The 72,089-nt window shown below is 39.7% G+C and overlaps 1 pseudogene across 1 annotated transcript; it reads right to left on the bottom strand.

The window, feature by feature from the left end:
• Nucleotides 1-20,982: 20,982 nt before the first annotated feature.
• Nucleotides 20,983-27,071, bottom strand: LOC147603912 (CASP-like protein 3; annotated as a pseudogene). Its single transcript, XR_015265562.1, has 3 exons — nucleotides 26,346-27,071; nucleotides 21,523-21,661; nucleotides 20,983-21,419 (listed from the first exon to the last, which is right to left on the bottom strand). The product of XR_015265562.1 is annotated as a CASP-like protein 3 (transcript).
• Nucleotides 27,072-72,089: the final 45,018 nt, after the last annotated feature.

The raw sequence follows: 72,089 nt of genomic DNA, 5'->3' as shown, positions 1-72,089 counted from the left end.
CTTCCTACACTGTATCCTTCGTGTCCTCCAAACAAGAAAGAGCCACTACAAGGAATATCTAGGGTAGCAAGCCCTGCAAAGGCAGAAGTAGATTCCAAGGATGGAATCATCAGGTAGGGGGATGTTAACCCTATTTTGGGTTAACTTAGTATCTCTCCATTACATAAGAGAGATAGCACAATAAGTGTCAAGAAACGGCACTCTAAACATTGTAATTATGAGAATAGCTAGCAAACTATGTAACTTGTATACTTCTAGGACATCTTTCATTAAGCTTTGTATGCCCAAGTGTGAATAAGGGCCATTGTATAAATAACATTATTCTCATAATGCAAGACACAATCCCCCTTTGTGCCAATTGATTCTATTCTTATCTTCTTGCTCTCTTGTGTCTATGTTGTGAGAGACAATGAAATCTAGCAAATAGTGAAATAGACTATAACCATGGGGGATTCTTACCTTGCTTCCAGCCCAGGATCTCTTTAACCTCCAAGCACCACCAGTGGTTACTAGTTCCAATATCCTGAATCTCCTCCTTTTTTTCACCTCTAAGAAGTAAGCTTTACTTTTTGCACAATGACTCACCCTCTCACTCTTGCTCACTCTCACATAATAAGTAAGCGTGGCACATGCACACCAAGAATCATACACTCTAATCTCAACTACCTCTCTCTCACACACACGACTAGAGCACAAGAGAGCAAGTAGATAAGCTAGCCTCAATTGGAACAAAGGAGGATTGTATGTTTGCATTCTAAGAAATTCACTTCTATACCTTATTCACACTTGGGTGCCCAAACTTAAACCCTAACTTATAAAGGCTAGTCATTTTCTAGCTTTTCTCATAATATGTACAATATTTTATAGTGCGGTTACCTAATACTTATTATGCTACGCCCATTTTGTAGTGGGGAGTGTCTTTGTTAAGCCCAAATTGGGGCTAACGTCCCCCTTACCTAATGTATGTTGGAACATCTTCAAGGCCTAAATGCCTTGTCACCAAGCTTGAATTGGTAGTGATTTATTTGTGATTGTAGCTTGTACAATATTTTTCTGAAGTATGGATGGGGCATCCAAAATGATGTATCAATCATGTCTTTGAAGTTAATATGTATATATCCTCGTAATACGCACCTGAGACGATAATAATAATAATAATACAAAATTTATTAGACTCATGTTCATGTCTTCAAAGTTGATATGCATATATCCACGTAAGCACCTGAGATGATGATAATAATACAAAATTTATTGGATTCATGTTCATGTTAGAAAAAGTATCTCTGTCAAAATTTTCCACTACCTCCTTTTTCTAGTCACTTTGTCAAAATTGTAGGAAGCTACTATGGACAGATCTGGTACCATTCTCCAAGATCTAATCCACAAAAGAAGTCCTTTTCTCTGACTCCCTCTCGATGTTGTTAAATTGAGCTAGATTAAATAATGGAAAGTTGTAGTAGTAGGCATGAGAGTCTTTCTTTTGTTCAGTTTGCAAACTCGACTGGGTCAAACTTCTTTTGATTGGTATGAAGAGAGGGTCCACTTACTACATTGGCAAAGCCCACATGTAATTGTGCCTATACTTCTACATTGTCAAAAACTCCTTGTGCCATTTAGGCTATATGCCAAAATCTTCAATCTTCGGGTTGGCCTCATTTGTCTCTATCTTTAAATATCCTTCTCATGCTTCCCCACCACGAGGTGCTCTTTCTTCTAATGCATGTAATTGTAAGAAGCAATCATATATGTGACTAGTCTAATCATATATGTAACTGTAAGTAATCATATATGTGACTAGTCTAATCATATATGTAACTGTAAGTAATCATATATGTGACTAGTCTAATCACATATGTAACTGTAAGTAATCATATATGTAACTGTAAGTAATCATATATGTGACTAGTCTAATCTCAAGCAAAATTATGGATTCAATATCACAATACAATTCAAGAAATATAGAACTTGCACAATAGAGAGAATAGAACGTGGTGCTCATGCTAGATCATTATGTGGAGGAGAGAGACTCACAAAATATAAGAAAATATCTTGCTTATTTAGTTGCTCAAAATACAACTAGGCTTCTTGCTCTCAATGCTAAAATGCCTTCTAGCTCCACCTTTAAATAGGTGAGCTAGTGGACCATAAGTCCATTCACACACACACCCTTCTCCTCCCCTTTTACTAAACCTTAGTCTCTTAATACCCCCCCCTCAATACCAACTATGAAAGAAAATTGGAATAGGTGGTATTGGACATAGGTTGCCTTTATAACATTAGGCGTACAAGGTTAGGAATATAGGTCTGGTTACATTGAGATTTAAAACAATTTCTCAGTGGAGTTAGAGGCTGATACAAAGTTAGCCTCTGACTCTTTGTTAGGACATTTAGAAGTGATATGTCCTGTTTGTTTACACTTGTCACATTTCATTTTATTGGGATATTTGATCCAACAATTATTTGCAAAATGACCCACCTTTTTGCAATGGACACATCTTACTTTGATCACTTGATGTGACAAAGCTTGTTTGATATTTGATGAAGTTATTGCATTTGAAGATTCAGCTTCTCCCTTTGGCCTCTTTTCTTCATCTCAAGACAAGATTGAATGACTCCTTCAAGGGTGGGATTAGGTATGTTTTCAGGGTGGTGACTAAGGTGGGGTACACCTTCTTGATTTTAGCAAAACAGCCACCACTGCATCATCTTCATCCCTTCTCACATTCACTGATGCAAGTTGAGCCATAAGGCCCTTCAAGTGAGAGATGAAGGCTCCAATGCCATCTCCCTCTTTGAGTTCCAAGCTAAAAAATTCAATTTTAAGTGAGATCTTGGAATTCTTGCCACGAGCTCCATAGAGCTTATCAAGCTCATCCCATTTCTCCTTTGCAGTCCGGAAGCTGGTCCACATGGTGAATGAGAGCCTCATCAAGATGAAGCATGATAATGGCTTGTGTCCTCACATCATCTTCAATATCTTCAGCCTTAGTTCGATCAATAACCTTAGTGCCGGAGATGAATGGCCAAAAACCTTTGGACATCATCTTGTACTTGACAAGGACTTGCCAAGTGTGGAAGCTCTCCTGAGAACTTCTTAATTTGGGTGTTGTCCTTTGACATTGGGTATTGAAGGAGATTACTAGAGAGTAATGGGTTGATTTATGAAGAAGAAAAAACCAGAAATTTTTGATATTTTGGCTTAAGTAGAAAGAGAAAGGCTTATGAGAGTGCAACAACCCTTATCAAGCCAAGTATGTTGCATAAAAAGGAGATTAAGATGGTAAATTTTATGGTTTAGCACTTAGGATTTGTGCATAACCACTAATTTTGATGGATATTAGCTTCATTAGTGTCAAAGAATACTTTGTTTGGTGATTAAGATCACCATTAGTGTTAAAAAACACGATTAGTGCTTAAGAGCACATTTTTAGCATCTAATGACACTTGCATCGGTGATTAGATTCACCATTAGTGTTTAAGAACACTCTTAGTGTTTAAAAACACTTTGGAATGACTCTCCTTTATTGGATTAGAAGCCTCATTAGTGTTAATCAACACTATTAGTGCTTATAAGCACACTTTGAAAAGCTTTGTGCACTTGAAGATGTTGTTGATGGAGCTTGATGAGAATGAGGCTCATGAATACCTCATGGTGTATGCCCACCACTTCAAACTCAAATTAGGATCAGCACACCAAACCCTCACAAGAGAACTTAAGTGATTAGAGCTAAGAGGAGAGGATTAGAGCAAAAAGAAGCTTGATTTTGAAAGCTTTAATGGAAGCTTTCAAGGAGAGCAGCCTGGTTTTTTCACTGTAGCGAACGATTCGGGCCGCCATTCGAGCTGAAATCTTGACTATAGATAGTTGAGGCTATGGGCTTCAAAAGCCCTAAGCCCACGCAGCCTGCATCGCCTACACACACGGCATATTGCTGTACGACGACAGTGGGACTGCGCAGCAGAAATAGCACCGACTTGCTCAGAGGGCAATGCCGCGGTAGCGAAGGGAGAAAATGTCTGATGAGCTGTACGAAACTGAGCACCCGGAGGTCCTCTGCACTTTCCCAGTTGAAAGCTCCCCAAGTTTTTGCCTCCATGAGTTGCTGGAACGCTCCACTGGTAGGAGGTTCAGCTTCACAAAGAGAAAGATGATAAAGTTGACCTATTCTACACCACAAAAGTGACCTAGTCTTGCCAAGCTCTAGATACCATGTTAGAATTTCGTGGTGCTCATGAATAGATCAATATGTGGAGGAGAGAGACTCACAAAATACAAGAAAATATCTTGCTTATATTAAGTTGCTCAAAATACAACTAGGCTTCTTGCTCAATGCTAAAATGCCTTCTAGCTCCACCTTTAAATAGGTTAGCTAGTGGACCATAAGTCCATTCACACACACACCCTTCTCCTCCCCTTTTAGTAAACCTTAGTATCTTAATAGTGTAGAGCTCAAACCACCCGCCTCCCCCGAGCTCTCATTCGCACTCTCACTCATGAAAAACTCACACTCACTCACACACGCACTCTCAATCTTCTTCTTCTTCGATTTTCTTTGTATTCCTCTTATTTTTTGTCGTGGATAGCCAAAAGTAGCCCTTTCTTGAGCTTTCTCGAATAGCGTGCCATATTTTTGGCAATGTAGCCCTATTTTGGAAAAAACGTGTTCGGGAAGCCTTCTTCACACGTGATCATCATTCCCATGAGAACATTTTTTTTTAACACTGGGAAAACAACCCTTTCTCATCATGGCATGCCACTCACGCCTCGGTGACCCGATGAGGATGCTCAATAGCTCATCTCGAATATTCCGTCCTCCTCTTCGACTTTGTATTTGTTCGTTTTCGAGGCTAAATCTTTGTCCTTGGCCTCCGTTTAGGACCTTCAATGTCTCAACACGAAAACCTGGGCACATTTTTAGCACAAAACCACTCAAAGACCACTTTGGAGTCACCAAACAGATGTGAAATAATACGAATCACAAAATTTTCACTTGAGCAAAGTTATTCTATGTTTAAAAAAATGGAAAAACTGTCTCATACAAAACTTCTCCTAATTCTACCTCTAACATAATCAAAACTCGCCCATAAAAATGGTTACCTGAAAATGACCAAAACCAAAACAATTCCTATAACACAAAATTTTGTCAAAACATGTTAGATGTCCTAACAAAGCATTCTACACATTTCCTACAACATGAATTTCCATATATATATATATATATATATATATATATATATATATATATATATATATATATATATATATATATATATATATATATATATATATATATATATATATATATATACGAAATTATGAAGCGTCACAATTGCCCCTTCTTTGAGAACTATGTCTTTGGAGTATAAATGAAGGAAATTCTGCATACAAAGCATCTAAGTTTACTCACGAAGTATTTTCTAATGGATATACATCCCACTTGACCAAAATTTCAACTATAGTCCTATTTCTAAGTTGCTATCCAAAATGAATTGAGGTTTGACCCTCAAAATCCCATCTTCTTGAATCCTAAATTTGTCCTAACTCACAGGAAAACTGGATGCACTTTTATATTGCTAGGAAATTCTAGTTCATAAGCCAATGTTCCCACCCTCTTTAAGATTTTAAAAGGACTAGGAAAACGGGATGAGAGTCTCCTATCCTTCCCAAGAATTAAGTTACTCTTCTTAGGAATGACTTTCAAAAATACCATATCACCGACTTTGAACTCACGAGGTGCATGCTTCTTGTCATAATAGAGTTTGTATCTATGTTGAGCCTTCTTGTTGATACACTTCCTTCCTCATCCATCCTCTCAAGCATTTCGTTAGAAACCTCAACTCGGTTCTCTAGGTCTAAAAAGTTCACCGATGTATAACAGTTTTGTCCATAAATGGCCTTGAAAGGTGTCATTTGGATGGAGCTATGTCATGAACTATTGTAAGTAAACTCGGCTAAAGGTAAGGATTCAATCTAATTGGTTTGCTTTTCATTAACATACATTCTAATAATATCCTCTAATACTCGGTTTACTCTCTCAGTTTAGTTGAATTTGCAACAATGTGATAGGCTATGGTGGATCAAATGCAAGAATCAACATGATTAGAGAGCGATTAAATGTGATAGGCTATGGTGGATCAAATGCAAGAATCAACATGATTAGAGAGCGATTAAAGCAAGATTAGTGCATAATTAATCTAATAGTATAATGTAGGCATGGATACTCAAAAACCACCAAATTCTTGTTAGGCCAATGCCTCAATTTATAGCTTTTACATCCACAAGGTGCCAAGCATCCACTCCATTGATTTCTCCTTGATTTGTGCCACCTTCCCTACATCTAGGGGCATCTTTTCCTAGAATCTTTTCACACCCCTATATTCACTCATGCTACCCTTGATTCTCTCATTCATTAGATTCTTCTCACCTTTTCACTGCTACCCACTCAATACAGACTCCCTTTTACAATCTCTAGCTAAGGGCTTGTTCCAGCACATACCATTCACTTGCACATTTCAACACCTCCCCTCAAGTGAATAATTCTAGCACACATGGACCCTATACCAAGTTTTCCTCTTACTTGGTAGCCCGTGCGACCAGTACCTCAAGTCCCTAACTCATAGTTCTTGACACACTTTCTCTCTCTCTCTCTCTCTCTCTCTCTCTCTATATTTGTCTAAGGCTACTACAAGTGCCCGTAACTTTGACTAAAGTGCTCACACATACATCTACCACATGGCCTCTACCTTAGGAGTCTCCACCATGAAGTTTGTCGATGCCGATCCTTCTTCATTTGGTTTGCTCTAGCCATGTGTCGTGGCTTCCCACAGTTGTGGCAAGTGAACGTCCTTCCGCCTACCCTTGTCGCTTCCTTGTCCTCGTCCTCATGTGCGAGGCCTTCTCGGGTGGTGTAGAGTGCTTTCTCCTCTCCAATTGTTGGGTCCAATCCTTTCTTCTCTTTGACCTTGTTCTCTTGCTCTAGTAGAGCTCCTTCTATCTCATGCAACTTCAAATATGGTACATTCTTTATGGTTTCCACAATGTTCTCATACTCTCCCTTGTCCACACTCTTTAGAAGCACTACTAATGCCTCATCATCTTCTACTTTCTTTCCAATGGTTGCAAGTTGTTTCTTGATGCTTTTGTATTTGTTCAAGTGTGTGATTAGAGGTTCACTTTCCTTCATGTCAAGTTTGTAGAATTGCATTAGCAGATTTATCTTTGAATTCTTTGCTTGAGTGCCAAATAATTTGTTAAGTTCATCCCATGCATCTTTAGCTTGTTGTATCCCTGCAATGTGGTGAATGATTTCATCATTTAAGATAAGTGCAATGAGTCTTAATGCTTCCTCATTTTTGCTCTTCCACTCATTCTCCCCATTCTCCTCGAGACATTCATCTCTTCCCTCAACTAGCCCCCATAGATTCTTCCTCATGAGCAAATACGTGGTTTTTGTTTTCCATGTATGGAATTACTCCCCGTTGAATTTAGCTACTTCTTGTGCAATGCTCATGATGATGTGAAGGGGTCTTACCTCTTGATCCAATTCAAGATTAAAGGGTAGTGTCTACCCTTTTACAAATTTGGTGTTTAATGATGATTACAAAAAGTTTACAAGCATGAATACACCCAAAAAATTGCATAAAGCCAAGGATAGTTGGTTTTGTATACTGGATGGTTGAGACGTCAAACCAACTTCAAATTATAATCTAAAGTGATATAGATCTATATCAAATACCCAAAGGTAAGTTTGAACCATCAATTGCACCAAAAATCAATGATTAGAGCTAATTAATCACTAATTAGTGAGATTAATCTCCTATTTTGTGTGCAAAAAAATAGAGTGTACGGGGAGGCCATATCTAGTGCCTTAGAGTTCAAATGAGCTCAAATACTTTTAAGGGCATCAATAGGAGTTAGTCTAGTAGAGGATAAAGCCCAAAAACATAAGATTTGACCAAATAATGAATGCTTAATCTCTACTTTACCAAAGTCACTTGCAAATTTGATCCAGAGTTTGATGTAGCTTCTCCTTGATGAATTTCAAGATTCTGAGGCCACCAGCATGTTCAGCACACCCAAAAACCCCTTGGGCTAGCTCCAATGCTTCCAATTCCAAGGCGTGATGTGATGATGATTTTGTAGTTTTTCTCAAAAAAAAAGGTGTTAGCGAATCAGCGATCCCCGGATGCATCCGACAACGGTTTGACCTTCTGAAGTGCCACGCCTAGGTGCTAGTGTCTTGTCAAGAAGGTGTGTGAGTTTTGTAGAGGCAATGGAGCTGTGTGGAGGGAGAGATCTAAGCTCCATTGAGTGTGGGTACTGTAGAACGTGGAAAAAATGGCTTATAAAGCTATTAGCACCTAATTAGTAATTACGAAGGTGATTAGGCTTAAAATAGCAGTTGAATGCTAACCGAGCTCTGATACCAAGTTGAATTTGCAACAATGTGATAGGCTATGGTAGATCAAATGCAAGAATCAACATGATTAGTAAGAAATTAGAGCGATTAAAGCAAGATTAGTGCACAATTAATCCAATAGTATAATGTAGGCATGGATACTCAAAAACCAGCAAATTCTCATTAGGCCAATGTCTCAATTTATAGCTTTTACATCCACAAGGTGCCAAGCACCCACTCCATTGATTTCTCCTTGATTTGTGCCACCTCCCCTACACATCTAGGGGAACCTTTTCCTAGAATCTTTCCACACCCCTATATTCACTCATGCTACCCTTGATTCTCTCATTCAGTATATTCTTCTCACCTTTTCACTGCTACCCACTCAATTATGGACTCCCTTTTACAATCTCTAGCTAAGGGCTTGTTCTCGCACACACCCATTCACTTGCATATTTCAACAAGTTTCCCCATCTATTTGAGGATGAAATGACGTGCTCATCCTGAGTTCAGTACCAATGGCTCTAAATGTGGCTTGCCAAAAATTAAATGTGAACTGTGAATCCCTATCAAACAGTATACTTTGAGACATACCATGCAAACAAAAAATTTCTTTCACAAACAACTTGGCTACCTCAAGAGCACCATCTGTCTTCTTCATAGGGAAGAAATAAGCCATCTTCGTCAAACAATCGACAACTACAAAGATAGTGTCATATCCTCCTCTAGCAGTGGGCAATTTAGTGAGATAAAGTCATTGAAATTAATTCCCACTTCCTAGAAGGAATATCTAAAGGTTGCATTTGACTTGGCATTCTATGTTGTTCAATCTTCACTTGCTGACAATGGAAACACTCTCTAATATAGCGTTGGACATCACTCTTCAAACCAAGCCAAAAGAAATCTTTTCGGACCTTATTGTATATTTTGTTATATCCAATGTGTCCAAAAAAATGGTGCATCATGACAATCATGAGAAGAATTTTGGCCTTAAAATATGATTCACTAGGTCTCTCATTATAGTACAAGTTCCCCTTAACCAAATGATATTTTCCCTCAACCCTCTCAGATGGAGTCTTGGCAATCCTCTCTAGGATGCTCACATAAAAAGGATCTCTCTCAATTTCAACTCTAATGTTTTCCATTATGTCCGAACAAACGACAATCAAGGGATTAATCAAGGGTCGCCTACTCAAAGCATCAGCCACTTTGTTCTCCTTACCCTCAATGTACTTAATCTCCAAATCATACTCACATAGGAGGTCCATCCACCTCCTTTTCCTATTGTTCAACAAAGATTGAGTGAATAGATATTTTAAACTTGATGATTAGTCTGAAGTTCAAACTTAACACCAAGTAGGAAATGTCTCCAATGCTTAAGGGCATGCACAATTGTGGCCAACTCAAGCTCATGGGTAGGATACTTCTCTTCATGGATCCTAAGCTTCCTTGACTCATATTCTACTACTCATCCATCTTGATAGAGAACACACCCAATTTATGTTCCACTAGCATCACAAGTTACTACAAAAGGTTTCCCCATTTCTCGTATTTTCAAAACACAATTCTCAGAGCAACCTTAGGTTTTAACATGTCAAAGTCTACTTGGAACCTTTCATCCCGCCTGAACTTTTTTTCTTGTTTGGTGAGATCGATCAATGGAGAAGCTATCGTAGAAAAGTCTCTAATGTGTTTTCTCTGGAATTGTGCCAATCCTATGAAGCCCCTCACATCTGTCACACACCTGGGTCTAGGCCATTCCATAATCACTTTAATCTTCTCGAGGTCTATGTGGATACCTCCTTAGAAATGACACGGCCTAAATACACAATCTTGTCCTTAGCAAAGAAACACTTACTCATCTTTCTATACAACTTGTGATCTCGCAACTTTTGAAGTGTTTTCCTAAGATGAATTTCATGACCTTTTCCATTCTTTTTGAATACACAAAAATATCATCTAAGAATACAAGAATGAAATCATCCAAATATTTACAAAACACATTATTCATCAAACACATGAAAGTAGCAGGTGCATTAGTCAATCCGAAAGGAAGAATAGTGAACTCATAATGCCCATACCGAGTCCTAAATGCAGTCTTAGGAATGTCCACTTCTTTGATGCGAATTTGATGGTATCCAAATCGCAAGTCAATCTTGGTAAAGATAGAGGACCCACTCAGTTGACTCAAAAACTCATCTATGTGAGGTAAAGGATACTTATTCTTAATGGTCTGCCTATTCACCCTTCTATAGTCAATGCAAAGCGTATATGTCCCATCCTTTTTCCTTTGAAACAAAACTGGACTACCCCAAGGAGAAACACTAGGTCTAATGAAACCCTTTTGCATCAAGTCATCCAACTAAAGCTTCAGCTCTCTCAACTCATCCACATTAAACCTATAGGGTGCCCTAGAGTAAGGTTGGGTTCTTGGTTCTACCTCTATGGCATGATCTAAGTCTCTAGGAGGAGGCATCCCAAGTAGGTCATCCGGAAAAACATCACGATATTCATCGAGGAGTTTCTTTACATACTCAAGATGGTCTTCCTTCTCTGTCTCTTCCTTAAGCTCATTGAATAAGATTAAGAATGTCTCACACCCTTGCCTAATCCCTCTCAAAAGTTTCATGGTCGAAATTAGAAAGGCCTCACTATTCCTCTCGTCCCTCCTGAATAACTTGGGTTTCTCCCTCCTCACTAGCAGCAAAACTCACAATCCTGAGGGATTTTTTGGAGACTAACCAATCCATCCCAATTATTGCATCACACTTACCCATCTCGATGGCATAGAACTCTCCCTTACACTTCCTTCCCGCTAAGGTGAAAGATAAGTTTTCCAAGAACCTTGGGTGTAGTGAGTTTTCCCATTGGCAAGTTGGACGAGCCTCTTTACTTGATTTCTTAATTTTAAGTGTTGTGATTTCATAGGTATTGGAGAAATACAGCAATGAGTGCTACCCGAGTCAACTAAAAAATGAACATCCCAATTGTTAATCTTTCCTTTTACTCTTATCACTAAAGCATGTGCATGAGATGCAAAAGAAACCATACATTTCATTATAGGTTTAGGCAACTCACCTTGTTCCCTGCTTCCTCGATCGTCGGATCCATCTCAATCAACTTCGCTTGCATCTTTGGTCCAATTCCGAAAATGTGCGATGTCCCTGCTCCCCACATCTAAAACATAACCCAAGCCTCCTTGCTTGCACAATGAACTAGGGATCATTCTGCCATGTTGCTAGTTTTTGGTTCTTTTGATTCCCAGCGTTTTGGTTATTGGACTGATTCTGATTTCCAAAATTTATTCCTAGCATTTAGTTCTTGTTTTTGTTGGTTGTAGTTTGTAATTATTTCTAGGCCTCCCTGAATTTCATCTCTATCTCCATCTCCTCACTCATAGGGAAAAACATCCCTCCAAATCTAGAATACTCTCCGCATCCTTCTTAAACCTAGGAGTGTAAGAGATCTTCTCTTGGGGATGGGTAAAGGCTTTTCTTAATGCAAAATTCTCTATAGGAGGTGTTTATGCAACTCCCTTTCCTATTGGAGTCCTTTCAATGTTTCTCATTACATGACCCTCGTTGGTAGAGTGAGCCTCTAGTTCCAGTATGGCTGTGTTCCAAATAACCCTTTAGCAATGTTCGACAAGCCACCAAATACTGTGGGGGAGCTTCAAAGTCTCTCCTCCACTCGTTCAACAATCATATGAGCATATTCCATGGATTCCTTGCTATTAGTTTTTCTTCAATGTAGAGCTCTCTAGACAAACATACTTTGTTGTGTGCTAGGTGAAGGATCGGATCCTGGTAGGAAGATTCTTGGTAATTCAATGCACTATAACAACTTCGTCCTCCCAAGATTTTTCTCAATCTCAAGTGTATGAAAAGGTGTTTTAGAAAGGCTAAAATTCCCTTTCTGGACCAAATGTTTTGTTCATGAACCTCTGGTTACCCCCAAAATTTGAGTTATTCACAGTGTAAACAACTCTAATTTTTCATGTCCAACTTTTTTACTTACCCCTTAAATTCAAGGTGACACTCTTGACCAACATTGTTCCCTCAATTGATTGGACTAAGCACAATTCACAAATGAGCTAACTCAAAAGATAATCATAACGTGAATATTCAAAAGATAGTCACATGTGAATAATTAGACATAGTCAAGACCATGAAAAACTCTTATTTTTCACTCTGAATTTTTTTCACAATTTAAGTGCAAAATCGTTACCGATCAACTCCAACAAACTATCCAAATCATGTAGGCAACTTAAAGGTCCACATTGAAGAAGTAATTTTAGCATGAATTTCTCAAGAAATTACGATCGTGAAAAACTCTAGTTTTTCACGTCAAAATTTTTTGATCTTTTTATGTCGAATTCACTTCGAATGACTTAAATGATCAGTTGAAATTATGTGGAAATGTCAAAATCCTCAAATGATGAAAATATTTCATATCAAGAAATTCACGGTATCTAGGAGATAGTGTGAAAAAGTGGAGTCATGGTCGTGAGAAATTTTGGTTTTTTTCATGCCAATTTGTTTTTAAGAATAAGAGGATAAGATTTTCTATTTTAGGCAATGTAATCCCGTCAATTAAGGCTCTCGGGCATGAAAACCATAAATTGATTTTGATCTCAATTTTGAAGGTCCAAATCTTGTTTTTTACTTGCTCACATAAGATATAGTTTGAGTGTACTTACTATAACTAAGACAATGAAACTTTTAGCAAAGCTCAAACAATAACATTTCTATGTTTTTATGATTTTTAGAAAAAAGCAAAAGAACCTAACACACTAGTTTTTCATGTGAAGAAAACAAAAAACCCAACACACTGGTTTTTTACATGAAAAAGAAAAATGTTGCAAAACTCATAAAATTAAACAAAAACTAATTGGAATGCTTCCCTTCATGTCACTCAAGTACTCCGCACCAGTTTTTTCACTAAAAACAACGAAAAATCAACCATCTACCACACTTTTCTTCACTTTTCAGCAACCTTATCCATTCCCCACTTCACTCAAAACCTTAACGTAATTGAAAATAAATATTGTTAAAAGTATGCAAGGAAGGAGAAGAGCACTCACATGAGATGGAAGAAGGAAGATTAGCTCCTCTACAATGGCGTGAAAAATGTTATGGCCTATTTCTACTCTCTCAAGGACTCTCCCATTCTAGCAAATAGTGAAATAGACTTACTACAACCATTGTGGGATGCTTACGTTGCTTCTGGCCCAAGATCTCTTTGAACTCTAAGCACCGCCAGTGGTTATGCAAGCTTCAATCTCTCGAATCTTCTCCTTGTTGTCACCTCCAAAAGAAGCTAGCTTCACTTCCCTATAAGGATTCACTCCTCTCTCAATCTTGCTCACTCTCACACAACAAGTAAGAGGCACATGCACCAAGGATCATACATCTACTCTCTCTCTCTCTCTCTCTCTCTCTCTCTCTCTCTCTCTCTCTCACACACACACAAGACTAGAGCATAAAAGAGCAAGTAGATAAGCTAGAATCAATTGGCACAAAGGGGGATTGTGTGTTTGCATTATGAGAAATTCATTTATATACAACTGCCCCTTATTCACACTTGGGCGTCCAAAAGTAAACCCTAACGTACCAAGCTTGACAATTTGCCCGCTTTTCTCATAAAATGTACAATGTTTTATAGTGCCGTTACATAACACTTATTATGCTACTCCCGTTTGTAGGGAGTGCCCTTGTTAAGCCTAAAATGGGGTTAAACAATGGAGTATAATGTTGACCATGCACAAATGATTTGTGTCCTTGCCTAGTTTCGATTGTGGCTAACGCGGGCTTTTAATATGTAATGTGTTGTAATACATCATGTGTAATAGTATTTTAATTATTTATGCTTGGCACTAAGGTTATTGTTGTAAAGATGAAAACTCAATTTTGAGGAAGGATAAGGTTATTATTATCTACAAGGGTTATTATATCAATATGATTTATATACCCATATGTGAAAGGTTGGAGCCACTCACGCACCGGCGGGGGGGAGGGGGGTGGGGGGGGGGAGAGAGAGAGAGAGAGAGAGAGAGGAGAGAGAGAGAGAGAGAGAGAGAGAGAGAGAGAGAGAGAGAGAGAGAGAGAGAGAGAGATTGTATGCAATGATTTTGTCTTTGTTTATTTTATCATTTTGGGCATCATCTTCTTCCTTTGTCTTATGCTTGACTAATTTAATTTATACTAATGCCTATGATGGATGATTTTGTTACATGGTTAAATTCAATCATATGTGTATGTTCTCTATACTTCAAAAAGTCTTTAACATCATTGGCTAAATCTTGTGAATCTATTTCTACAACTCAAAGTATCTTCCATAAAGGGAAAAGAAGTTTATGGAGAGTTAGAGTTACAGCCTCTTCCTCTTCCACCCTTTTGAGGCAAGAGACAAAGCTTGGCCATTATTGGATAGAAAAACAAGTGAAAGCAACCCTAGGATGATGTATAATTTATGGTAGGTCCCCTTGTTCAATCCTCCCCTAGCAAGTTTGGGCCCTATAAGTAGAAGACCGAATAACATGGAAAATTTGTCACATTGCATATCTGTGGGATGGAGCTCCTTTATTGGGTTGGAGAGATGTGGACTAGATCATATCGATGTTTGGATGATCAAAAATTTACGAAGATGGGTTCAAGATTGCAGTGGGCATTATGCATACCATCTTAATCAACATTGGCCATAACGATGAAATGTGGATTAAGGATTGGAGATGGTAGAGGGGAGACCCCTTGGATGGTATCGAAACCGCAAGAATTTACAACTTCATGATGAAAGGGGTATTAAGAGACTAAGGTTGAGTAGAAGGGTGAGAGAAGGGTGTGAGTGTGAATGGACTTGAGGTCCACTTGTTCACCTATTTAAAGGTGAGGCCATGAGGCATTTTGCATGAGAGCAAAGCCTAGTTGTATGTATAAGCAACTTAATAAGCAAGGTATTATTCTTGTATTTTGTGAGTCTCTCCTCTCCACACACTTGATCTATCATGAGCACCACGTTTTCTTATCATGGTATCAGAGCTTAGGTGAGTTCAAACTTTGTGGTGTAGAGAATAGGTCAAAAATATCCATTTTTCCCTCATTTTCCTTGTGTGGAGCTCAACCCTCTCATGGTTGAGGCCTTCCACCCAGCAGCCGGTAGAGGGAAGTGTTGAGGAAGTCCAGGCGCATCATTTCGTACAGCTCATTGGAAGATTCCTCCTCGCGTTGCGAGCGACGGCATTGCTCCCGAATCTTCGCCTGCTGATTCTCAGAACCTGCGCTGGCCGTACAGCCATACAAGGGCTGTAGGCCATAATAGGCTGAGCTACTTTAGGGCTTTGATAGCCCATGGTATGGAGACTCTACAACTCTGACTAGAGCTCCAATGGTCCACAAACGCGCCGGCTGGAAGAAAAAAAACCAGTCGCCTCCCTTCTTCACTTCAAGCTTTCCATTAAAGCTTGCCTTTTTTGGGTTTTTTTCTCTCTAATCCATTACTCCCTTCCACTAATCACTCAAGTGTGAGAGTGAATGAGTATTGCTGGTCTTTAATCTTGATTTTGAAGTGTTTTCCATCTACATGAGGTAGCCATAAACCTCATACCCGTCAAGCTTCAACACCGACATCAAGTTTTAAGCTTTCAAAGTGATTAAAGTGTGCTTCTAAGCACTAATTGTGTTGTTTAACACTAATCACTCTATTAATCCAGCAAAGGGAGGTTATCTTAAAGTGTTTTTAAACACTAATAGTGTTATTAAACACTAATGGTGAGTTAATCACCACAATAAGTGTCATTTGACACTAAAAATGTGCTTTTTAGCACTAATTGTGTTTTATACACACTAATGGTGATCCTAATCACCAACCAAAGTGTTCATTAACACTAATGAAGCTATCCCTCATCAAAAATCAATAATTAAGCACAAACCCTAAGTGCTATATCATAAAATTACTATTTTAATCTCCTACTTATGCAACATTCTCAACTCAATTAGGGTTGTTGCACTATAATAAGCCTCTCTCTTTCCAATTAAACCTAAATTATCAAAAATTCTGGTTTTTTCTCTTCATAATCAGCCCCTTTCCCTTCTCATAATCACTCAATGTCAAAGGATACTCAAATCAAGAAGTTCTCGGGAGAGGGCTTCCATACTTGGCAAGTCCTTGTCAAGTATAAGATGATGTCCAAGGGCTTTTGGCCATTCATCTCTGGCACCAAAGTGATTGATCGAGCAAAGGCTGAAGATGTTGAAGATGATGAGAGGGCACAAGCCATCATCATGCTTCATCTTGATGAGGCACTCATCCACCATGTGGACCAGCTTCCGACTGCAAAGGAGAAGTGGGATGAGCTTGATAAGCTCTATGGAGCTCGTGGCAAGAATTCCAAGATCTCTCTCAAGATCGAATTCTTTAGCTTGGAACTCAAAGAGGGAGAGGGCATTAGAGCCTTCATCTCTCACTTGAAGGGCCTTATGGCTCAACTTGCATCAGTAAATGCAAGAATGGATGAAGATGATGCAGTGGCTGTTTTACTCAAAGCGGTCAAGAAGGTGTACCCCACTTTAGTCACCACCCTGAAGAACATACCGAATCCCACCCTCGAAGGAGTCATCCAATCATGTCTTGACGAAGAAAAGAGGCCAAAGGGACCAACTGAATCTTCACATGCAACCACTTCATCGACTATGGAACAAGCTTTATCACATCAGGTAGTCAAAGTAAGATGTGCCCATTGTAAAAAGGTGAGACACTTGGCAAATAATTGTTGGGTCAAATACCCCAACAAAATGAAATGTAACAAATGTAAACAAACGGGGAATATCACATCTAAATGTCCTAATAAAGAGTCAGAGGCCAACTTTGTATCAGCCTCTACCTCTTCTGAGAAATTGTTCTAATTCTCAATGTAATCACACCTATATTCCAAGCCTTGTATGCCTAATGTTATAAAGGCATCCTATGGTCCAATACCTCCTATTCCATCCTTCCATAGTTGGTATTGAGGGAGGGTATTAAGAGACTAAGGTTGAGTAGAAGGGTGAGAGAAGGGTGTGAGTGTGAATGGACTTGAGGTCCACTTGTTCACCTATTTAAAGGTGAGGCCATGAGGCATTTTGCATGAGAGCAAAGCCTAGTTGTATGTATAAGCAACTTAATAAGCAAGATAGTATTCTTGTATTTTGTGAGTCTCTCCTCTCCACACACTTGATCTATCATGAGCACCACGTTTTCTTATCAAGGGGGGCATAACTTTTTTTAGTTCAACAAAGTATGGAGGCTAAAAATGAACCCAAGAGGCTAGTCAAAACCAAATGTATGGGTATTGCATGCAATGACCTATGGAAAGGTGTTGGTTGGTCCCCTCCCCATGGGGTGCAAAATTCAAGAAAAATATGGCTTTTGGAAAGTTCCCAAGATGTAGGTTTGTCGCCTTAGAGGATTTTTGGCATGGATTCTGGGGATGTCATGCAATTAGGGGCTTCTATGCCAAATATCTAGATGGGTAACGATGCACCCATTCTAGGGGTGTCACACAATTCAGGGCTTCTATTCCAAATATCTAGATGGGTAAGGATTTGCCTATTCTAGGGGTGTCAGGCAATTAGGGGCTTCTATGCCAAATATCTAGATGGGTAAGGATGCACCTATCCTACTCACCTTGGCTACTGGTAAGAAGGTGGTAAGAAGGTGGGCCATGTAAAGGAAAGTAATTACCTATTGTCTTTAATAAGATTCACGTGCCTATGGAAGGTTTGGATCTCCAAGAACACACTGGCCTTTGGAGATTCTGGAGGGCTGCACTCAATGGAGATGATTTACTTTGTAGTATCCAAAGTTTTGTACATGTCAATAAGTGGACCTCCAAACCTATGTCAATTTTGACACAAAGGATCCTTCTACCCCAAGATAAAATTTTTCTAGAATCTCTTTCCATGCTTCTAGTGAGAGTTGTATATTGAGCAAATAACTTCTCTTTTTAGAAGGCCTACATAATTGCTGATAGTTTTGACATTAGAGGGCAACTTTATCTCAAAGATTGTTGTTGCTAGTGTGTAGATGTAGTTTGTTGTTGTCATAGTCATAGGGCTCACAATCATGAGGCCTATAGTAGTATCTTTTAACATTTCAATTCTTTTACTTTTGAGCATAACTTTACATGTTTCTAACTCAAGATATGAATATAGGTACTCAAGGGAAAAGAATCTAGTGTTAAATGTATGGAGATAGAAGATTCTACTATTAGCACACAAGGATTGTAATAAAGTGAAGGACATAAGGGAGCAAGCCGCTATAAACAAAACCAAAAGAGTAAACCATAGAGATCTAAAGAAGTCAGTGATGCTCTTATTCATAAAATAATGTAGTTATTCTCTTTGTTACATAGGAGCAATTGTATCTTTTTGGACCTAGGCACTAAGTTTTTTTCTCTTTGTTGTTATTTCAACCATGGCCCTAAATTTCATGTTTTTGAGTTTTCTTTTAGTTTTTTTTGGGGGGGGGGGGGGGGAGGGGGGTGTGTTGTTGTTTGATCTCCATGTTGTTGTTGTTGTGGTTTCTCCTTCTATATTTGTGACAATGTTTGTCTCTTTTTCTTGAAATGGTGTCTCTCCTCAAATCCATAACTATAACATCATCTTCGTTATCTTTTTTATTTGACTTGAGAGATTGATGGTAGGATAAAGAGTTAAGCTCACTAAGCAAAGCATCATGCTTCTTATAAGCTAAACTAAGATGTCAAGTCAACCTTCCCAAATTTTCTTGCTTCTAAGATTAAAAATAAATAAACAATGCAAAACAAGTAGGCAGATCTATAATCAAATCAAGCACCTACAAATAGCAAAAGACATCCCCAATCACAATGTAAGAAACATTATGGGATGGCTCCCCCAAAAAAATGCTTAATAGTGAAGAAACACATTATGGAATGGCTCCCCAAAAAAATACTTAATAGTGAAGAAACATATTATGGGATAGCTCCCCCAAAAAATTACTTAATGTGAGCTAATTAAGTAGGGAAGATAAACCTTGGCACTGATTCACAACAACACATTATGGGTGCAAGAAGGCATGAAAGTTGTTAAGTTATATTTCAATTTATGAATTCAAACCTTTAAATCTCAATGTTAATGCCAAATGGATTTAAAGGGGACACATTTATATGTTAATGCCAAATGGATTTAAAGGGCACATTTTGCAAGTGCATTGTGTAGAATCCCTATAAAGGCTCTTTTGCTATCAAAAAGAAGTGTTAATGTTAATGCCAAATGGATTTAAAGGGGACACATTTAAATGTTAATGCCAAATGGATTTAAAGGGGACACATTTTGCAAGTGCATTGTGTAGAATCCCTATAAAGGCTCTTTTGCTATCAAAAAGAAGTGCCCTCACCAAAGCCTCTTTAAAACTTTCAACATTTTGGGTGTTTTGAAAAGGCTGCCAATTTTGATTGGGATTATCAAATGCTTTGAATTTTAAATCCCATATAAAATACAAGAATCTAGTTTAGCCATCAAAATTTTTAAGATCATTTTCAACATTTAACATGTTCAATTGAGCCACTTGTTGATCGTCTTGAAGCCATTTTTATGGTCAAAGCCAATATTTTGGGCCAACTACAAGATTACTATAAAGTGTGCAAATGTTGTTTTCTTTATTAGTGTTCTCACAGCTATAGTAGAGAAATTATTAATTGACATGCAAATATTGAAGATTTGTGAATTCTATTATAAGAAATTGTTGAGATATGTATTTATACATTTTATATAAAAAAAAATATGTCAAGTTTATGGATAGGAGAGAAGTTTTTAGTGTTTAGGTTTTGGTCAATCCCTAAAGGAGCCTAACTAGAAGACAAGACAATCAAAAGATAAGATGATGTGAGATTGAATGGCTTTACAATATCAACAAAAATCTGAAATAAGTACTTTTAGTGAAGATATAGATTGTCTTGGTTCAAGATAAGCAAGAGGGGACGTATCGAACCTCGGATGCATGTGCCAAGAAAACTAAAGTCATGTACAAGGTATTCTAGGAAATTCAAGGTTTAGCTGATCTTTTGTGAGCCCTCACTGAGAAACTATGAGAGTACTTGCACACACAACATGATAGATTTAGGTAGCAAACATGCAAATTGACCATATGAAGATGGACGAGTCGGAAACTTTAAAATTTGAAGCCAAAACTAGGATCCTCTATCCTGTGTTGAGCTGTGAGCAACTTATAAACATTAAGTCTAGAGTGATTTGCAAGAATAAAAGAAAATGAAAATATCAAATGAAGACTAAGAAGACCTAAAAACCAAAGATTCCATCAAGCACTAACCAAAAATGAAGAAAATGCAAGTGCCCCCCCCCCCCCCCCCCCCCCCCCCTCCCTCCCCCCCCTCCCTCCCTCCCTCCAGCAAACACCCCACATTTGCAAGCACTTTTGGAGGCTATGAATAAGCCTTGGGGTGCCTTGGAACAACCCCTTAAAATCCAAAGTGGACAGGGCAAAGCTGAGGGATGAACACCCCTAGGCCCTTGTTAAGGGGCTAAAAGAGGTAATAGGCACTACACATTGAGTCCTCACACATATGCATACCTGTGTTTAAACAAGCAGCCTTTGCAAGCTGGCTTGCTAGGATATCAAAACTTGCTCTATGTACAATACAAAATCTCTTTCCTCAAAACATAAGAGTGCTATAGCATAAAATTATTCTAATTACAGTTGCTTGCTGATGGATTTTCTTAAGCATTGTGTCCAATATTGTAAAAGACCACCTTCTCTCACTCAGTACATGTTACATGCTACACTGCCAATAGGTGCAACAAGTAAAAACCCGAGAAGAGGGAGGACAGCATCACAAAAAAGGATGAGGCAAAACTAATCACTACTGCAGCATCTGCTTTTAAGCAGAAAAACCACAGCTTCCATGTTGAACAGGCTGGTGGCCAAATGTTACTGCAAACCATGTCGCGCAAGTTCCGATGCCGTCGCTGCTGCTGAGCTTGCAGAGAACATTAAGAATGCCAGCATCTGGAAAAGAAAAGATTGTTAGCTTAACAATTAAGGAAAAGTATGATGGTGAGACATTGCCACTCGTATTTGCACATGGCTGAGTCCCAAAGGAAGGACCTACCTGATCACAAAAATATTTGCAAACTCCTGACTTGATAGGAGAAGGGAAGCAGCTGCTGCCGCTGCTGCTGGACTGCACAATCACGACCACTTGTGCACTAGAATATATGAAAGATACCAAATTGAGGGCAACAAGATAGCTGCCAAACAAGCCACAGAGCCACTTTTTTAAGTCCTCTCCCTTGCTTGGAAGTAAGGCAATCATGCTCTTTTTCAGCAACTCTTTTTTTTTTAAAGTAAGCGCAACATTCGTTTTCTGTGTTGGTCGCTATTAAGTGTGGGTTCATCATTTTGCTCTGGAAATAAATCAAAATCAACAGGGAGAGTGAAAAATAATAAAATGAGGATGGAGCTGCACCAAGCAACAAGCTGATGGGTGTCATGTGCTGCGCCTGTGAGAAAGCTGCTGCTGCAAACAAAAGGCACAGTGCAACTGATGCTGAGAGCTGCTGGTGCAACTGCACTTTCTGCAAAGGAAAGGTCCGATGTTATGTACCTAGAACTAACCCTTGGGGTTAGGGACTAATCCAGCAGGGTTAGGGGTGTTAGCATTATTCATCTCCTGGTAGTGTGCCCAAGTTGTGTATCAGGGGTGCCCAGATTTATCCCGGGCAGCACCATATTTTTTCCTCATGTTCAGGCCCTTGGTTGTAGGGTTGGCCACCCATTTCTCACATATTTATTTTGTCCAGTCGTGGGTCTTTTTCTAGAGCCAGTTGGCCAGCTCTAGTAGGAACTATATAAGGCCAGGCTCTTACTCATTTGTACTCACCTTGACAGGGGCTTCCAGGCCCGGGTCCTCTCTTGGGGGAATCGCTCATCATGCCCTCACTCACGGGGACCACCCCTTGCACAGGGCTGTTTGTATCATTGCTTCTACATCATTATGCAGATTCGTTTTCTTTCTCTCTGTGCCTATGTCTCACGCTTTCCGCTGCGCACTTTTGACATGGTATCAGAGCACCGGGTTGAGGCTCTTCTACAGAAGGTGTTCTGGCGTTTTTTCTGAGAGAAGGATTTCTGCGTTTTTTCTCCAGAGGAAGTACCCTTAAGGCTGCGTTTTCTGCCCTTGTGAGCAGGTGAAGGGCAGCCACCAATGGCAGCATTTTGCAGGTCTGGGGCAGCCAGAGGAGGAACTGTGATGGTTGCGTTTTCTGCAGGTCTGGGGCGGCCAGAGGAGGTACTGACATGCTGGCTGCGTTTTTCTGGAGAAGGTGCTGTCGGCAGCCCCTAGGGGACCTTGTGAAGAGGTGGAGGGCAGCCTACTAGTGCTGCATTTTCTGCAGATATGAGGCAGCGAGTATGGAAGATACACGTGCTGCGTTTTCTGCAGATATGGGGCAGCGGGTAGGGGAGATACACATGCTGCGTTTTTCTGCAGATATGGGGCAGCAAGTATGGAAGATACACGTGCTGCATTTTCTGCAGATCTGGGGCAGCCAGAGGAGGTGCTGAAGGTGCTGTGTTTTCCTCTTCCCTCTCTTCTTCTTGCCGGCTGTTTACAGCAGCATTTTTTTGCATTATCTCATCTGCGATTTTGGAGGCAGTGGAGGCAGGTGTTCTTTTCAGGAATGGTGCCTTCCCACATGGCCTTGAGCCCTTGCTCTGCCAATCTTTGCTTTGTCAAAGTTTTCAGACTCATGGGTGCACACTTGGATTCACATCCTCGAGGTGTGTGTGGAAGGCAGTTAGTCCTTTCTCAACAGCAGAGGGGGTCTATGAGTTTGTGCCAGTTCAGCATAGTCTTGTTGGTGTACAGGTATTTCCTTTAGGTTCTCAGGGTGTTCACTTTGAGAGGGGGATGTGGTTACTTGAGCCACTCCTATTCCCCAGGCAGATGGCCTTCTGGATTACAGGGTACAGGCACAGGAGTCTTCATCCCTAGGATGAGCATTGATTTGGGAGCTTGGTGTACAAGTTGATATCGGCATTCATGCAAAGGCAGTCTAGGTCACTTGGTGACAAGAGCTGTTGTCGAGGTTCACATGTACTTGCTCAATTGCAAGATGGGAACAGGATGCATGGCAGGTGTACAGGTTCATTGGATACAGGTAGGTACCAGTGGAGCAACAGTCTAGAGCAGATGATTTACATCAGATTGTGCTTTGGGATGATGAGTTGTGGATGTTTGGTTCCACATGGACACGTGACTAGTTGGTTGGGAGCTTGCCAGCTGGGGGTGTCAGGTTTTGGCACGAGAGCTTTCTTGAGCTCAGTGCCATAGTTAACACCAAAGAGCTCAGGGGGTGTTGCCATGTGATTGGGTGACTCATAGGGGTGTGTGAGTAGTAGTCCATCACGCGACGGCGAGTTATGGATACAGGTTTTAAAGGTCAGGTGCCAGCAGGATTGTCAGCTACAGTGCTGGAGGTATGTTTCTTCCACTTGGAGTGTTAGCAGGACAGAGAGGCATTCTTGGACCGAGGGATACATGGAGATCCGGAAACCTTGTATCTAGAGATTGGTGCTCAACAAGCTCACAGTTGGAGGCTTCAGAACCAAGGCTGATGTGGACATTATGGGCCTCAAGGGTGTCTAGAGGGGGTGCCAACAGGGAGACAGTTTGGCGGTGTTCTCTAAGGAGCAGATTTTTTCTTGGAGGTAGAGAGTCAAACGACATCCTTTCTTGGGCTGAAGAGGGAGCACATTGTGTGGACTGGTGTGATACAGATTGGGTTGGAGATATGGACATCTGGTGGTTCATTTTTTGGATAAATTTCTGCTATTTGTCTTTTTCTTTTCCTTCCAAGATCTGTGTATTTAATGTGCTGCTCCCTTTCATTGTCATTTTCTGAGTGCCCCCTTCACCATCTTCAAATTTATGCTCTTTTTTCGTCTTCCTTCTCGTTCCATCCAAGCTTTGTGTTGTCACGGATCTTTTTCAAAAGCTAAGCTAAAGACCAAACTGTACCCTTATGTTTTTGGAAGTATGCACACCTTGGGCATAACTTGGAATCTTGCCTCTACTCAAAGTGAACTTTGTGCGTGTGTGTGTGTGTGTGTGTGTGTGTGTGTGTGTGTGTGTGAGCATAGTAGTAATGAAACATGTTTCAAACTGTAGCACACACGTTTCCTAGCAAACAATTCACATGTTTGAAACGTGATTTTTTCAACTTTTTTTATTAGGTCAAAAAATGTCTCCATCAGATAGCATGGCAATGCATGATTTGAAACTTGGCAAATGCATGATTCGTATGATAGAATGTATGTTTTTTACACTGAACCATAGTTGTCAACTTGGCAATATATATAAGTGACATTTCTGAAATGTAATGCATGAATCATATGATAGAATGCATGTTTTTTGCACTGAACCATAGTTGTCAAGTTTATTTATGCATATGAGTAGCATTCCTGGAACATTTAAAATGCATGAAACGCCTAGCTATTGTGTGTGTGTGTGTGTGTGTGTGTGTGTGTGTGTGTGTGTGTGTGTGCGTGCGCGCACACGTGTGGGTGTGTGTGTGTGTGTGTGTGAGAGAGAGAGAGAGAGAGAGAGAGAGAGAGAGAGAGAGGGCTATGTGGCACCATGATAGACCGCAAGGCACCCAAGTGAGAAGTGACTAACACAATGGACCAGTGCAAGACTTCGTCTGGAACACACATCTTTGGCGGCCATTGGGTCAGTCACCATACATGCATAGGGACTGAAGTGCTGAAGTGCTGCAGTGCATGTTTGTAAGCCTTGCCTATGTTATCAAGACAGGATGCATTTGGGTACCTAAGATGGCAAGGGGGTCACAGGTGATGAGGTGTGAAGGATCATGACTTATCTAAATGAACCTCAGAGGAAGTTGTTGGAAAAGGCCTCCAGTGGGAAGTTGTGGGGTCGCAGGTGATAGGTGTGAAGGACCATGACTTATCTAAATGAACCTCATAAATACGAAGTTATGGGAAAGGGCCTCCAGTGGGAAAAGGCCTCAAGTGGATAACATGGAAATGACAACACCAGAAGGTTTTTTGGAGAAGAATTGGCGAGATGGCACTTGCATCTTCGGCACTGAGGCTGCAGTTCAAGAGGCTTAAATTTCTAAAGAAGGTACAGAAGCAAAACATGGACATGGGAGACAAATGGGCTTCTTCTACTTGATCAGATCAGCCCATGCTGTAAATATGGAGACTCTAACCATTCTTTCTCTCCTTGCAATCTTGAGGAGAGATCCAATTGATGTGGTAACCACGGAGCCTTCTTGCTGATAGCATGGTCCATTCTCTCTTCCTCATGTGATAGAAAACTGGACTGAAGGAATAATATATTCCTCCCTTCCATCTTGAAAAGAGCAGAGAGTCTCAAGCCAGACCTAAATAGAAAACACACGCACACAATGCTTGATTATACTATGCAAATGCCTGCATAAAGAGGATCAGGCTGAATAAAAAAAGCCCCTTCTTGTCCTCCTCTGGTGAGCAAAGCCTTCTAACCTCCTCTAGGGAACAAAGAACTTGAGTATAGCTGCACGGAAAATGTTGGCGTGGTGGCCTAATTTTTGAGTACCATCTATAACCTCTATGTACCCTCATATGGTTGGAGAATGGTTTGGAACTAACCTAATTACACATTGGTGTTGGACCAGTCCATCACTTTTGGGCAGTCCTATGTGTCATAAATCCATTAAGGTATACACAATATCCAAATTACTAAAGCATTCAATTATTTGAATAGACACATTCTTGAGCAATTGAACTTAAGACACCCAAATTTATCTGCTAAGGGCAAGCCCAGTGTTTATTGCATGATAAGGAGAGAGAACAAGGCATGCTGTGTGTACAAGGATCCCATGTGAGAGGAAAAGAAAATAAAACTACTGGGTAGTGGTTGCTTACATGTAAGCTTGGAAATCGCTGAACTTGACCTCAAAGGTAGTGCCTGCTGCAATGCGCGTCTCACTGGTTGAAGTCATCACAGAGAATGCTACCAAGGAAAAAATGGCACCAGCAGACCGCAGAAGGGCCTCCATCATCTTCGAATGGCCAGGTTTCCAAAGCCGCCCATCACCTTTCATGTCATGGAAAGATGACCTAGAGAAGATAGAGCCATTTTTTTTAACAGCAGAAAACACAGGCTGTGGCATGATTGAGCTCTTTACAGAGAAGTCCATGGAGATCTTCACATCTGCTGCAGGCGGGCTTCCATGATGGATATTTTCATGAGGCAGAGGAGAGGCTGAGGAAGCTTGTGAACTTTTTGGGCTTTCCGGTTCTTCTTCATCGCCATAGCTGTGCTCTGGTGTGTTTGATTTGCTGCTCCCTTTCATCATTGTGTTCTGGGCGCCCACATCACAGTCTTCAGGTTTGTGGTCTTTGTCCTTCTGTCCATGCTCTGTGCTGCCATCAAACTCCATCGGATTGAAGCGTTATCTCACCCTGGTCAAAAGAGGCACTCTCAATGTAGAGCTATGCGTTTCTGCAATCAAGAGGTTTGCTTTTCTGCAATGATAGCTTTGCTTTTTGCTACATTTCTTTGCACGCGAGAATGAGGAAGACAGCAGAGCTTTTAATGCATGAAGTGGGATGATCCTAATCTCTGCTACTCATACTACAAAGTGCTTCCCGTTCCCAATACTACATAGTGCTTCCCAGTTCCCACCCTTTCTCAAAGTGGCCTAAAAAGGTCACCTTTTGTGTACTCTCGGAACAGTTCAATTGATTTTGAACTTCTTACTTTAGTTTCCACTCAAATCCAAGACTCCCTACCTAAGGGCCTTACACATCTATGGGCTCTCATAGTTCCAGGAAAAGTGCATGGAGTACCTAAAATCTAGAAAGATATCCCCCACCCATGCTCATGGACAGGAATCTCCCCGCCCACCCATTTTTCTTTGTTGGAAGCCCAAATTTCGCAAAACATATGTACACACACACATGTATGTATGTGTAAACTCCCTGATTCACGTTGAAAGTACAACATATCATTAAAGGATGACTTGACTGGGGTTTTGCATGCTCTTGTCTATTTTGAGCATCTTTTAACAATACATTTTTCAATTAAACATTAAAAAACATGATAAAATAACTAATTTATATGCATTATTATTATTATTATTAAGATTTTTGGCGAGCAAGGCAGCCCATCAAAAATCAAGCTTTCCCCTTTGCGCCACCCCATCATTACATTGAAAGGCACACCCCTCGGGCCTAATGCCACCTCACCATCGTCACATTGAAGATACAAGGCACTCTTCCACATCATAATCAATGTCGCATGCATGTGAAGCTATAAGACACCCCCTCATGAATTAGCATGACATATTAAAATAGAGGGGTATACCTTTTGTGATGCTTCACAAGTCTTACAATATCGTGATCATGAAAACCTTCATTGTATACACAAGTGTTCTTACTCTACACATTGAGCGCCCTCCACTTCATACACATCACACTTGACCAACATCTCTCTCTCTCTCTCTCTCTCTCTCTCTCTCTCTCTCTCTCACACACACACACACGCGCGCGCGCGCGTACACACACATACACATTTTCATTTTGTGGTCTTTGTGTCACATTATGGTAGAAGTGTGATATATCACAACCTTCATGCCTACCCCATCATCATTTTCTCATGGCTTCAATTCCAATTGCTTTTTATTTCCACCAAAGTTTGTGACATTCATCACAAACCTTGTGCAAGTCAAGTCTAGATACTTTCGTGGTTGGTTTGTGACATTCATCATAAACCTTCTACAAATCAAGTCTAGATACTGCCCCTTTTTAAATCTTCTCATAAAAAAGCCCACTTGCTGAACACGTACTTTCAAGCACATATTTCTTGTGTTGACGTAAAAGTCGGTGCACAAATGAAGGACAATGTTTTTTAGTTATTCAACCCAAGCATATTCCCATGCAAAAAAAGTGACAAAATAATAATCAAAGTACACTTCACATAGCATAAGAAAAAGCCTATTAGAGCTAGACTTTAACATGTCCAAAGCACCACACAATTTTCTACATGAGTTTGCATGGCTAACTTGGAAATAATTTATTTCTTCCTTGTACTCCAAAGGTATGACCTTTTGATTGTTAATGAATATTACACTCTTAATGCATTATGTCCCCATAATTTTTATATTTTCCCTTTTTAATTAGCTAGGAAATAAATAAGGGCTTATTAAACTAAATGTTAAAAACATTTTTCTTTTGTTTATATCTCCTCTTTTTCAATAAATTATAGAACACCTTCAAAAAATGTTATCTAGCATGAAGAACATTTTTATTCATTGTAGGTTTGTTGCCATGCTTAGGCCACATATTTTTTGTTTCTTATAGCTTGTCTTAAAAGCCCAAGGTTCTTAGGTTTCCTAGCTTTAAGGTGCCTTAGGTGGAGAAGGCCACCCATGTTGTGTGGTTACTTGGGGAGAAGGGGAGGGGGGAGGGTGGTCTTCTTTCATGAAGGCCTATTTCCACGTGTTCCTTTAAGTGTGAAGGCCGAAGGGTAAAGGGTAGTTCACATGTGGCATAGGTGCAAAGGCTCTCTTGTGATCATGTGAGCAAGGCCATATTAAGCAAACATTCACATAGAGATATTGGGGATTATGGTTTCACCTGCCCGACCTACCTTAAGGCGTTTTACCATCTTACCCATGTAAACAGACACTTATCCTTTGTAAGACGGTGTTAGAATATGCTTAATATCAAATAGGAAAAGTCTACAGATAATTCTAAGGTGTTTAACACATTGAACCTTTTGGTTCAATGCATACTAAAATTTATAAGCCATTGTTACACACTTTGTAGGTTAACACCCGACTTACCGTAAGGTGCTTTGCCACCATCTTACCCACGTAAATGGACACTTATCCTTTGTAAGACAACATTGAAATAGACAAAGTAGGGTTATTCTATGCTTAATATCAAATAGGGAAAGTCTATAGAGTCCATGTACATACTTGCTTAAGATCAATAATATAAGGCCGTACCATTTTTAAGTCTGGTCGACCTACTGTGAAAACTAGGCATTTGGATATAAGTCATTTTTTACAATAAGAAATGGACAATCATTCCCTTACAATAGTTTATTTGTGAGCTCTCCTCTTCCCTCTTCTTGCTTGCTTGTATGCCATTGAATCTTGCTTGCTTAATGGATGTATGCTAGATAGGTTTGATTGTAGGTTGTCTTCTTGCATTATCTTCCCCTCCGTTCCCCCACCTTTTGTGAGAGAGAACTATCGTGAAGGACCATCTCTTTGAAAAGATGCAGGTGAAAAGATGCAGGGGAGAAGAGAGCTTGAGCTCTTGCAAGCACACACACACTCACAAAACCCTAAAAGAGAACACACAAGGTGAGAGGCTGAAAATCTTCTTCTTCTTCACACAACACTCAACACACCATATACAAAGATAAGAGTACACCCTATATGAAAAGGTACTCAACCAAATACATACTAGGGTTCTCTATAGTGTGAACCCAACTAAATGAGCTGGCGCTATAACTATGCCAGTCTCTAGAATGGCTGTCACACAGCCTGTCATCCCACTGGCCGCATATCACCCATGATCTCACCAACCATGCCAGTGGTGTAAGTGTGGGGCCTATCTCCAGGCGGGTCATCAGTGTCCACCGCCTCACTAGATGAGCTCGATATCTTCGACCTCTGTACTAGATAGAGCAACCGTAGGCTGCTTCTTGCTGCTCCAAGTCACAGCACCACTCCCCAAAGAAAACATGAATCCACTAGTAGAACTTCTATCTAAGATACTACCAGCCCAATCAGCATCTGTGTACCCACATACACATATCTCTGTCCTAGTTTCATAAAATAGTCCACAATGCAAAGTAGACCTCACATACCTCAGTATGCGTCTCAATGCATCCAAATGCGGCTTCCGAGAAACCTACATAAAATGACTCACCAACCCAACAGCATAGCTCAAATCTGGCCTGGTGATCATCATGTAGATCAAGCTTCCTACTATGCGCCTATACATAGTAGGATCCTCCAAAATCTCTCCTGAATCTGCACTCAACTTGCCATTCTGATCCAATGGCACTGAGATAGGCTTACAGCCTATCATACCATACTTGGACAACATGTCCAAGCCATACTGTCTCTGCAGTAATCCAATACCATGTGGTGACCTAATCACCTCAATGCCCAAGAAATATCTGATCCTTCATCTTAAACTTTTGTCTAAGCAAGATCTTTACATCAAAGATCTCTGCATCATGGTCCCCCGTAATGATCAGGTCATCTACATAGATGACAACAAACACAACCCCTCTATCACTGTGTCTCACATACAGCGAGAAATTTGCATTGGCTACATGAAAGCCAATAGTGACAAGATATTCAGAAATCTTGTTAGACCATGCTCTTGGTGCTTGTTTTAAGCCATACAAGGCTTTCTTCAACCTGCAAACATGCTCGGGGTGACTCACATCCTCACCAGGTGGCTACAACATATACACCTCTTCCTGCAAATCCCCATGAAAGAATGCATTCTTTACATCCATCTGATGTAAAGACCATTTCTTTGACGACACAGCCACTACTATCACAACTCTCACTGTTGCCATCTTGGCAACTGGGCTGAAAGTTTCCTCATAATCAATGCCATATGTCTGCGCATATCCTTTGGCTACCAATCTAGCCTTGTACCTACTTATGCTTCCATCACTGTTATGTTTTACTTTGTACACCCACTTGCATCCAATGGCTTTCTTGCCTTCAGGCAATGCACTAAATCCCAAGTCTCATTTCCATATAGTGCATCCATCTCCTCATCTATAGCTTTCTCCCAACACACATTTCCAACAACCTCATCAATGCATGTGGGCTCTACAACCTGTACAAATTTTGCCATGTATGCATAGTGATGTGCCACATAACCATCATAGGTAAACCTCTGCACAGGATTCTTCACTCTCCCATATCTTTGCAGCTTTGCATTCATGGCTTCCATAGCCTTCTTTACACCAGGTGTTCTCATAGCTGGTATCCCAAGATTCTCATCAAGGCTCATCTCTGAGCCACTAGACTCTCCATCATAGACTCTCCATCAACATGAGAATGCCCTGCAGAAATGTCGGCATACTAAGGGGCTCAACCACTTTCTCTTTGCCTTTATGTGATGTACTAATCACATTTGCAGGACTGGTATTATGACACAGCCTGCCACTCCATGGTCTATCAACTGAACCACTAGATGAGGACTCTCCTAGTCCACTCAAAGACTGTGATTGCTGACTTGCATTCTGTGCAACCACATTTCCACTCACATCAGCCCCAACAGCTTCTTTTTCAGCAGCATACCAGTTGCTCATCTCATAAAAAACAACATCCCTGCTTACCCTCAACTCATGTGTAGCAGGGTTACAACACATGTATCCCTTTTGCTCAAGGGAATACCTAATAAACACATATTTTTCAGCTTTTGGATCTAGCTTAGTTCTTAGCTCATCTGGCACATGCACATATGCAATGCATCCAAAGACTTTCAGATGAGACAAATCAGGTTTTCTGCCCAGTAAACTTCTCCTCTGGAGTTACATCATGTATGGCTGCAGTTGGAGTCCTGTTCATGATGTAAACTGCTGTAGAAACAGCCTCATCCCAATAGCTATGCGGCATATTCTTCTCTCCCATCAATGCTCGCGCAATCTCAGCAATGTGCCTGTTTTTCCGCTCAGCAACTCCATTTTGCTGCGGAGTGTATCTGCATGTAAAGTGTCTCCGAATACCATTCTTCTTCAAAAATTCAGAGAACTCATTGGAGAAGTACTCTCCCCCTCCATCTGACCTTAGGCACTTTACGTATTTCCCTGTTTGCTTTTCAACCATAACTCTGAAATTTTGAAAATGAGTGAACACCTCACTCTTCTCCTTTATGAAGTATACCCACACTTTCCTTGTGTGTGGTCATCAATAAATATCACATAATACCTGCAGCCTCCCATAGACATGGTCTTTGTAGGACCCCATACATCTGAATGCACAACATCTAGTGCATTTCTGCTCACATTTATGTTATGTGAAAATACATGCTTTGTTTGCTTTCCAAATTGGCATGCTTCACATATTTTCTGCATACCTTCAACTTTAAACTTTGGCAGCCCTGTCACAATTCCTTTAGTCTGCATAGACTTCATTCTCTGCACATTCACATGTCCAATTCTTTTATGCCAAATGTCTGTGTCTGCAGCAATTCCTGAACCATTTGCAAACATCGCAGCACTCACTTCAGGCATGTTTACATTCAATGTAAACATTCTGCCCACTTTGTTGTCTTTTGCAACTGCACTTGTCTTTAAAGTCTTCAATATAGCAACCATCAGGGTTAAACTGAGTTTGCGAACCCTGCTCAATCATCTGGCCAACTGAAACCAGATTCTTTGTTATGTTCGGAACATGAAGTACATCTACAAGGTACTTCACTTTGCCATCCTGCATAGACAATGGCACATCTACAACATGGGCAATTGGATGAGCAGTGTCATCCCCCGTTTCCAACAAAATCTAGTCTTTCAAGGTTTTTCATCTCCTTGAACCACTCCCCATGACTTGTCATGTGGTTCGAAGCACTTGAATCAACATACCATACATCATCTTTATGTGCTGCTTCAACATTTTCAGACATGGCATTAAAACGACATGCTGCATAACAAACAACCTTTCATTATCCTCATTGTTTCTGCTCAAGGACGCATAGTTGTTTTGCTGCAATTTTCCATTTTGCATGTCAGCCTGCTTCTTATAACAATCTGCGTGCACATGTCCAGGCTTACCGCCATAAAAGCATCCACGTGTATCATTATGCTGCCTTTGCCAATTTCCACGACCTCTTTGACTCCCCCTACCTCTAAATTGGCCTCTTCCACCTACGTGTTGTTGTTGTTGTTGTTGTGAATTCTGGAACTGTTGTTGTTGCTGCTACTGGCCATAATTCTGATTACCTGTTCAGCCACCTCCATGGCCTCCTCTACCTCGTCCTCTTCTTGAACTTGTATAGAAGGCCTATTGCTCTGAACTGTTTTTGTTTTGTGAAGACTGTTGGTCTTCACCCAAGCTCTTCTCTTCTATAATCAACATAGACACCAAATCTTTGAAATTGGGAATGTTTTCCCGAGTCTGAATAGACGTCTTGAACGCCTTGTATTGTGGCTCGAGACCACGTAGATAGACTTCCACCTTATCATCATCATCTACTGAAATGCCAATAGATGCAAGGGATTCCACAATACCCTTGATCTTCAATGCATAGTCATCCACCTTATCATCATCATCTCTACCGAAACGCCAATAGATGCAAGGGATTCTAGAATACCCTTGATCTTCAATGTATAGTCATTCACAGACATACTCTTTTTCTCCACAGTATGAAGTTCATTCTTCAATTGTATCTTTCGCACCTTGGTATTCGTTTCATAGAGTTTTACCAAGGTGTCCCACGCCTCCTTGGGGGACTTGGCATCATGTATGTGCCCAATCATGGTGTCCTGTATACTGATAGAGAGCTAATACATAACTTTTCTGGCTCCTTGGTTCCAATCCTTGAGCTCTTTCACATCTGCAGCAGTCGGATTGATCTCCGGTATCTCCGGTGCCTCTTCATGCTCACCTTCTATATAGTCCCAGTAACCCTTTCCCATCAGGAAATTTGTCAACCTGAACCTCTAAGCATGGAAGTTGTTCTTATCAAGCTTCTTAGCAACAATCTGGTTTATGCCATCATTTGACATCTTGCCAGACACAAATTTACCAGAAACAGCACTCTAGTTTGTCCTACACAAACTGCTGTATTTTCTGCAGCGGTATTGTACTACACTCAAATGTCACAACCAGTGACCTCAATGTGCATACATACACCCAATGGCAACTGTTGACCTCCTTGCAGCACACACAATGTGTGCACAACCAATCTGTCTTCCTGCAGTTCTTAAAACAGAGTTCTGCAGAGAATCGATGACTTACCCGCAGTGCTCGAAATCTCCTACTTTCTGAAAAACGAATGTCGTAACGCGCCCGAAACGCGTTTTCGGCCTGAAAAATGTTGTCAATAGGATGGTGTAGTTGCCCTATAGCTTTACTCCCGCGAAGAAAGCTTCTCAATTAGAAATCTTTTGCCGGTGCCTCCCGTAGAGCTCCTGACAAGGGTGTAGTCGCGCCAACACAAATAGGAAAGAGTAGTTGAAGCTCTTACCCTTGTACCACTTCCTATGCTTCTCTTGCTTGTAGCTCGGTCCTTAGCATAAACCAGGCTCTGATACCATGAAAAGATGCAGGGGAGAAGAGAGCTTGAGATCTTGCCAAGCACACACACACTCACAAAACCCTAAAAGAGAACACACAAGGTGAGAGGCTGAAAATTTTCTTCTTCTTCACACAACACTCAACACACCATACACAAAGATAAGAGTACACCCTATATGAAAAGGTACTCAACCAAGTACATACTAGGGTTCTCTATAGTGTGAACCCAACTAAATGAGCTGGCGCTATAACTATGCCAGTCTCTAGAATGGCTGTCACACAACCTGTCATCCCACTGGCCGCATATCACCCATGATCTCACCAACCATAACAGTGGTGTAAGTGTGGGGCCTATCCCCCAGGCGAGTCATCAGTGTCCACCGCCTCACTAGATGAGCTCTCGATATCTCAACACTCTTGTTACCTCGATCTAGGCATAGAGAGCTCTCCCTTCACCCCTTTAGCAAAGGAGTATTCTAGTGTGACACGAAGTGAGGATGCGAGATAGACAAGCTAGCTCACCCATATAGGAAAGTTATAGTTTGCCACTCTAAATGACACATGCTTTGGCAAAGCTAATGTAAGCTCTTGACTTGAAGATTTTTGGTGCCACACTAAAGGACTTGCTTAGGGCTTAGCTCCATTTATCCGTCCATTCCAAGCTATTAGGATTACCCACAATATTGCCAAGTGTGGAGCTTACTCTCCAAAAAACATACAGCTTTGGAGCCATTAGATGTGTTTGTTTATTGTTGCTTGTTATTTTTCTTTAAAGTTTTTTTGCATTAGGGCATTTTGTTTTCGTCTATTGGATGAGAAAAAGCCTAGTTCATTGGTGATTTGCATGAAATTAGAGCCAGGAGGCTTAGATTTCATTGCTTGAGCCAAGGAGTAGTTGAAGAATTGTGATTAGGAGAGTGGGGGATGGTCACCGAGCGAGCTTGGTGGAGGAAGCTTTTCTTTGTTGCCCTCTCTCTCTACTTGAACAATCTCTCTAACTATTGCCACCACCATCTCCACCCACCACCGCCCAGCCCAGCCCAGCCCACACCACCCTCTCTCTCCTTCTCCCACCCTCTTCTCTCCCCCACTCTCTCTCTTCCCTCCCTTTCCCTCTCTCTCTCTCTCTAGGAGATCCTCCTCTCTCCTTCTCCCACCCTCCCTCTCTGTCTCCCTTTCACTCTCCCACCCTCCCTCTCTCTCCACTCTCTCCCACCCTCCCTCTCTCTCCTTCTCCCACCCTCTTCCCTCCCTTTCTCTCTCTCTCACCTTCCCTATCTCACTCTCTCTCTATCCTTGTCTCTCTTTGCTAACACTCTCTCTCTCTCTATCCTTGTCTCTCTTTGCTAACACACTCTCTCTCTTCTATTACCACCGTCCATTTCTCTCTCTCCCTCCATCCCTCCCTTTTACTCTCCCACCCTCCCTCTCTATCCTTCTCTTACCTCCTATCCTCCTTCCCTCTCTCGCTCTCTCTCTATCCTTGTCTCTCTTTGCTAACACACTCTCTCTCTTCTATTACCACCGTCCATTTCTCTCCCTCCCTCCATCCCTCCCTTTTACTCTCCCACCCTCCCTCTCTATCCTTCTCTTACCTCCTATCCTCCTTCCCTCTCTCGCTCTCTATATCCTCCTCTCCCTCTCTATCTTTTTCTTTCTCTTGACACAATCATAAATAATTGTTACAAATAAGATCATGACTCAGTCACTTGAATATTCACAAATAAATATGTTTACTACACTACAATGAAATCTTCATCAAGACTCCCTCCACTATATCCTCATCGGGGTCAATACAAACAATGTTCATGCCTAATTTTTTTGCTACCATAGCACAATCTCCACATCCAATCTAAAGCTCTACTAACACTTTCCCCTTCTTTACATGACGGCTCAACAAGCTATCCCAAAAGTCATATCCACGCTGAGATCCACCTGCAAAGAAAACACCTCTCTTAATTCCACCAAAAAATGTAAGGCCCTTATTTAGAAGCACATGAAGAGTTAACTCCATACCTCACCATACTGTCCAATCTGGGCATCTGCCCCACTACATCATGTTGCAAGGATTAATGATAAAATCAGGTAAGAAAGGTTGTGTATGGTTTTGTCCAACTATGCTCATGAAGGTAGGGTATGTATCTGCACAAGAGTATGAGATGATTTTTTGTAGCAAAAAGTGATGCTCAATGGAAACTTCTATGGTTAGTGTTGCTTACCTCTGGTCCAAAGGCCCTTCCTATCTGCGTCGTACATCGCATGTTCACCAAGGTGTCCAAGGAAAAGCCAGAATGCTTGACATGAGCTATAATGTTGCCACTTAACACACGGTGCTAATGACAATAATAAAGCCATTGTCGTTTAAGATACTCTCGTAAATCTGAAGCAATGCATGCTTCTCTCCATCTACGTGGCATTAATTAGAATGACACACATAAAAAATGTAAGCATGACATACACACACGCAACATATGCACAACAACACACAAGGTCTTAATGAAGGTGAAATAATCTCATCACTCACATGTGTAGAGATTCCATGGGGGGACAAATGTCATTGGGGAAACCATAAACAGAACCTCCTGTGGGCAACCTCACTATAATAAAATCACATGCTGTGTTTGTATTGACATCTTTAACCGTAAAGGTCATGTCTCCCACATTGGCCTTCAACAACATATCAAAGACATGTTCTAGCTCCGGTGGACACTGTTGGTTAAGAAGTGCACGGCCTATCTTCACAGGATCCCCAACACATGCCATCATCTTTAGAGAATTATGTCATGCCACACCATGTTGAGTAGAGTTATACATCAATTGTTATTACAGGATATAAAAGACACACCTTTACAATCATTTCACATGTGGTCACAATTGATTATTACACATGTTAATGCCGAGGCTTCTATAACGGTAAAGGAACTAGCACTTTGATATTCGCTGGGAGCACCGAGGACTACTGTCGTGGTACGACGTGACATTCCTACTAAGAGTACATTTTGTAACTGCATGCACCACACAAATACTTTATTTGGATCGGAGTCAGGTCACCTAAGCTAGGTGGATGAATTGGTTGCAAATGGTGCATTTGGCGCTTCACCTCTTGCCAAGCTTATCTAAATCCATAACTTAATCTATGTTAGTATGCAAAAATGTAACAATAATACCAATGAACCACAAGTAAAAGAGTGCCTTGCATGTGTTGCTGCATGACCAACTTCTTCAACTTTTGGGGGTTGCCTCAATCTTGCGTGATCACTTTCGTCATATTCTGATGGAGAGGTATCAGAGTCTTCCTCTTGCTGCTAGTGACTTTCCTTTTCCCTTTCCCTTCATTACATCCTTTTTGGCACTTTTGCCCCTTCATCATTATCATCCTCTTCATAATTATCATCCTCTTCATCTTCATCATCCCCTTCATCTTTCATAAGACCTTTACCTTTGCCTTGAACATGTGATTTGGCACGTAGACTTCTAGGCTTCATAATAGAATTCACCATTCGAAAAGATATAAGGAACAATCTTTAAACTAAAGTGAAATATCTAATTGTATAGAACATACCATGGTTGATTGCTTTACTTTATAAGCCCGAGTATACATCTCCTTCTTGCTTTTGGTAAATTTGCCACTTGGAAAGTCAAGGAACAATGGCATCTCTTATATATCTCTGCATCCCAAAGGTCTCGAAGTTGTTGTTATGTATACATAGTGCTTTCATATTTTGAATTGCACCATTCTTTTAAGATTGCAAGCACATATACAATAGATCTCTCTACATGGCACTTACAAATTCATCTACACATTATTACATCTGTTTAGTTTACAAATATAAGAGTACAATTAAGTAGTAAGTACGCTTTATGGAATGTTATGCACCTGAACACATCACACTTAGTAGCCTTGATGACAACGGGGTTCGAAGCTACCACACCTTGTTTCTTTAGGGATCCCACCATTTTTTTGAACAGCTTCCCAAAATACATTCTCTTAAGATCGGCGAGGTCATCCAAAAATGTATCTGGAAAAATTACCATGTACTTTTTTGATATTTCTATAAGGACGGTTACACCATGTGCTCCAATCTCACGCCATATGACTTCTCTTCAAAGCCAATCCTTGAATAAACTTGCATTTGCTACATTTCCATTGAAATTGTTATTCAAACAAAATAGAGTACTTTGTAAATATCAAGAAGATAGGAAAAGTAATTATTACATACTTTTAGGGATTTGTTAATCCTTTAGCCTCTGCAAATTGCCATCAATCAGAATATCCCAAATCTGTGCTTTGTGGTCATTTGGCAATGAGCTAGCTGCCAAGCTGTATAGCCTATCCTCTGTCAAACAATCCGGTTTCTCGTCCCAATTAACTTGCAGTAGTCGTTTGCAACATAACACCGTAATTAAACTGCAACATTAAAACCATAAAATGTTGTTACCTAACGAAATAAAAAGAGGAAATAGTGTAGGATTTCTTTCTCAAAGAAACCTTCCCCTTGTGAAGGGCTTACAATCACCACTAGCCGCCTTATAACATGTCTCCACTTTCTTTCATCTTTATAAAATATCGTTCTCCATCTCTCTTCAAACTCTTGTGCAGACAAACTATCTACTAGGGGGTCAATATCTCAGGTGGCTCTGCGAGATACTCATCCTATTATTCACGAATTGCAACATTAGTGGATGATATGCAAATGTTTATCATATATTGCAAGTGTCTAAAGATTTAAGGTTTACCTAGAATACTATTTTTTGGTAAGTTTCGAAAGCTCACAGTTATACCAAGATGGGCAGCCCTTTTTTTAATGTGTTGAGGCATGCTTGTCCATCCATGCCTTGTTCATCTCTCTAGTGTGCTTCATAATTGTTTCTTTATTTGCCAGCCCAAGTGCCCTAATGAAGCACACTTTGTCCACAAGGGAAGAAGAAACATAGCCCACTTAATTCATCCTACGGCAACAAAAGTTATGATGAAAGATTGAAACATAATACGTCGAATATTCCTAATTTAAAGAGTCTTAAAACATATATTATCTTACCTGTTTAAGCAAGTGATCACTGTGAGAACCTCCCCCTCACTATCCTCATTGAATTCAATAAGGATAGCATCAACACAAGGATGCCTTGATGCGACATTCTTGAATGCTGCAGTTAGATAATGCAAATCTAATTAGTCCCAAAACTATTTTATGAAACAAAAGACCACATTAAAAAAAGTAGGTAGTTTAAGTAGACTCACATTTTATTAATCTCCTCTATCCATGCCACAACTCGATGATTGCCATCCCACACATACTACATCTTGTTGCTCATGAATTCCCACTTTGTGCCTTTGATCATATTCTTGAACTCCTCAGATGTCATCCCTTGCAATAACATCATCTTGAGTTACTTCTCTAACAGGATTATGGAATAAGGAGATGGAGCAAATGAGCCTGAATCATCGGTAACATAGCCATTCATATAAAATTCCCTTGCCAGCTTCTTGTACCTAAACTGCACTCTTCATATAGAGGGGTTAGGTACAAGTTTGCACAAGGGAATAGGTGGCAAAGGAGTAGGTTTCACCACCTACAATGCTTGCACACACACATGTTATGCTTGGTAATCCAAAAGATAACTTATGTAAGATTTGATAAAAAGTGGTTAACAATTACCTTCACTCTGTTAAGACTGTCTTGTAGTTCTAATCACAAGCGAGTTGCATGAGTCACCATGAACCTCTTCATTCTTATCTTCTTTTTCAATTCCCTCATCCACCTCTCCTACTTCCTTATTTTCTTAAATTATTTTTGAAGAAGAATATTTCTTCGAAGACTTAGCAACTCGACTTGGATTCCTTCGAGGAGGACTCCAATCATCATCTTCCTCTTGCACTTTCTTCCTCTTCTTGGTACTTGTCACTTCTTGGCTTTGTTTCCTGGCAGGTGTTCTCTTTACAGGTTTTGCATGCTTTAGATGTGGGGTTTCCTTTGTGGATAAAATGGAGGTGGCATAGGTGGGGAGGGATGTGCATATGGCCTAAGACCTTGATTCCATGATGGCAAAGGTCGCAGAGTTGCCATCATAGGTTCCACTTGTGCCCTTTGCAATGCCTCTGTCTCCTTGCCAATGAATTTATTGTCACCAAGGTCTTCAAGCCCTCCTAACTCAATTTCATGGCATATCAAATCATCGTCAATGCTTATACAATGTCGGATCATCTGCTTGCATTCCTTTGCCATGCTACCTATCCTTGCAAAGTAATCAAGAACTAGGTCCCCCTCCATGGTGAAAGTTCCAAGCAACCACCTGCAAAGTGAAAAATTTAGATACATTGCCTACCATCTTGAACATGATTTCACAAATTCAAATTATAAAAAATCTCTTTCTTGTTTCATACCTTGCACGTAACCACTGGTCTCTCAGCTGGACCTTGTAGAGGCTTACGGTCCCTACCCATTATCAGATTGGGTTCTTTCATGTTGCAGTATTCACACTTTGAAACAGCAATGGAATGTGTCCCAAAACCTTTCCCATCCATTGCATCATTTCCATTCTCTCAGATATATTGTGGGCTATATCTACTTGGTGGATTGCGTACAAACACTCCAATAAGTATAATGGGCACCTACCCCACAATTACAAGTTAGACATTTTTGTTTAAACTAGCTCCTCAGCTCTGACCTGGCAAATACATGTGGCAAAACCTTTGCTTGCTTTTGATTATTTTTAATCTATATAATAGCAATATCGATGTTGCATTTTTGGTTCTACTATTATGCCAAGTTGCGAGCTTTGACAATGCCTACATTCAGAGGTGGATATTTGGCTATGTGGGAATGCTAATGATACATATCGTTTTGCAATCCCCCATAACTCCTTCTGAAAGAGAGAGGATGATGAACTCCTAGGACTATTGTCTTTCTTTGACACTCTCTCTCTCATATGCTCTCCTAAAACCTTGCCCCTTTCCTCTATGCAAGGACTAGTTGATATTACAGAGTTAATTATCGAGAGTTTGCAAAAATATTTAGTATTATAGCTTGCAAATGGTGAGGCATGGCGTGGGGAATGAGTGGGCTCTAGTACAAAGTCTCCCATAGCCATTTGTTGTCCCACCTACTAAGATGCAACATGAGGAGATAGAGATAAAAACACTAAGGGATAGAGAGCACTACTAATAAAACAACACTTCTAGATTACAATATTTGAGATTACACACTATTGACCTTAATTTCTTGGTTGGGATTTTAATGTTTCATTCATCTAAGCTGCATTGAAGAGAGCATTTTGCAAGCCGCACAAAAGGAAAACATTAAGGGAAAATTTCATCTACATTGAGAATTCCACTTAATCACTCATATGGTTAGTGTAAAATGCAACTAAGATCGAAAGTTATAGGATAACAACCCATAGTAAGTGGATATGAGTGAAAGGGGGGATATATGAGTGAAAGGGGGGGATATATGGTATTATGTTGAGCTCAGAAGGTGAGAAGATTAACTCCACCGAGACGTGACATGATCAATGTGTCATAGAGAAAGCTCAAAATTGGTGGTGTCATATTAATTTCTCAAACTTTACAAACACTTTATACATCTATTTTGGAAGTCCAAAAGTGAAATAACCATTTGGAACTACACAAAATGTTTGAGTATCAAGAAAAGAGAGCCCAAGTCTTTACACTTACATGCCACAAATTGTTTTTCACAAATCAAGTTTTATCATATACCCTTAACATAATCATAGTCATAGCATGAGGAGTGGCTCACAATCATAAAGTTAGGTTAGAGAGAGAGGGGGGGAGAGAGAGAGAGACAAACAGAGAAATATATCTTATCCTTACAAGTCTTTATACGTTTATTTGTTAGGATACACCAAGCCCATAGGATCATTTAACCCACACCAAGCCCATAGGATCATTTGACCCACACCAAGCCCATAGGATCCTTCACAAATGCATTTAAGGTTAGACAATATCCAACCTTGGTGTATGTTCTAATGATAACATAAGTGACTGGTTTACTTTGTATAGTCATCTATAAACATAAGAGAATTGTAGGTTGTATAAATACATAACGATGCAATTATTTTTTGTGCCACCTAATAACTGATTTACTAATTATATATTTAAGTACATTTTAGTCCCTAATCGTAACCCTAAACATAACCCTAACCTTAAACCTAAACCTAGCCCTAATTTTTTTTAAATTTAAATATTTAAGTTTCTTGGATTATCTCTCCCTTGCCCTCCCATCCTCTCTCTCTCTCTCTCTTCATGGAGGCCAAGCTACTATTCCCCCATCTTACTGATGCTGGCATGTATGTTCCATTGTGCAATGGAAAAGGTATTGTTAGCAAGGACTTTTTGATTAAAAAATCTTATCCCAATGAGTTCACGTCTTTAGATGCCATCATTCGTAGAGAAGATGAGGCAAAGCATGTGAGCCTTATTCCACATCAAGATATGGAGGGTAATGACATCTATATCCTTGAGGGGTCACTTTCTTTCTTGTATGAGGTAACATTCACTTCAGAATGTCATACACCTGTAGTTGAGCGTTTGTGGATCTTGAAAGTCCCTCACAGTTTGTTGATGTAGTTCCCTTATAGAGACAAAGGTTCCTCAAACAGGACCACTTTCTTGTTTCACAATAGTAAGAGCACTGTGGATTTCTTGCTGCTTACAATGAAGAAGGACAACACTTTGACAAAGCTTGTGTGGCAAATTCAACGAGTTGTACAAGTTGAAGAGCTTCCAAGGTTTTATAATTTAGATGTGATATTCGAGTTTCCAAACATAAAGGGATTTGGTTGAACAATGGCAGGGATGGACCACAAGTTAGATGGTCATATTTGGACAAATCTTGCCGCTTTAAATATTTCCTTTTAAGGAGTGTGCAGGATTAGCCATTGTATCGGCATAATGGAGTGCCCAAATACAAATTGTCCCTAGTATTTCAACACTGGCATTAGGAATGATACTTGTTTCAAAGGATGCATGAAGAGGACTTGCATAGTGGGCCTCCCAGCCATATATAATGGGAAATCATTTGCCACTCCTGTAAGAAGCTAGCTACATGCAAGGGATCATGTGGTTGTTATGTGTATTATGTCATGCCTAGTGATAAGACCCTCATTCAGTTAATGATACACGTGGGAAATCATTCACACACTGTGCAGGCAGGAACATCGAAGAAATTATTAGACAATACAAGAGAAATGGTGAAAAAAGTGGTTAGTGTTGATAGGAATGCCGATCTAAGAAGGGTGCAAATGTGTGTAGCCAAAGAATTGGTTCTGACGTCATTGGTGGTAAGGGAAGGGGGCCATACAGAGCAGCTTGGAGAAAAGGACTAGTGAAGCGATGTGTTGGAGGAGCTTGGACCTCTAGTTGAAAATAATAAGTAAGTATGCATTGAGAATTACTGGAAGAGGTGGTTTTAGCTTATTTAACCAATTGTATATTGCAGGTTTTGTAGGTTAGTATTGCAAGCACGTAAGGGTCCTCCAATAGTGTCTTTTGGCTATGATGATTTATTGCAATTGAAGAGGGATTATACCTATGATTTCTTTCATGGAAGAAGATTTCCAGGCCAAGGGAGTGAATCTGATCGATGTTTTGTCTTCAAGATGTCAACAAAGGGACCTCGTCAGGTGTTGATCTTGTAAATAGAATGAGGCATTCTGGCAATGGTGATCTAAGGAGAGCTTGGATACAATTTGACCACACACATCGCATTTTAGATTGGGTGACACTGGCATGCCATGTGTACAATCTGAGGTAGCAAGGAATTCATTTATGAAAACATTATAATAGCATTAAATGTACATCATGTCATCACTTTTTTTTGCTATTTTTGTGTGGTAGCTTGCAGGAGCTTCTTATAGTAGCTACATGTGAAATGAAAGAGGAGGACAAGACCTCCCAAGTCTTATTTTGGGAATGCTTGAATAATGGCATGGTGATACATAGATTTGAGAAGGCCGATTTTTTTGGGTTCATCAAATGAGGCCCAAGCAAATTGGAATGTCATAAGAGAAGTATACAATGAAGGGCTAGAGATGAAGGGTCAAGAATGGTCATGCTTGTTCCACTGGGCACAAAGCCTCAAGCTTTATACCACAAAGTATGTCATGAAAGCAGTCCACGGTGTACACAAGAACATGTGTGAGAAATGGTGAACGGCACAACGACAAAAATAGTAGCACAAGCACAAGCTCGTGTCATTCGACAATGGTGGTGAAGTGGCTATAGATTCATTTCTTAGATGAAGAGAAGTGCGGGCAGTGAATCCACATATACTAGTGTGGTGGAAGCACCAATACATCAAACCTTCTAGGCAATTAGGAGGACTCCATAAAATACCAGGGTCAAATGTCTGGGGCATTTAGGAAGGATGGAAAAATGCGGGAACTATTGTGGGATGTGCAAAGGGGGGGGCACCTGCTCCCTCGTTTTTTTCAACAAGATCTCATGTGGCTGGGAAGACTAGTCATATATCTACAAAGAGAGTAGAGAGAGAGAAAAAAAGCACTCGCCAAAAAGGAAGATTCGCTCGTTGGGAAATTGCTCGCCTAAAAAACACGTTCCAAGCAGAACTATGAACGACACACCGAATACAACATCATGGATTGATAAGTTTATTGTCTTGGCTTAATTTCAGTAAACTTTCATTTATAAGAGTATTTATTAGAACTTTGTAATTTTTCACATAATAGGAAAGATCACACAGAAACTTCCCTCTTTGAGCTTAACAAACGGATGGATATGGATCACTAGCTTGTTTCTACTGCAAGAACAAACTTGTATATAGAAGAATGTGTAGTGCTATGGTATACTATTGTATGCATGCTGATCCACATATGTCGAGATTGATGATACATCAAGAGGAACATTTTGCATGAGGTACAAAGGGGCACATCAAGGTAGGCATTGCAAAAGATAAGAGAACTTGTGTCAGAGGTTGCTACAAGTGGTCTAAGGAAGGTACAAATGGATATCACCAAACAACTCATATTGGATGCAATTGTCAGGAAGCATACGAAGAATGAATCAAATATCAACAACATGAAGTTGTCACTATTATTGGAACACATGCATCCCTAATTCAATGTCAAAGGTAATGTTCTTTCCATATTGATTTTAATTGTTTGGTAATTATTGTGAAAGCATTTACATAGTTTGGTAATTGGTACAATTCTCTCGTAGATTCAGGAGGATGGTGCATGCTTCTAGGATCAACAATTCAGTGCAAGGAGCAGAGTCAAGTATCATAGAATTGAAGAGACAACGTGCTTTTGAGTTCTTCCATGGTAGTCATTTTCATGGGCAAGCTTTTGAGTCAGACCGGTGTTATGTGTTTAAAATGTCAACCACAGGGTCTGTATATCAGGTTTAGATCTGGTGAACCGTATGCACCAAATAGGAGACGAGGATTTGAGGAAGGCTTGGGTTTGTTTTGATCACGTCAAGCATATGCAAGGATGGACAACAATGACTGCACATGTATATAATCCAAGGTAGAGTTTGGTCTTGTTAAGTTCTTGTGAAAAAAAATTGATCTTGTTTTCCAATTGTTGTATGATGGCATGCAGCCTACAAAGAGCTCATGATAATTGCAACTTGTGAAATGAAAGAGGAGGACACAGTGGCACAAGTGCTTTTCTGGGAGATGATTAACAATGTTGTGGTCCAAAAAGGCTTCTCCAAGCCATATTTTTTTGGCTTCATGGCTAATGAGGCTGGAGCCAAGTGGAGGGCAGTTAGGACTGTCTATAATAATCGACCAGAGAATATATTGGAAGGTCGTGAGCGTTCGTGTCTTTTTCATTAGGAAAAAAGCTTGAAAATTCATACAGTACAATATGTAGTTAGGAATTTTCAGGAAGAGCACAAGCGACTATGTCGTCAGTGGCATTGTGCATTGAGTGAGGAAGAGGCACTTTTAAAATACATACACATTAGATCGTGGTGGATGAATGGTAAAGTTGCTGATGCAAACTTACCAGCCATGGATTGTTGGCTTAGTTGGTGGCATACTAGATATCCCCATTGGAGGAAACATCTTGTAGGGGTAAGTATTATTTTCTTGGTTCTCGAAAAGAATATCTTGTATTTTGAATCTAAATTGCCAACTTAACTATCTGGTTATAGAATGTGGTTGGATGATGTAAGTAACGTAATTTCTCGTTGTAGGATGTCGACGATGCTTGTGTGCCGCACATGCCGACCACTAATTTACCAAAAACGAAGCATGCAAGTTGGTTAGCAGGAAAGGGTTTCAGGGGAACCATCTCTTTATATGACACAGTTGTTTCAGACCTCGTTAATGTTCTCTTGCAATGCACAAAGAAGCATGCATTCATGCAAGGCAAATATCATGGAGCAAGCCCTACAATAACAAAGTTGATAGAGAAGGCCAAAACATCAAAAGCTCCAAGTCTTTCAAGCACTAGTAGATTGGTGGGGGAAGCAGTGAGTGGCACACTAATGCACGTGCAACCAAACTTTTTTGGTGATAACATTACTATTAGTCAACATCGAAAACCCACAATTATAAATCTTGAGGAAGATAATGCATCACATCGTCTAGAGTGTCATAGAAAGCCAGCCACGCAAGAAAAAAGGTAGGAGATTAAGCTTTAACTACAAGTGGTCAAAAAAATATAGAGGGAGAGACAACTGAAGTAGAGCTGTAGGAAATTGTGGAGAGTGAAATACATGATTCAATGTGGGCTATACGTCAAACATCTCTACACAGCAATGTAACTTGCCAAGGATGGTTAGGTGGCCAAGATGGAAAGTGCAAAAAGAGCATCAAGTACTGCGGGCAAGGTGTTCCAGCTCCTCTTTCTATGGTATGAGAGAATGGTCTATGGGGAAAAGGCATTAGTTTATGTGGTTTGGTAATAGCAGCATGGATCATACTTGGAGAGTATGTAACACCATCTGTCCATAACCTGCTAGACCCTCGGTTGTTTGGCCAATGGGACGAGTTACAAACCTAACTGTGGATGAGATTTGAGAATTGGAGACTAGTGGGTTTGTGTTGCAAAAGGAACAATGTTAGGAAGAAAATGATGTAGGCCAATGGTTAACAAGGTACAAAAGTGGCATATCAGATATGGCAACCAAGCGAATAGATTGGCAATTTCAAGTACAGCTACGGTCTTTGAGCATTTGGTCATTCAAGTTGGGCAGATGGAAGTTTTTGTAATTGAGACTGAGGAATCACTACTGTGCAACGAAAAATATTGGGTGACTATGGGAAAGAATCCATCATGTACATGTCCTAATTTTTAAATCAGGGTAGGTGCTAGACAACCATATTGTGCATGCAAGCACCTTTACTTTGTATATTTGTGTATCTTTGGGTTAGATGCAAACCATAATAGGTTTATACATCAACCCACTCTAAAAAATGAGGACCTAATGAGAATGTTCAATAGCAGGAGAACAATGTGAAAAGGACTTAGTATTGTTGATGACATTGTACTGTAGTTTTGAAAAGATCCTTCATGCTGCAATAATAAAATGTTCGACTATTTACTATTTATTTTTTTTAAATATTTTAGGAGTACAATTAATATGGTTATATGTCAATGCCTTGAATATGTTCATTCCATTCATCTACTAAAAAAAGAAGAAGCAGATAGACATGCATCTACTTTTCTAAATTTAGGGAAAAGCCATGCATGTACTTTTCTAAATTTAGGGAAAAGCCATGCATATACTTTTCTAAATTTAGGGAAAAGCCAAGCATCTACTTTTCTAAATTTAGTGGGGTAACCATGCAAAGTAGCTTTTTGCATTTTGCTTTGTGTATCTATAAATTTGACGCCTGCCTCTTACTCTAATCCTCTCACTTCCAAATCTTGTTGCCTCTCTCGCCCTCTTATTGTCTCCCTCTCTATTGTTCTCTTCCTTTTACAACCCTCACGACCATCAATTACCTTTGTTCATCTCGAATGGCTTCTTCTAATGGACCTAGCTTTACTCTGAAGAAAACCCTGGAAAGGGTTTGCAAAGATTTATGCAACAAAACAAGCATAGATGCTATAGAACATCTCATAATCACAGCAGCAGAGGCCCAAAATCTTTGGACAAAGATGCTAGCAGATGAGCCTATTGATTCTGGAGATTTGTTTGTGTGGAACATGAAGATTGGAAGCGCCATCGGTACTTGGCGAAGTTTTGGATATATTGCTGAAGAGACAGAGGAACCCTTATTACGGGAGGAGTTAAAGAATAAAGTAGCCAAAAAAAGTGTATAGGTGTAGGATGCGTAGGTAGTTATAGTATGTTTTCAATTTTAAATAATGCTAGATTACAGTAGCCCATGTAATAATCTTTTTTTGGAATAAAGTGGTTTCAATTATAGATCGCCATATCTTTTGTATTAATTGTGGGTTTGTTGTTGTTATTATTAATTATACCAAATTCTTGGTTTATTGTATGTTTTGAATAGCAGCATCATGTTCTTATCTCTCTCTCTCTCTCTCTCTCTCTCTCTCTCTCTCTCTCACTCCCTCCCTCTTCCTCTCAAATAAGGCCATGATCTTAATTAGAATTGAAAAATTACTGACCTTAATAAATTTACATTCTTCATTGCTTCTTTACACAAGGCGTAGTAGATAGCTTGTATGTATAAATCTTGAAATTATTTACCTTGTTAATTATAATCACATGCAAAGATATGTCATCACATGCAAAGGCTTTACATGCTATGAAATCATGTGCAAAGATATGTCATCACATGCAAAGGCTTTAAATGCTATGAAATCATGTGTAAAGGGCATGGAGTACCATGCAATCACATGCAATATAATAACATCCACATGTAATAACATTTGGAGAGTGAAAGGGAGGGAAGAGGGTGGGAGAAGGAGAGAGAGGGTAGTGTGGGCTGGGTAGTGAGAGAGAGAGGAAAGAGGGTGGGAAATGGAGAGAAGGGAGAGTGGGAGAGAGAAAGGGAGGGAGAGAGAGGGAGGGTGGGAGAGAGAAAGGAAGGGAGAGAAGAGGTAGTTTACGTGCGTAGAGCGCTTAAGCTAATTAGGGCAAACAGACACTCATTTGACCCAACGAAGAGTACACCAGGCTTTTTGAGGCTGCAACAAGGGGTTGTGAGAAAATATAAAAAGCAGAAAAAAAACGTGTGCTTATTCATTAAGGAGTATTTAGGTAATCAGACATAGCAACGATAGAGGGATTACCAGGGATCACACGAGGACTGAACCCAATGGCTGACATCTTCGAGCCATTGAGATCTATGCCACAAATGAACCTCCCAATACCATTTGTCATGCCTACAACAAGTGTGTCATCGGGTTTTACACCCCCTATCACTTCAATCCCACCCGGCTTTGGTCCTTTATCTAACAGTCCCACCAATCTTATAGGTACCAACCCTTCCCAACTCCTAAATGCCCACACCTTTGCTATACTGACTAGTCTAGGAAGGGGGGTTGCCCTTTGCCCAAGGGCTGACTGAGTCCCTACCCATAAGAGCACTCACATACGGTCTCAGTGACTCATACAAACATACGGCCATACAAATTTCCAAAATCATGGGCAAATACGACAGCACAACTAATCCTATTCAATTTATACAAATGTTTGAATAGAGATGTGAAGCCTTTGGAAACCTAAACTACCCCACTAAGGTACATGCATTGAACCTATACTTAGAGGGAAAAGCTAGTCGACGGTTCATCACATTGATGCCGGCAATCTCAAGACCAACTTTTTGAGGGTCTAAACGACGAAATCATGAACGACTCTGGTAGACAAAGTTGTAGTACTCCAAAAATACTACAACTCTCTTATACATAGTTTTTCAAAATTCCTTTTGGAACACCCTCATGCTGTGAAACAGGGAAAAAATTCTCAAAATTTTTTTTCGTCTTGAGATAGTGATGGAAAATAGGTTTTAGGACCTCCTTTTCCATTTGGGAAGTTACTAGCATGCACTTTTTTCGAAAAATATATCTAAGAGGTAGTTTACGTGCGTAGAGCGCTTAAGCTAATTAGGGCAAACAGACACTCATTTGACCCAACGAAGAGTACACCAGGCTTTTTGAGGCTGCAACGGGTTGTGAGAAAATATAAAAAGCAGAAAAAAAATGTGTGCTTGTTCATTAAGGAGTATTTAGGCAATCAGACATAGCAACGATAGAGGGATTACCAGGGATCACACGAGGACTGAACCCAATGGCTGACATCTTCGAGCCATTGAGATCTATGCCACAAATGCACCTCCCAATACCATTTGCCATGCCTACAACAAGTGTGTCATCGGGTTTTACACCCCCTATCACTTCAATCCCACCCGGCTTTGGTCCTTTATCTAACAGTCCCACCAATCTTATAGGTACCAACCCTTCCCAACTCCTAAATGCCCACACCTTTGCTATACTGACTAGTCGAGGAAGGGGGCTTGCCCTTTGCCCAAGGGCTGACTAAGTCCCTACCATAAGAGCACTCACATACGGTCTCAGTAACTCATACAAACATACGGCCATACAAATTTCCAAAATCATGGGCAAATACGACAGCACAACTAATCCTATTCAATTTATACAAATGTTTGAATAGAGATGTGAAGCCTTTGGAAACCCAAACTACCCCACTAAGGTACATGCATTGAACCTATACTTAGAGGGAAAAGCTAGTCGACGGTTCATCACATTGATGCCGGCAATCAAGACCAACTTCAGAACCTTGAAAGCAGCCTTTATCCACGGTTTTTCAAGACAAGGTGATCGGTGGAGTGCAGCAAAAGAACTCTAGTGTAAACCAAACGAAACCATTAGAGACTTTATCCTTCGGATAAAACTCTTGGACTCACGATGTGAGTCATGGAAAAAATTAAATGATTTTCAATTAGAGAGATGTTTCATGATGGGCTTAAAGAAAAACAGCTTACACAACTTGATCATTGTATCCAACCGAGAAACATTCGATCAATGTTGTAAAGAAGCAGTACGTTTAGATGATAACATATACTGGAAGATGATCATGCTACAAAATGTTTCTCATCTAAACAAAGTGAAGCAATGGCTAAAGAACAATTAATCTTGGAATTGTCATTCCCTGGATTCTATACAGCCTTGCTTAAAAGCTTTCAATCGACATCTCTAAGAGAAAATGAGGTCCTTCAAAACCAACCATCCTTACTGCCTCTGCAAGTGAGGAGTGAAATGCCTTGTGTTCAATGCAATCACTATGATCATCCCAATCCCCATTGTGCATATAAGGCACCTATTTTTTTGTATTGCGTATATTGTAAATCCTTTGATCATGATACTAAAAAGTTCCCAATTCATCAACAATTGACTCAAAACCCCCATCTCTCGTGCACCAAACAGAAATAGTCCAAGGGGTTGAAACTGCTCAAGAAGCATTTAATCGAGAACTTCAGTGTTTTTATTGTCGTGGACCTCACAAAGTGGTAGACTACACAATTTGGAATACTTCCATGCCCATACTCACTGGCACTTTGCAACCCATGTGTGAACGATGTGGCATTGATCACATGTTCCAAGATTGCCCAAGACGAGTTGCTTCAATGCAACTTGTCTCACAAAATATAACTCTTAAAGTGTACAAAACGGGTAATTATCCATGGTATCCTTGAATGTGCTTACACGCTTACAAGCCAAGGCACGAGAAACGGTAAAAAAGAACACAAAATGCAATACCTCAATAGGGGTAGAAGAACATGCTTTAAAGCAAAACCTAAAAGAAAAAGCAAAACCTTCTAAATCCAAGAAAAATAAGGGACAACAAATTATTGAAACCAAGGTTGAATTAAAGGACAAGGAAAAGGAGCCTGTGAGGAAACAGTCACCTTGAACACTCCTGCAAGCATTGTACAATTGCTATTACCTTAGAGGAGCTGGAACTTCCAACATATCTTATTGAAAAGATCCTTAGGATCCTGGTTGGATTAGAACTTTCCAATAAAATCACCATAGCTCAAGTACAACTTTATCCAACACAAGAACACAATCTCATGACCCTCGAGTTATGGGATTTGTTAGGTCAACCAATACTCACGGTTTATCCTGAAAGAATTCCCTTTACACAAGACTTGAACATGCCATGTTTGGGGTACTTTGAACATATAATGTATATTGAAACTAACTCCCTTACTTGCAAGTTTTTTATGGTTATGTGTTGGAAGAAAATTTGATCTTGGGTCATAAATGGACTATTGCTACCCAAGCACCACTGTGCTTTGCTAGCGATAAGGTTATCATGATGGTCAACAACATAGAGTTGACAATACCATACTGCAAGGAAGAGGATCCAACCCTAATGGATTTCTATGATACTGAATGCAAAAAGTTACAAGCCTCTTCCATGAAATCCCCTCAAACAATGACCTACCATCTGTGTCAACAACGACCGACTCCCATAAAGCATCTACTTCTTCAACCCCATCCTCACCAACAAAGTTCAATGACAAAACCTTTCAATCAATAGCTATTCCCAAAGAAGTTTCCCCCGTGCAACCATCTATCTCTAACAAGGAACTCAAAGGAAAAGCCTCCGAGCCTATGCCTCTTCATCAACAAACCTCACCAAAGGAGACAACCGCATGCTCAAAAGCCTCATCATCGAATGCTACTCTGCAAGAGGCTCGAACCTCATCATCAACAATGCCCATGAGTCTCAAACCTGCAGCCTCAGCGCCAACCAATGTGAAGGAGGGCCAAAACCTTCCACTACAACCAAAAATAAAAATCCACCAAGACAACATAAATCAAGGTATCTTAATGGTATCAAAATGTGGGTGGAGAAGCGGCTACTTGTAGCTCAAAGCTACTACGAAGGTGCCAATCAAATTTGGGTGCCTCGATCATCAAAGCCTCTTCCTTAACGCAACACTCAGAGGCCAAGGAAAAATAAAAGTACTCCACAACACCATCCACAAAAACTTATGTGAGTTCATTAAAGAACTCCATCAAGTTAACAAGTGTGGGTACCAAAGATTACTGCAAGCACAAGTGTACTACCAAAGTAATACCAACGCTTGGATTACCAAGCACATCACAAAGCCCCCTAAGCTTGCACAAAGAAGGAAACCTTAGCACCAAATGCATCAGCCACCAATTTATAATGTTCATCACAGATGGGTGCCTTTGCATGTGCTTCAACAACAAGGATACTATGATGGTAATCCCATCATATGGTTGCCAAAATCAAACAACGTAAAGAAAACCTCATCACCGATTTCAACCCTAATAGCTTCACCTAAATTTTGACAAGAATGGAGGTCCAAACAATACCAAGCAAGTCACTCAACCACTCTCGTGCATTCACCTACACAAGAGCTTGTGTGTTTGAACAACCCCAATGGTAACCAACCAGCAGTCTTACCTACCACCTCGCGATAACATTTGAGCTAAAAATTCAAGAATCAATTTCCACGTTTGCAAACGGAGACTTATGAGCGCATCAAAGACAAACTCACAATGCTCTTTTCACCCCTCTGGATGTGAAGTATAAGTGCAGAAGCTACGCGGCAGACATAAGAACCTATTCTCTCAAAAAGAAGAATAGCCACAAGAACCTATTGCTCGCAAGGTGGTAGTTAAAAAAATAAATTAATTAATTAAAAAAACACACACAAAAACAAGGGAGTCACACATATGGCCTACCTAGAAGTGATAAAAATCACAAGAAACTCCCAAGAATTGTCAATAGCCATTATATTTTGTTAAGCTTATAGCTTAATATTCTTTTGGTGATGATAATGTAGCAGCTACTCTAGAGAGGACATATCCATACTCATGCACTAGAGAACATTTGCACGAAAGCCTCACCCTTTGATAACTTCCAAGTACATCTCTGGATGGGGGGGCCATGGTGGGTGAAATCCTGGTCAATGGTACAACCCATCACCTAGAATTTCCCTTCAAATTCCAAACCTCTCCAAATGATGCTACCATCTTCACAAATCAATGAAGATATCTATATTAGCCTTGCAAGTCAATGCAATTCTTTCATTTCTCACCAACAGGTGGCTACTTCAATAAGCAGCAGCAACTTAATAAGAGTCTATATGACTCACTTCTTGTACTTCATGTATATCTGCTTCATAACAGCACTTAAATATACATAAAAACATAAAAAGCACATGGGAAGAAGCATGTAGGAATGGGTCCTACTCAAAAGCATTTGACAAGAATCTTGCCACACAAAGGGACATCATCGAAGGCCAATTTCTTCAAATGATGAATGTCACTTCAATGAATTAAATGAGGAACTGAGAATCACCATCTCATTTTGATGATTAAGTTTACGTTCCTCCAGATCCTTCCCTCTCTTCTCTTCCATTATTAACATCTCTTAGCATCCCCACTAACACAAATCACATGTAACCTTGCTTATGATTGCAAAAAACAAAGTGAGCAAAAAACCTTAAAAAAAATGCTCACACAAATATAAAAATGCAATCATTCGCAAAAAACCCCACCCCATTTAGGAATCCCCAATAAACCACTAACCTTTTCATTCACTAACTAGCTTTTCTTATTCCTTCCCGAGGAATAAGAACAAAGACCATTGAAGGTCAATCAACATCAAAGCCATCGACAAAGCTTGTCCATTCTCCCCACACAAAGGTCTTTAACGCGATCACGAGGACACGATTGCCATCAGGAAGGGAGGGATGCTAACCCATTCCTAGGGTTAACAAGAGCTACCACCATTATCTTACATCAAGGATTCAAGATAGATACAATAAAGGATCATACATTCAAGATATGAAGCAATGATGTCCAAAGCTACAACTTGGATGGGTACCCATAATGGTGTGATGGAGTAATTATGGTAATTCCTGCTTCAAGAGCATGTGGTAGCAAGTTAGGATGAAGTCCTAAGTGATGTACTTTATGGATATATTATGAGAGTAGTCATAGTAATAGCACTTTAGGCCTCTTACGAGCCTAAAGTGCCTAGTCGGCCACAGTTTAAGTGAGTGTGAACACTTAGCATAAAGATTCTATGAAGGGAACCCCCACATCTAGGTGCCAAGATCAAAGAAACCTATGTCCTGAACTCCCACAAGTGCCCTCATGATGAATGATAAATCCAAGTGGGTGTGGAGACCCAAGGCCCTACCTCTGTTGATATGTCACCCCTGAAATCTGAGCAAGAATGGCAGTGGTGGTGGTAGCACCCCCGCCACCGCGTGTGCCAAACCTTCTAAACAGACAGAAGAAACCTTGGTCATGCCATTAAGTTGATGAGCCCCCCCTCCCCCGCGATTATTCTAATTTTAGATGAGCCACTCAAAGTGCCAAGTCTCTCATCATGCCTCATAGGTGCTCCCAAAACCTAGAGGGATCTCCATGGTCCCCCATGATCACCATGCAACATCAACTCACCAGCTCTGGAAGGCCAAAGTTCACTCAGATAGGCACACCAATAAAGCCGACCATGATAACTTTTAAGATTTTATTGTGGATGGGAAAACGATTCTCCACCCTCACATTTTGAGCATGCTCATGGTAAGCCAGGAACCCTAAGCCCATGTGTGTATATGCAACATAGCACCCCTCCTGAAGTGTACAACTATTACCTTCACCAAGAATGATAAAAACACATAAAAACCTAAAAAATAACTAAAAACGTCAAAAAACAACTAAAAACATGCACCTTATGCACAAGCACGTGTGTGTACACACCTTCATGCATGCATATACACCACATGCATGTGCATTTACATTCACACATGTATGTGTGCGCACACCCTGCCCCTATACACGCATATAAACCCTACCCATCATGTACACTCTTACATTTGCACTCCTTGTACATGCATGTACATACACTCTTACCTATTTACACTCACATGTGTATGCACCTTTGTACCTTGTACATGTGCACCCACTCTTACACATCATGCATACACATTCACTTGCACATGGGCACACACATTCACTTGCACATGTGCACATACCTTTGCAAACCTTTGCACAATTGCACACCCACGTCCACACACACATCACATGCACCCCTTGCATGTGCATATTTAGTTACACCTGCTTGTACACACGCACTTGCACTCACGCATGTGCACACACATTTACATTTACATGCGCATGTGCACTCACTTTACACATTATCTTGTACACATACACATACACATAATTACATAATCACATATTTGCACCCCACGCACGTGCAACCTGCACACTTGCATTTCCACGTGCAACCACATTTCACAGATATGTGCACCCCATGCACGTGCACACACATTTACACCCACCTTTGTGCACGTACCCTTGCACATGCACCTTTGCACTTTGTGCATGCACATGCATTACACACATACATGCGTACACCCATTTGCACCGTACACACTTGCATGTGCCACATTCACTAATGCATGCACACAACACCTCGCTCTTTCCAAAAAATCAAAACCTCGCTCCCCTCCCCCTCTCAAGGCACTTCAACATCAAATCCCATTCTTACTAGCATCCATGCCCCATGCCAAACATACAACAAGTACTCTCGATTAATTATCCACATGGTTTTCCATTAATTATTCACTTAACCACACACCAAGTACTCTCTATTTATCAATAAATTAAACTAACACTAAGGCAAGATTCAAAGCATTAACCACTAAATGATTTATGCTCTGATACCAAATGATACACCACAAATAAATGTCCACCTACATGTGTATGCGCCCAAGATGGATTACTCATAAAATGAAACAACACAAATAAGTGTCCACTTATATATGTGTCCGCCCAAGGCGAATTACTCATAAAATGAAACACCACAAATAAGCATCCACTTACATGTGTGTCCACCTAGGACCGATTACTCACAAAATGAAACACCCCAAGTAGGAGTCAACTTATATGTGTGTCTACCTAAGATTGATTACTCATATGCTCAAAAAGCATGTCTAAGCCATTATAATCACATACATCGGATTAAAACACATAACACATGAACTCGAGAATATAAAGGGGTTGCTAGCACTCATTGGTCACCTAACCGTAGGCTCCAAATCACTCGCAATCACATGCTTGAAAGGGTTGATTACTCATAATCATATATTCGAAAAGCACATCTAAGCTATTGCAGTCACGTACAGTGCATTAAAACACAAACACATGAACACGGAATATAAAGGGGTTGCTAGCACTCATTGGTCACCTAACCATAGTTTCCAAACATTGGTAAGCCACCCTCGATCTAAAGGACATCACAACTATGGCAAGCCCATACTCAAATCATGCTTTTCCCATACCATGCACCCCCAATCCTCATGACTTGTCACTAGCATGGCTAACTAGTTCGCTACAAGCTGGGTCAAATAGGAGGCCCCTCTTCCAAAGTAGAGTTCCACACATGAACTCTCTCTCTCACAAATAAGCCATAATCCCAACTATATAACCCACCAATGTTCTCCTCACACTATTATATAAATTGAGTCTAACCAGTCTCTAAAATACTAGCCTTATTAACAAGTTTACTATGATTGAGCTTCAAACTTTGATTCTATATATAGGAGGACCATGTCTCCTCCTTTGTTCATTTCTTTATCCTTTATTTTATCATTGAACCATTTCTTACAACATAGCTTCTCGATGATTCCAACATGAACTCTCTCTCACAAATGAGCCATAATCCCAAGTATATAGCCACCAATGACCACCTCATACTATTATCTAAATTGTGCCCAACCAGTCTCTAAATACTAGCTTTATCAACAAGTTTATTGTGTTTGAGCTTCCAATTTCGATTTTGTATAAGAGGACCATGTTTACTCCTTTTTTAAATTCTTTATCCTTCATTGAACCATTGCTTATAACATATTTTCTCCAATGATCATTCTATAGACAACATGCCTCTATTAACTTTTCAAGCTCATGGAGTTACTTTATAAGGATATTGCATGATTGCCTTTCTCTTAATTCTATCTCCTAAGGATTAGTACAAAGAATTCCATTAGCATAACCACCTCAAACCCATAAGTTGCATACTTTTGATTCCTGACCTAAAAACACAAGGCTGAGATACACAGCCCTCCTCATGCAAATCTCCATTCAAAAAAGTAGTTTTAATGCCAATTGATGTACATTCCAATCTTTATGTGCTCCTAATGCAATGATACTCTACATGATAGTTATACGACGTGGGTGCAAAGGTCTCACCATAGTCAATGCCTTTTTCTTGTGCATAACCCTTTGTGACAAGCCTTGCTTTGTATTGCTCGACACTACTGTCGGCTTTACGTTTAAGCTTGTAAACCCATTTTGTGGCAATGCCCTTCTTACCACGAGTAAAATTAGACAAATCCCAAGTACCATTTTTTAGTAAAGCATCGTATTCAGATTACATAGCACTCATCCATTGTTCTGATTCCTTTGCTTCATCAAAGGAGATCGGTTCCTCTTCTCATTACATAAACTGGAAATAAGAGCATGACTTGTGTCAACATGAGATGTGTAATAAGAACTTGCATGTATTCTGATAGGCAGAGGAGTGGCCAATTTGTTATCACGTAGTGTTTACACACCAGCCATTTTGGCATACTTTTTGACTCCTCAATTTTCCTTCTTTGCTCATCAACTACATCATCCACATTTGCCTCATCAATAAGCTAATTTGTGGGTTGAAAAACATGTTGATTTTTAACTTGTGCGGGTTGATTTTCAGCATTCCTTTCTTTGAGTACCCAAATGCTCTACATCAATGTGCTATGCATTGAACAATGGAAGGAGAGTCGAATATGTCCTGTGAATATACATTTTGCATTTTTTACATGAAAGAAAGGGCTTACATCTTCCATAAATACAACATCTCTACTCACAAGAATCCGCTTGGTAGCAAGATTTGGTAGCAAGATGATAGAGATGGTAACCTTTACTTTCCAAGCTATACCCCACAAAAATACATGTAACAGTCATATTGTTAAGCTTGCTCTATGAATTTTCTCAGGCAAAAGTACATAAGCAAGACAACCACTATTTAAAACATATGTTACACACTTGATTGCCTCTAGCTAGAAACCATGGGGTAACTACTAATTTTTTACCATACAATGTGTCCTCTCCATGAGAGACCTGTTTTTGCATTCATCTACAACATTTTGTTGTGGTGTATAGGGCACAGTACATTGGTGTTTTATCCCATGATCAACTATATATGCATAAAACTCTTTAGACATATAGCCTCCCCCTCGATCAGTATCCACCAGGGTACCAATCTTACATGTAGAAACATGTTCAACCATAGCAACAAAGTTCTTAAAGCACATAAAAACCTCTAATTTCTATTTTAATGGATATACCCATGTATGCATGGAATAACCATCAATGAATGTGATAGAATAGAGGTAGCCCCCAATAGATGGTGTCCTCATAGGACCACATACATTACTATGTATAAGCTATAACTTCTAGATAGCTATAGTTAAACCATATTTGGGAAATGAGGCCCGCTACATTTTTCCACAAATACAACCCTCGTAAACATGTTTTATAGGGGCTTCAAGATGTGGCAGCTCAGATACTATGTCATGCTTATGCAAACATAGCAAACTGCCAAAGTTTAAGTGACCAAGGTGTGCATGCCACAACGTAACATCACCCATTTCCTTTGTGGTGAGACTGTACATAAATCATGCTTTTGTCTTTCATATGCATCTAGCCTATAAAGGCCATGAGACAAAGTACCAAAAGCAAAAATTGTATTGCCATCCTACGATCATGAACAATACATATGTCATCCACAAACTGAACCACTAAGTCGGGCTTAGTAATGGTAGAGATAGATAACAAGTTCTTCTTGGATACTTGGTATATATAATACATATCAGAGCATGATTGTTCCACCATTTACAATTTTACTAACTCCTTTTACATGATATGAGGAGTTATTTGTACATGTAATAGTGTTACCCTATGGAGCAGATTCAAGTGATGAGAATAAACTTTTTTAAGAAGTAATGTGCTTACTAGCACCACTATCAAAATACTAAACATGTACATCTATAAACAACCATGCATACATCCTTATGCAAAGAGTCAAACTTGCATTGCATAATGAAAGCCCAATCATCATATACTTAATTTGCAGATTCTTTGTTTTCTGTATTAGATGTGCTGACACATCAGCTCAGCCATACACGAGTCTTTATTTTCTCCTTCTCCAGTCAATTCTTGCACTCATTAATGTAGTGACCAGGTTTCCTGTAATAGTTGCATTTGCTTTTTTTCTTTGGCTCGTTGCCTTTCTTGTCTGCAAGCTTATTGGATGACTTTGATTTATGCTTGCAACTACCTTGAGGAAAGGATTTACCTTTGCCTCTTTGTTAATCGGCGGGCAGCAAAAGCTCAATCTCTTGTATGCATAATAGATCTATTTTGCTTGGATTGCTCTTCTTTAAAGAGCCTAGAAACCAACTCCTCAAACTTCAAGGCATTTGGATTGCCTTTCATCATGAGTCTAATGGTAGAAGAAAAACTTTGATATGAGTCCGGCACCACATTCAAGACAATAGGCACCAACAAACTGTGAGAATATACTTCATCAACATTGGCCAACTACTCCTTAAAATCCTTGATTTTGTAAGGAAATTGGCTATGGAGTCTCCCTCATTCATATGCTCCGACTCTAGTTGCTTGAGTAGATAAGCAACATGTGCTTCACTATGTACCTGGTATAATGACGCAAGCGCATCCCAAGCATGTTTAGTAGTCTTGCATGATCGAATGTGAGGAATGGCACTCCTCTTAACTTACAAATCAAATAATTCATGTGCCTGTGCATCTATTTCATCCCACTTTATTTGTTCGTTACGTAGGAGGTATGCTATCCTGTCGTAACGTACCATGTGAAAAATTGAGTCCGTGTTTATAGATGTGCTTTCTACATCATGTTTATCAGAGGAACTTAAGTATGTCTCTCAGTACCAACCACAATATTCCATAGCCCTTTGGCTACCAATACATGCCACATCATATAGGACCATTACAGGTAGTTTTCTCATTAGGCTCATCCCCATCATAACATCCAAAATACATCAATGTTTGCCATTTTTGATAATATCCAAGTAAGTAATCACACAACTTGCAAGTATGATCCTTTGATGCAACCAAGATGGCTACTAATAAGGCCCTGACAATGGAGACCTACAAGGTGTAAGAAAGAAGTGCAGAGTAAAGTGAATAGAAATTTTACTTGTAAGATGTAGGGATCGATGTCATTGAAGTGTAGCTCGTAGATAAGATCTAGTGTGATGTGTGATGATGCTTTCACGTGAATCTGCACACCCATCTATAGTAGATCTGATAATACTATTCCAAAATTTGATGAAGAATAATACAAATCTGGTTTGGCTTAGGTGGAGTAGAGTAACGATGCATAAACACTATATATTTTTCAACAAGGGGGAGGCTTCTATTTACCCCCAAAACGCACTCGAAACAAAATCTGACCACAAAACTATAGTACAAAGTACTCTATACTTCACGGTCCTTTTTTTTCTCCTAGAAGGGCTCCTTGATCCGATTTAAGATAGGCAACCTGGGGTGAAGGGTAGGCAGTAGCAACAAGGGCGAGGAGCGTATACTCTGATACTAAATGTTGGAAATAGGGTTGGAGAAATGCATGCACACACACACACACACACACACACACACACACACACAGAGTGGAGAAGCTCAAGGAAGCACACAATGAGATGATAGATAGATAATGAATGTGTGATATACAAAGATGATAATTATACCCCAAGATGGGTGTATACTAGCACGGGGGAAAAACCTTCTAAAGAGGGAAAAAGTGCCCGGCTGGTCCTAGTGTGTTCATACATATGACTACCAAATATGGTGACAAAGCCTTGTAAATTACGAGGAATCATCTCCCATGAAAATTTAAGATTCTAACAAGTGTGAAATAACATTTCATTGGACGTTTTCTTGTGTCCATGATCTTTAAGAAAACTGGACAAGTAGAATTCCAAGGATCCATTAAAGTTAAAAAGTATAAGATTTTAATAAAGTACACAAACATAGAAATATCCATTGTGAGAATCATAGATTCTCATGACACGAGAATCAAAAGAAACAAAAAATTGACTAAAGAGCAATAGAGAAGTCCACCTTGAATGTGGAGACATTGAAAACTCCAAAAAAATGAAAACTTTAAAACCCTCAACCCATGAAAATCACAATTCTCACATACATGAAAATCCCTTAGTACATGAGAACGTTACTTCTCATGTGCGTGAAAAACCAAAATAGAAGGGGTCTAGACTTCATGATTTTGATGACTTAAAGATCCAACCAATTGGAAAATACAACAATGAGAAAATATCATTACCGTGAGAATTTGAAAAATTCTCATTGCCAAGAAAACATAGCTAGTTGAGAAAATCATGGGTGAGTGTTCAAACAATCCGAGTGTAGATCTTTGAACCTAACGAATCAAAAATTGCTTAACATGAAAATTTTCACATCCATCTCATGCAATGAGAAATGCAATTTCTCACATTCATAAAAATCTCTAGATCATCAAAATTGTTGTAGAGAACCTCTAGCTTCATAGTGGAAATCATCTTGGACTTCAGCATTATCAAATATCAAAATGTGAGAAATCACTTCATTATGAGAATTCCAGATTCTCATGGCATGAGAATCCCGTGAGAATCACTTACATAAAAACCATAAAATCACTAGAAAATCATTAGATTCCTGCATAATTGAAGACCCAAAACACCATTGTGAATATCTCACTTGCTTTTAAGTGCTAAAAACACCAACTATGTGAATCTTTGAGATATGAGAATTTCCTATTCTTGTGCCATGAAAATCTAATGCTAATAAGATTCTTGTAAGAAAACATACCTTAGCTCTATGAAAAACCAGCAATCAAGCCAATGTTTTCTAAATCCCAAATTTTTTAAAAATCTGTTGCACATGAGAATAATTTTCAAATTGTGAGAATCCTTAATTCTCATGGCATAAAATCTTGTCCCCAGAGCAAGTCTTTGAGATTGAACTAGTTGAGGGTACCCTTTCCACTAACCTTTTGCTAGCCATAAAATTTAAAAGGATTTTTATGAGCAAGGGTGCTCAAAAATGCAAGTCACCAACCCACTAAAAAACCTTTTTCTAGCGAAAAAATAAAATAAAAAAGGAGGAGTGTTTTTGACACACTGCACCAAAAACATATCCAAACTTTAACACCTCAAACAAATTATAAAATGTAAAAAAATACAAACAAATCAAAAGATAGAAAACCCAAAATAGTGTGGAGCAATCAACACAATTGAATCATGGCTAATCCAAGGGGATTAAACACTATGTTAACACGGATATGAATCCAAGAACTAGACTCAACCACCTCTTGAGGTCCATACCTAAAGTGCCAATCCCAATCACCTCTATCATGCATTTTACCTCCAACAATGCCATCAGGATTCGCACCCTTGGTAACTCCAATTCCTTTCAGCAGTTAAACTAATCCTTTTCCAAACACAACAAGTCCTAATTTCCTAAAGTAGATGCTCATGCTAACAACTCATCAACCCTTGTAGACCCTTGATCCCCAAATCTTAGCTATACTAAACAATATAGGAAGGGGGGATGCACAAGTTATAAATGGTGCTCTATACTCAAGAGGAGCTACACATGGCCCAAAAGAGCCATCTAGAACCATGGCTATAAAGATCCCTAAGCTCATGGGCAAATATGATGGATCCACTAACCCTATTCACTTCATGTTAACCACTAACCTAAGCTCATGGGAAAATATGATGGGTCCACTAACCTAAAAGAGCCATCTAGAACCATGGCTATAGAGATCTCCAAGCTCATGGGCAAATATGATGGATCCGCTAATCTTGTTCACTTCATGCTAACCATGTAGAACCATGGCCATAGAGCTCTCCAAGCTCATGGGCAAATATGAGGGATCCATTGACCCTTTTTACTTCATGCTCATAGGTAAATAAGATCCATTGACCTTGATCACTTCATGCTTATATGCAAGTGCAAGAGATATGTGTGGGGTCTCAGGGGGCAAGGAGTTGTGGGTTGGCTAACCATGCCATAAAAAGCAGACGTATAAAGCTATGCTGACGGGTTGAACAATGGTTGTTGAGAAAGGCAAGGTAAGAGTAGTGAGTAGCAAGACAACCAAGGTAAATTAAGTTTGGAGGTGACCCATTTGCTAGCAAATGCATCCTCTAAAAACTGATAAATCCATTGACCCTATCCACTTCTTCATAATGTAAATGTTTAAACATAGATGTAAAGCTTTTAGAAATATGGATTGGCCTACCAACAAGCACATGGGTAAAGCCCTAGGTGGTTCATCACTTTGAGGCTAGAGATTAAGGTGAACTTCAAAAACCTAGAGGTAGCCTTCGTCTATAGATTCTTGAGGCAAGGCCTTATGCGAAGTGCATGAAATTTTCCTTACACGATAGAGCAAAAACTCAAGGAAACTCTACGAGCCTACATCTTGCACATGAAAACCCCAAACTAATGATATTAGGATTGGGAAAAACTCAACGATACAAATGAAAATATGGTTTCTATGGGGAAAGATATTTTCTATGGGCATTGAGAAAAAACGCTTTTCATAATTTGATCATAATCTCGAATTCAAATTCTTTTAATCAAAATGAAAACAAATTACAAACCCACTAATAGCAACTTAAACTTTAAAGAAAAATAAAATGAAGAGTAAAGTTTTGAATTTGGAGATACAGAGTTCATGAGAAAAAAATGTAATATTTAAGAAGGGAAAAAACTAAAACAAGATAGATGTGTCACATACTCCACGCATCAACTTTAGAGGTAAAGTCTCTATAACTACCACCATCCACCAATACCAAACAAACAATTGTATTAGTAGAGGGGAAGGCAGGTGTCACTAAAATTAAGCACTTGGAGCATTAAAGGGGGCATGTAGAAAATAGACAAGTGAAGAGAATAAGATGGTGGAAAATTTATTAAATGAATAAAGAGTGCAAGGGCTAGAGCCTAGACAAAAACTATCATAGCAACACTCATTAATAAGCTAAAAACTTTGATAACCAAAATACTTTTAAATTTGAGTATGGGCCTTTTGAAATGCCTAGTGAGGGAGATGGGGTGAGGGGATAAATAAGGGGGGAGTAAGTGTGTGTGTGTGTGTGTTACTTCTTAAGCAAATTTTTTCCCTTGATTGGTATGTATGCATAGGCTTCCAAGCCAATTGTGTTTCGTAATCAGGCACGAGGCACAACAACTTATCTAGCATCATATTAAGCTTCATGTCTCTAAGATCTTCCCACATATCATAATCACCCCCATGCTTCACCTTCTTTCCACTTTTTGGATCGAAGTATCCTCCCCTGTTTTTTTTTTCTATAATGGTTTTTTTGATGCATCCTACTTTTAGTTGCTTTTATATTGTGTATTGTTGACTTCCCTTTTAGATGAACACCATTTAATTAGATTTCCTTCACACATCTATGTTAACCCATTCTTATGGTTAATAAGAGCTACCACCATTATCTTACATCAAGGAGTCAAGGTAGATACACCAAAGGGTCATACATTCAAGATATGAAGGGTCGTACACCAAGATATGAAGCAATGGTGTCCAAAGCTACAATTTGGACGGGCGCCCATAATGGTATGACAACGGAGTATTTATGGCAATTCCCACTTCAAGAGCATGTGATAGCATGTAGGATGAAGTCCCAAGTGATGTACTTCATGGATATATTATGAGAGTAGTCATTGTAATAGCATTAGACCTCTTATAAAAGCCTAAAGTTCTCGGCCGACCATAGTTTAAGTGAGTGTGAACACTTATGGCCATGTATATAAATGAATTTCTCTCATACTACAACAAACTCTCCCATTGTGTAATAGAGTCTTGATCTTGCTAATCTTCTTGCTAATGTCTCTCTCTAATGAATGCTAGTGAGTGTGTGTGAGTGATGTGAGGTGAGAGGAGGGACGAGTACCCATAGTGTAACGTGATGGTGTGACAACGCTCGTGGGAGGCACGGTGGAATTTCTTCTCAAGGAGTTGTAAAGCTTGGAGACCTCAAGGGTTATGATCTCGGCCATTGGAAAGATCCTCACGACAGTTACGGTTCACCAGGTAATCTTCTGTTGGATGTGTTTCAAGGGGGGTTAGGGTAAGCCATGTATATAAATGAATTTCTCTCATACTACAACAAACTCTCCCATTGTGTAATAGAGTCTTGATCTTGCTAATCTTCTTGCTAATGTCTCTCTCTAATGAATGCTAGTGAGTGTGTGTGAGTGATGTGAGGTGAGAGGAGGGACGAGTACCCATAGTGTAACGTGATGGTGTGACAACGCTCGTGGGAGGCACGGTGGAATTTCTTCTCAAGGAGTTGTAAAGCTTGGAGACCTCAAGGGTTATGATCTCGGCCATTGGAAAGATCCTCACGACAGTTACGGTTCACCAGGTAATCTTCTGTTGGATGTGTTTCAAGGGGGGTTAGGGTAAGCCATAACATTTTTGGTGCCATTGCTAGGGAGCCATCCCTTGGCTTTTTCCATTGTTTTTTCTCTAATCTACGCTTATCCATTACCCATTATCTTTTTTAATGGTTTCCCATGTAAAAGATGTGGATTTGATGATGATTTGTGTGTGATTTGGTGTAAAATAGCTCTCTTTTTTATTTTTGTAAAGAATGCTTTTTGCTTAATTTTTAGCATAAATTATTGTTTTTGTTGTTGTTAATGTGGTTTTTAATGTTCTTAGGGCTTGCACATAGAGTGTATTAGGCTTAGTTTTCTTCCATTGCATCAAACAATGCAATGGAATGCATTTTTTAGTGAATGTTAGCTCTCTTTAGTGTAAAAGATAGAACTAAAATCATTAATCTTAGCTTAATTTATGTGTTTTTTGTTAAAATTATTTGCATTAGAGTGTTAGCAAGAATTAGGACTAACTTAATCCTTCAAAAAATTTCTCAAAACCATAAAAAAATCCTTGAATTCGACTAATTTCTCTTAATGGACTGGTTTTTGTCATTAACAGTAATTAATCCACTTCAAGAGACAAAAACTTAGAAAATGTGTTATTTGGGGTCCAAATTGATCATGTAAGTAGTCGAAATTAGTGTTTTTGAGTGTTCTGAGAGCATCTACATGTATCAAAACAACTAATTACATTAATTCATCAATTGGAGGAATTTGAATCTCTTTTTTGCATAATTTTGTCTTAAAAGAAGAGACCAAAATTAACACCTTAATTATCTCCAATTATACATTAATTTACATTAGTTGATGCACATAGCTTTGAAATTCCTTGCTCTATCCAATGATGAGCTCAATTGTGTGAATTAATTAATGATTAGGGGTTAATTTAAGGCCTTGATTAGTGTAAAAGAGAGAAAGATTAGTGAAAAGATTAATCTTTGATTAATTCTTAATCACTTTTTACATAACTCATTAAGGCTAATGAGCATTGAATGAGTAGTTGCTCATGAGCTGTCAAATTGTCCATTTTGGGGGCCATTTATGAAGGGTGTAAGGGGGTGTCATAAAAAGGTTGACTTTTTGATTCCCACTTACCTTTTTGGAAAAATACCCATATCTCTTTAAATTTAAATTTAAAAAATATCTCCCCCAAACAAGGAAATTCGTATTTCCCCCACTAGACTCCTTGAAAAAAAAAATCAAAAATAGGTTCACGTTTGTACTTCCCACTAGACTCCTTTTTAAAAAAAATCAAAAATAGGTTCACATCCTAAGTGGTTCATGATGTGAATCCTTAAGTGTTTCACGGCAGTTCACAGTGTGAAACACTAAGCATTTCATGGTGTGAAGCAGTAGGCATCTCACAACGTGAAAAAAATAAAAAATAAAATTGATAAAATCCATGAAGTCCGGAACACAGCATTTCACGACGTGAAACACTAGATATCTCATGGCGTGAAAGTTATTTTTTTTGATTAAATCCGTGAAGTCCGTTTCACTCCGTGAACTGCACCCTGCTAGTTCACAACGTGAAAGGGGGTCCGTGAACTGCACCCTGCTAGTTCACAACGTGAAAGGGGTCCGTTAGCCAAAAAAAAAAGACTCTCGAAAACACCCTTGTTTAGAGGCTCGTATCTCTTAAACCGTGAATCCGATGCGACGCTCTTATGCTTATCAGAAAGCCAACATTGAGCTCTTCAAATTTAGTCTTGGCCATCCGAAGTAAAAATCGATCATTTTGGCCTCTGACCACCCACCAGCAGCCTAAATTAGACCCGAAAATCGAGGCAAAAAACAGCCCGAAATGCATGAAAAATCATTTAAAAAAAAGCGCAAAAACGACTTCGAACCATATTAAGGCTACTTTTTGAGGGTCTAAATGACAAAATCATGAATGACTCAGAGAGTCAAAGTTATATCACTCCAAAAATACTACAACTCTCTCATACAAAGTTTTTTCAAATTCCTTTTGGAACACCCTAACAAACGTGCTACGAAACAAGGAAAAAATTCCCAGAAACATTTTCATCTTGAGACAGTGATGGAAAATGGGTTTTAGGACCTTCTCCTCCATCTGGGAAGTTACTAGCATGCAATTTCTCTGGAAAATTATCCCTAAGAGGTCATTCACGTGCGTGTAGCATCTAATCTAATTAGGGCAAACAGACACTCCGTTGACCCAACGAAGAGTACGCCAGGTTTTTTGAGGCTATAAATGGCCTGTGAGAAAATATAAAAAATAGAAAAAATAAAAACATGTGTGCTTGCTTATTAAGGAGCAATTAGGCAATTAGACATGGCAACGATAAAGGGACTACGTGGACTGACACCCTCACTGAACCCAATGGCTGACATCTTTGAGCCATTGAGATCTATGCCCTAATTGCAACTCCTAATACCATTGGCCATGCCTACAACAAGCCTGTCATCGGGTTTTACACCCCTTGTCACTTCAATCCCACCGGGCTTTGCTCCTTTACCTAACATTCCCACCAATCTTATAGGTACCAATCCTTTTCAACCCCTTGGATGTCCACACCTTAGATATATTGACTAGTTTAGGAAGGAGGGTTGCCCAAGGACTGAGTGAGTCCCTACCCACAAAAGCACTCACATACGGCCTTAGTGACTCATACATAAATACAGTCGTACAAATTTCCACAATTATGGGCAAATACGACGGAACAACCAATCTTGTTCAATTAATACAAATGTTTGAACAGCAATGCGAAGCCTTTGGAAATCCCAACTTCCCCACCAAGGTACATGCATTGAACCTATTCTTAGAGGGAAAGGCTAGTCGATGGTTCATCACATTGATGCCGACAATCAAGACCAACTTCATAACCTTGAAAACAGCCTTTATCCACATTTTTTCAAGACAAGGTGATCGATGGAGTGCAGTAAAAGAACTCTATTCAATTGAGCGTAAACCAAACGAAACCATCAGAGACTTTATCCTACAAATAAAACTCTTGGACTCACAATGTGAGTCATGGGAAAAATTAAACGATTCTCAATTGAAGAGATGTTTCATGATGGGCTTTAAGAAAAACAGCTTACACAATTCGATCATTGTATCCAATCCATAAACATTTGATCAATGTTGTAAAGAAGCTATACGTTTAGATGACAACATGTCGGAAGATGATCATGCTATGAGACATTCCTCAGATCTAAACTAAGTGAAGCAATGGCAAAAGAAAGATTGATCTCGGAATTGTCATTCCCCGAATTTTATGTAGCCTTGCTGAAAAGCTTTCAATTGACATCTCTAGGAGAGGATGAAATCCTTCAAAGCCAAACATCCTTAATGCCTCTACAAGTGAGGAGTGAAATGCCTTGTGTTTAGGAGCCAATGGACAAAACATTGAAGTTCATAGTTCTTGCAACAAGAGGAGCCAATGGACAAAACATTGAAGTTCCTGGTTCTTGCACAACAAGAGGAGCCAATGGAGGACAAAACATTGAAGTTCCTGGTTACTTTAGCAATGCTACTCAAACAATCGGTGGAAATGTGGAATTTACATTCCATGTTATCCTAGATTCCCTTGAGTATGATGTCATCTTTAATGGAACTTGATTATGTAACTTGTTATATTCAATTGATGAATCCATGTAAATTGTCACCTTGAACACTCCTATAGGCATTGTACAATTGCTATTACAAGAGAAAGAGACCTTGAAGGAGCTGGAACTTCCAACATATCTTACTGAAAAGATCCCTAGGATTCTGGTTGGATTGGAACTTTCCAATAAAATCACCACAACTCAAGCATAGCTTTATCTAACACAAGAACACAATCTCATGACCCTCGAGTTATGGGATTTGTTAGGTCAACCAACACTCACGGCTCATCCTGAAAGAATTCCCTTTACACAAGATTTGAACATGCCATGTTTGGGGTACTTTGAACATACAATGTATATTGAAACTAACCCCCTTACTTGCAAGTTTATTGTGGTTGAGTATGTGTTGGAAGTAGATTTGATCTTGGGATGTAAATGGACTATTGCTGCCCAAGCACCACTATGCTTTGCCAGCGATAGGATCATTATGATGGTCAACGGCACAAAGTTGATAATACCATACTACAAGGAAGAGGATCCAACCTTAATGGATTTCTATGATGCTGAACGCAAAAAGTTACAAACCTCTTCCACAAAAATCCCTCTACACAATGACCTACCATCTGCATCAACGACCGACTCCCGATAAAGCATCTACTCCTTCAACGCCATCCTTACGAAGTTTGATGCCAAAACCTTGCGGTTAGCAGCTATTCCTCAAAAAGTTTCAAACGCGCAACCATCTATCTCTAACAAGGAAATCAAAGGAAAAGCCCCAGAGCCTATGCCCCTTCATCAGCAAACCTCACCAAAGGAAATAATCGCATGCTCGAAAGCATCATCATCGACATCCACTCCACAAGAGACTCTAGCCTCATCATCGTCAAAAATACCCATAAGTCTCAAACTTGCAGCCTCAGTGCCAACCAATGTGAAGAAGAACCCAAAACCTTCCACTTCCAACATAGAGCAGTTCAATAAGAGTCTATTTGACTCAAATCTTATACTTAATGTATATATGCTTCATAAGAGCACTTAAATATACATAAAACATAAAAAGCACATGGGAAGAAGCATGTAGGAATGATCCTACTCAACAACATTTGACAAGAATCATGCCACACAAAGGGACATCTCATCGGAGGCAATTTCTTCAAATGATGAATGTCGCTTCAATGAATCAAATGAGGAACTGAGAATCACCATCTCATTCTGATAATTATGTCTATGTTCCTCTGGATTCTCCCCTCTCTTCTCTTCCATTATTAACATCTCTTAGCATCCCCTTTTAACACAAATCACATGTAATCTTGCTTATGATTGCCAAAAA

Source organism: Cibotium barometz, chromosome 63 (assembly GCF_041138505.1).
Source record: "Cibotium barometz isolate CiBa-2024 chromosome 63, ASM4113850v1, whole genome shotgun sequence".
Lineage (NCBI taxonomy): Eukaryota > Viridiplantae > Streptophyta > Polypodiopsida > Cyatheales > Cibotiaceae > Cibotium > Cibotium barometz.
This window is presented reverse-complemented; position numbering and strand designations above follow the sequence as displayed.